At 40.7% G+C, this 64,993-nt stretch overlaps 3 protein-coding genes across 3 annotated transcripts; 1 reads left to right on the plus strand and 2 right to left on the minus strand.

Moving 5' to 3' along the window:
- Positions 1–28,809: 28,809 nt before the first annotated feature.
- LOC135511630 (alpha-2A adrenergic receptor-like) lies at positions 28,810–30,663 on the minus strand. Its single transcript, XM_064933115.1, has one exon. The coding sequence runs from the start codon at positions 30,358–30,360 to the stop codon at positions 29,155–29,157; it is 1,206 nt and encodes a 401-aa protein (XP_064789187.1). The 5' UTR covers positions 30,361–30,663; the 3' UTR covers positions 28,810–29,154.
- A 3,899-nt stretch (positions 30,664–34,562) lies between these two features.
- Positions 34,563–44,626, plus strand: LOC135512316 (survival of motor neuron-related-splicing factor 30-like). The gene is made up of 6 exons (XM_064934232.1): positions 34,563–34,694; positions 38,804–38,923; positions 39,082–39,224; positions 39,536–39,691; positions 39,834–39,987; positions 43,814–44,626. The coding sequence occupies exons 2-6, from the start codon at positions 38,804–38,806 to the stop codon at positions 43,949–43,951; spliced, it is 711 nt and encodes a 236-aa protein (XP_064790304.1). The 5' UTR covers positions 34,563–34,694; the 3' UTR covers positions 43,952–44,626.
- Positions 44,627–46,354: 1,728 nt separating this feature from the next.
- Positions 46,355–59,586, minus strand: LOC135512317 (max-interacting protein 1-like). The gene is made up of 6 exons (XM_064934233.1): positions 59,277–59,586; positions 57,530–57,632; positions 56,727–56,756; positions 53,332–53,446; positions 51,636–51,807; positions 46,355–48,171 (listed from the first exon to the last, which is right to left on the minus strand). Exons 1-6 carry the CDS (start codon positions 59,497–59,499, stop codon positions 48,008–48,010), a joined length of 807 nt encoding a protein of 268 aa, XP_064790305.1. The 5' UTR covers positions 59,500–59,586; the 3' UTR covers positions 46,355–48,007.
- Between the last annotated feature and the right edge of the window lie 5,407 nt (positions 59,587–64,993).

Consider the following 64,993-nt stretch of genomic DNA (forward strand, 5'->3'; position numbering starts at 1 on the left):
AGTCAGAGAAAGAGTACTGCACACCATACAGCTCTAGTGATATACAGTTTACCTCCAAAACATGGAAAGTTGATGGTTCTTCGTGTAGTAAGAGGACATTCCGACAAGCCTCTTACATGTGCCCTTAAATCATTTATTGGGATCAAAAGTGCATACTTTGTTTTCTAAGTTACCAATGCAAAAATGAAGGTTGAATTGACATGTACTGATTATAACATTAAAAACAGGAACACTGGTAATAAAGCATTTCTCTGTTTAATAATTAACATGGTGGCAATGTATGCATATGTTTATGTTGACCAAAGTTAAATAAAATAATGTTCATTTGCATTATGCCTCCATTAATTTAAACAGGTGAAATGAGTCTGATGGCATACTGTAGATGTCTATTCAGTAAGTTGAGGTGTTCAGAGAAAATTGTGGAATGATTTCAAATGCAGCAGGTAGCCTAGCGGTTAAGAACTTTGCTGGTTCAAATTCTGAGACTAGGTGAACAATCTGTCAATGTGCCCTTGAGCAAAGCACTTAACCTGAATTGCTCCTGTAAGTCACTCTAGCTAAGAGTGTCTGCTAAATGACTCAAACATACATTGTACTTTTTTCAGTACTCATTTAAGTAATTTCTCAAAGAACATTAGTGAAGGAAATATTTCACAATTAATATTCATTCACATGAATCATTCCCTTGAGCATAACAATCAGGCAAACCACAAACTCGACATGCAAAAGAAAATGAGATAAACATGAATGCCGATTGGCATAAAACAACATTCTAAATACTGCGAGGAACAGGGCAGCACAAAGCAGTTCCTGATTCAAGGCATTTCTGGGAGAAAGAAGCAGTACAAAGCATTCACCAAGGTGAAGATAAGATTTGAGGCAATCAGCTAAAATGGAGAATGCTACATCAACCCCTTCTCCCTTGATTCTGAAGTTGTCCCATTTTAAGGCATGCCAGCTGTATGATTCTGAAGTTGTCTCATTTGAAGGCATGCCAGCTGTATGAGTCACAACAGGGGTGACTGGTGTCAGAACCCAGCATCAGCATCAGCATCAGTAGGTGCTGAGACGTCTCCCAATGTATATCCTGAGAAGACAGAATAGAAAAGTCATTTAAAAAGGTTATTTTGATTGAAGTAAAAATTCATCATGGCTGCAAATATAAACCACCAGAAGACTTTTTAAATTATTGTTATTTTTAATGGCTGCTGGATAATTTCATATGTGTTTGTAGGCATACAATTGAGCGGATGCTGCGCAGGTACACTGATTTGCAAACCAAATGGATGGTCTAGCGCAGTGGTTCCCAAACTTTTTATCGTCCTGTACCCCTTCAAACATTCAACCTCCAGCTGTGTACAGAGCCAGCGCACTCTCAAATGTTGTTTTTTTTGCCATCATTGTAAGCCTGCCACACACACATTATACAATACATTCATTACATATAGGAATGATGTTTTAACCCAGCGTGTGAGAAGTGACAAAGAGCTCTTTTAGGACCAGGGCACAAATAATAATGATATATAATTTTGCTCTTTATTTAGCCCTCTTACATATAAAACCTTATTTGTTTATCAAAAATTGTGAATAACTCACCACAGGTTAATGAGAAGGGTGTGCTTGAAAGGATGCACATAACTTGGCAATGTTGGGTTGTATTGGAGAGAGTCTCAGTCTTAAATCATTTTCCACACACAGTCTGTGCCTGTATTTCGTTTTCATGCTAGTGATGGCCTAGAATCCACTCTCAAATAAGTACGTGGTTGCAAAAGACATCAGTGTCTTAACACTGCGATCTTCCAAGGCAGGTTACTCTGAGCGCAGCCCTATCCAGAAATCTGGCAATGGCTTCTGATTAAATAACATTTTCACATAACCGCTTGTTGCAATTTCGATAAGGCTCTCTTGTTCAGATATCGGTAAATGGACTGGAGGCAGGGTATAAAGGGATATTGAATATAATTATGGAGAGTCCCTGTAATCCTAGATTCAGATTATTCAGGCAAGAAAAAACATCACCCAAATGGGCCAATCGTGTGAGAAACACGTCATCATGCAAGCGGTCAGACAAGCGAAAATTATGGTCAGTAAAGAAAACTTTAAGCTCGTCTCTAATTATTATTTTTTAAACGTGTCAATACTTTCTCCCTTGATAACCGGCGCACTTCTGTATGTTGTAAAAGTGTTACATGGTTGCTGCCCATATCATTGCGTAATGCAGAAAATACACAAGAGTTCAGGGGCCTTGCTTTAACAAAGTTAACCATTTTCACTGTACAGTCGTGGCCAAAAGTTTTGAGAATGACACAAATATCAAGTTTCACAAAGTCTGCTGACTCAGTTTGTATGATGGCAATTTGCATACACTCCAGAATGTTCTGAAAAGTGATCAGATGAATTGCAATTAATTGCAAAGTCCCTCTTTGCCATGCAAATGAACTGAATTCCCCCCAAAAATGTCCACTGCATTTCAGCCCTGCCACAAAAGGACCAGCTGACATCATGTCAGTGATTCTCTCGTTAACACAGGTGTGAGTGTTGACGAGGACAAGGCTGGGGAGCACTCTGTCATGCTGATTGAGTTTGAATAACAGATTGGAAGCTTCAAAAGGAGGGTGGTGCTTGGAATCATTGTTCTTCCTCTGTCAACCATGGTTACCTGCAAGGAAACACGTGTCATCATCATTGCTTTGCACAAAAAGGGCTTCACAGGCAAAGATATTGCTGAAAGTAAGATTGCACCTAAATCAACCATTTATCGGATCATCAAGAACTTCAAGGAGAGCGGTTCAATTGTTGTGAAGAAGGCTTCAGGGCGCCCAAGAAAGTCCAGCAAGCGCCATGACCGTCTCCTAAAGTTGATTCAGCTGCGGGATTGGGGCACCACCAGTACAGAGCTAGCTCAGGAATGGCAGCAGGCAGGTGTGAGTGCATCTGCATGCACAGTGAGGCGAAGACTTTAGGAGGATGGCCAGGTGTCAAGAAGGGCAGCAAAGAAGCCAATTCTCTCCAGGTAAAACATCAGAGACAGACTGATATTTTGCAAAATGTACAGGGATTGGACTGATGAGGACTGGGGTAAAGTCATTTTCTCTGATGAATCCCCTTTCCGATTGTTTGGGCCATCCGGAAAAAAGCTTGTCCAGAGAAGACAAGGTGAGCGCTACCATCAGACCATCAACAACTTCTCTCAACCACCCAGGAACAGTTTGGTGATGAACAATGCCTTTTCCAGCATTATGGAGCACCTTGCCATAAGGCAAAAGTGATAACTAAGTGGCTCGGGGAACAAAACATTGATATTTTGGGTCCATGGCCAGGAAACTCCCCAGACCTTAATCCCATTGAGAACTTGTGGTCAATCCTCAAGAGGCGGGTGGTCAAACAAAAACCAACAAATTCTGACAAACTCCAAGCATTGATTATGCAAGATTGGGCTGCCATCAGTCAGGATGTGGCCCGTAGTTAATTGACAGCATGCCAGGGCGGATTGCAGAGGTCTTGAAAAAGATGGGTCAACACTGCAAATGTTGACTCTTTGCATCAACTTCATGTATTTGTCAATAAAAGCCTTTGACACTTATGAAATGCTTGTTATTATACTTCAGTATTCCATAGTAACATCTGACAAAAATATCTAAAGATACTGAAGCAGCAAACTTTGTGGAAATTAATATTTGTGTCACTCCCAAAACATTTAGCCACGACTGTAGTATCCAAAACGTCTTTCAAGCCGTCAGGCATTCCCTTGGCAGCAAGAGCCTCTCGATGGATGCTGCAATGCACACAAGTGGCATCGGGAGCAACTGCTTGCACGCGCCTTACCATTCCACTGTGTCTCCCTTTCATGGTTTTTGCGCCATCAGTACAGATACCAACACATCTTGGCCACCAAAGTCCATTTGATGTCACAAAGCCGTCCAGTACTTTAAAAATATCCTCTCATGATGTCCTGGATGTCTTCCTTAATTGACCCCCCCATAAAGGTAACGGTCATATACCAGGAGCTGTGCCAGGCCCACCACATCTGTTGACTCATCCAGCTGTAACGCATAGAATTCACTGGCTTGTATGTGGAGCAGTAATTGTTTCAAAACTTCTCCTGCCATGTCACTGATGCATTGGGAAACAGTGTTGTTTGATGAAGACAATGTCTGTATAGTTTTTTGGGCCTTTTCCCCCAGCATTGTCCCAACCATATCCACGGCAGCAGGAAGAATTAAGTCCTCCACAATAGTATGGTGCTTGCCTGTCCTAGCCACTCGGTAGCTCACCATATAAGATTATTCTAGCCCCTTCTTATTAATGGTATCTGTTGCTTTTACTGTTGTCTTACTACTCGGTAGTCATTTTTATTCTCGCTCAAAAAACTCCCATGGCTTATTTTTCAAATGGTCTTGTTTAGTTTCTAAATGTCTGCTCAAGAGTGAAGGTTTCCCATGAGAGAGTAACAGTTAATGTGATTGGATGTTCATTATTTGACTAGGCTACCTGTATTTAACATTGTGTTGTTATTTCTTTGAACACTAGATGGTTTAATTTTATTTTTGGCAGTGAAACGAGCTACTCAAGTGAGAAAAAACTTCACCCAAATGTATAGCCCCGTTGGAAAATATAAATGCACTGTTTTGTACTGTTATGTTTTTTTTTTAAGTGAATCACATTTTTAGTTGGGGTATCCCCCTGACGACATTGCGCGTACCCCCTGTACCCCAGTTTGGGAATACCTGATCTAGCGAATCGATTTGTAGATCAGACACAGTTGCTGTCTCAAATTATGAGCCCAGCGAGTGTCGAGTGAGTGAGTTTACAATTGGCTCTCCTCTCCCCTGTAACTATTCCCCAGGTTGTTGCTGCAGATGAGAATGTGTTCTCAGTCAACTTACCTGGTAAAATAAATACAGTTTTTTTGCCTTAAAAACCCTAGCCCTGGGGAGAACCTAATTTAGCCCTAACCCTGAACAGAGAGTATTAGTACTATTTTAGTAATAATATGTTAGTAAATACCATTATACTATTAAATAACATTTGTTATTTTTGTATCAAAACCTATGTAAGCATTTGCTGTTTTATTAATTTGTTATTTTGTGGTAAGTATTATTGCAAGGAAGAACACTTGATAACAACCCACATTTGATTGTATTTTATATTTCAAATGCGGTTTGAACTGTTCATGACCTAGTAATCTCTATGTGAAAGTTGAGCAATTGTCGTGGGATAGTTGGGACTGCTTTTAGACAGATCTCTGCAATTAATAAGACAATATACACTATCTCTCAACTGCATCTCCAATGACTTTATGGTCTGCTGTGAAACAATAACCTTTAATTGCTAAATATTTCCAATAGATGGCAGCATAAGACCATGATCAGCAAGTTATAGCCAACAAGCAGCAATATGATTGACATAAAATAGCATGCAACCAAAGACTTTTTGTCCCATGATTTTCAAAAAATGGTAATTCATTACTTTACAGTTACACGCACGCACGCACGCACGCACGCACGCACGCACACACACTTAAAAGTTTGCGGTTATTTAGAAATGTCCTTGTTTTTGAAAGAAAAGCACATTTTGTTGCCATTAAAATAACATCAAATTGATCAGAGATACAGTGTAGACATTGTTATTGTTGTAAATTACTATTGTAGCTGGAAATGGCAGATTTTTATGGAATATCTACATAGGCGAAGAGGCCCATTATCAGCAACCATCACTTCTGTGTTTCAATGGCACGTTGTATGATTTTTAAGTAATTAATCTGCATTGGGGGGGGGGGGGGCTGTAACTTAACAAAATGTGAAATAAGTCAAGGGTTCTGAATACTTTCCGAATGCACTGTAAGGACACTTGGCACCAGAGGTGCGCATGTTTACTTTCTTCATGAGTTGTTATTTTTCAGTTTCGTCCTAAGAACTGATTGTAGTGGTAAAATAAAAGTTTGACATTTTTTGGTGCCATTTAGGGGAAATTGAATTCTTAGCATCACTTTAGTCAGAAGAGCGACGGCTCATTTCAATGAATTTGCTGTGGCCTCATGCTAGTGTTCCAGCTCAGCCAACATTCTTTCGCCGTTTTTCAGACCTTGATTGTCCAGCCTGTCTTTCTTGATCCCAACTCAGGTAAGCCAAAACCACGCCCGTTATTCAGAGAGCGTTCTATGGGTCCAGGCTACTTTTGGCGGGAGGAGGTGGAGATAGGGTATCCACAGGAAAGTGTTGTTTATTGTTTTTTGCGGCGCCGGTACTTGGTTCTGTCACTTCTATTTTCAATCTGGTGACACACTGCACAATAATGTAAACAACAGCCAAATGTAATCAACTGAACAGCACGTTTCATAGCAATCAGCTATTAGTGTTTGCCTTTCGGTTAGTCTCAGCAATATTGTGTTTGACACATGCAAATTGCATCTGTATCGGGAAAAAACGGATACAAAATATATACAATACAGACCATCATACTGAAGTTCAGGTTGATAACACTACTCTGTGGATATTTTGTCTCACATCCCTACCTGCAAAAAGGACCAAGCACACGGACGACCGGTAAAGTACCACTTCAGCATTCTGACTTGTGGAGGTCGTGAGAGGGAACGTTCCTAATCCAAACGCTAATTTCTGCCCGACATAGAATTTTAACTATGCAATTCAACGTCGGGTCTTCAGCCTAGTTCGCAAGTGACATATAATTAGATATTAGCTAATAGGATCTCTGTGTGGCCATCTGGCAAAACAGCTTTGTTGATTTTAGCTAGCTAACAGGTCACATGACCAAGGAGCTATTGCAATGTCACATCTTGAAAGATTCATGTAAAATCGCGTGAGATGAAAATGGACAAACTAAAAGGGTGTGCAATGTGTAGGCCCACTGACTGCATTCGGAACCCTGTTTGAGTCCTGAGATCCTATTGGTGTGTTATAGCATGTATTTGCATATTTCCAATAGGGAACGCCCACTCTGAAGTGCGCGTGTGTAATAATCAAGGAGCTGTATAAACCCTGGATGATTCCCTAAGGGAGTTGTCTTGGAGACACTGTTCAGCCAGCTTGGTACTCCTCAATTGTAAAAAAAAGATTTAGGAAGCTATAGAAATGCATTTATTAACGTCTACATTAGTTTTTGACACGTTTATTCTATTACAGACACCTTAATGCATATTTTTAAATTATATTATTTGAGCTAAACATACAACATTAAAAACGTTTCCTTAAGGTATTTTTTGTTGTATTTGTAAGTACTAATGTTACTGACCCCACTACAAAAAATAATACTACTTAAATTAATGTAATTGTGTCCTTTAATTGAAATACTATAGAATTCCATTAATTTAGTACTTAGATAAATAAAGGTAAAAAAATAAATACAAAAAAATCATATGAAGGACTGCTCCTACTAGGGAGTGCCAATATGGCCAACCGGTGGCTTCATAGTCTCTCGATGGTGAATACATAGGACAACAATCCAGGGCTTTTATACTTCATTGGCAATAACTCAATTTGCCCTTGCACTCCTGCTAAATAATGCCTTTATAAAAAAAACTTGGGCAAAGGCTTAAGTCTACAAAAAGTTGTCCACTCTGTCCATACAGATTCTAGTTTTGGAAACTGAAAACTGTATTATTTAATTGATGAGAAAATGTGTAGAATGTCAGCCAAATCCATCTCGCTCCATCTTCGACCACTGCTGGGTCACGTGGGCTTCCTCTCATCACCATATTTGGCAGTGAGTGGCAGCGGCAGAATGCTTCACATTGGCAGTGTAGCTTAGTGGTTAGAGCATTGGACTAGTAACCGAAAGGTTGCAAGTTCAAATCCCCGAGCTGACAAGGTACAAAATCTGTCGTTCTGCCCCTGAACAGGCAGTTAACCCACTGTTCCTTGAAAATAAGAATTTGTTCTTAACTGACTTGCCTAGTAAAATAAAGGTAAAAAAATATATATATATATATACATCAAGTGAAATATCTGGCTCATTGTTCTATCTATGGTACAAACTTGACTCACCACTGTAGCGCCACAAATAAGGTTGTTTATTAATTAATTAACTCCTTAGGAAAAGCATTGTGAGCAATGATGTCTATGGTGAAACATGCAGCAACTTTTTTTTGGTCAAATATTCTTATTAGAGAAAGAAATACTCAGAGAAGAAGGTCGCTTCTTTTCATGTCTCTTCGGAGGAGCTCATAGAGATACTTTTAATTAACAGATTCACAAGTTATAGTTATATAAATAGTTGAATCCCTATATCTGGAAAAGAGAGAGAACTTTGCTATAAGATCCTTGAAAGCAGTTCAGTAGTTTGTCTCTCTGCAGATGGCAGTGAAGGTCTCTCTCTCTCTCTCTCTGTCTCTCTCTCTCTCTGTCTCTCTGTCTCTCTCTCTCTCTCTCTCTGTCTCTCTCTCTCTGTCTCTCTGTCTCTCTCTCTCTCTCTCTCTCTCTCTCTCTCTCTGAGTGTGCTGTTTAATAATCGCAACCATATTAGTCTGGCTTATTGGTCTCTTGAAAATTGTTTTTTTGTTTAAATTTATGTCATGAATGGACAGATAATGTACTTTGCATTCGAAAGGCTCTGGAATAAAGACAAACTTAATTTGAATAACTTGTGAACAGTGGTGGTGTTTTCTAATGCTTGGAGGATAGGTAATATAAGGAGCTGTCATAACAATTATATGCCAGCTACCTCAAGGTACTGGATCTTGGCAGGATAAGTCGGTTGAAGTTGGGCTTTTTGCTTATTGTGAGGACTATTTTATTACAAATTGCCCCTAGATCAAAGCTGTCAGCATCGATAGCCATTTTAATGTATACTTGCTTTGATTGAAATTAAATTAAACTAGCTAATTAAACATAGCTTCAAACAATGGGAAGCGTATCATAATGCAAATACTGTCCCTTTGGAATGAGAAGGTTTACACTGGATCATTTTAATCCATTTATAGAAATATATCTTTCAATTCTCTCTGGGTGAAAATAAGATGGTAAGATGGATCCTTCAAGGCAGTTCATTAGTTGGTCTGCAGATGGCATTGAAGGTCCTGTGTATATATATATATATATATTACACATCTCAGCAGCACTTGGATTGGTGTCTCTGTGTCCTCAACTTGCAGCAGGCAGACAAGTTTGCTGTCACTCAGTCAAAATGGGGATTTTATTTTTTCCCTACTCTTTCCCATAGTCACGGGAAGTAGAGGTGCTGATAGTGCTGCAGCACTCCCTGAAATATATATATATATTTTTACTGAGTTACAGTTCATATAAGGAAATCAGTCAATTTAAATGAATTAATTAGGCCCTAATCTATTGATTTCACATGACTGGGAATACAGGTATGCATTTGTTGGACACATATACCTTGACATGTATGGGGCTCACAATGTGACTCTGCATCTCGTCACGGTATCCCTGTGCATTCAAATTTCCATTGATAAAATACAATTGTGTCCGTTGTCCGTTGTTTACGCCTGCCCATACCATAACCCCACCGCCACCATGGGCGCACTCTGTTCACAACTTTGACATCAGCAAACTGCTTGCCCACACAATGCCATATAATAGGTCTGCGGTTGTGAGGCTGGTTGGACGTACTGACAAATTCTATAAAACTACATTGCTTATGGTAAAGAAATTAACATAACATTATCTGGCAACCGCTCTGTGGACATTCTTGCAGTCAGCATGCCAATTGCACGCTCCCTCAACTTGAGACATCTGTGGCATTGTGTTGTGTGATAACTGCATATTTTAGAGTGGCCTTTTATTGTCCCCAGCACAAGGTGCACCTGTGTAATGATCATGCTGTTTAATTAGCTTCTTGATATGCTACACCTGTTAGGTGAATTTCTGGAATCTTTTTTTTAGCTCATGAAACAAACATGGGACCAACAGTTTACATGTTGCATTTATATTTTTGCTCAGTGTATATAATGAGCACCCAGATGCTGCGTAGGCAACACAATAATATCAGACAGAGACAAACTGGCCCGGGGATACATTTTTGCGGGCCGCCTCTGCGTTGGCTACTATTTTACAATATTAATATTCTCAGAGCAGTCTTGTTGATACAAAATGTTTCAATATTCTCAGAGCTGCCTAGTTCGTTGACGCAATAATAATGACACTGTCATAGTACACTGTATGGTGACTTCAGCCTATAGTAGGGGGTCTGTAACCTTTTTCATATAAGTGACAATTTACAATTTATCCTACAATTTCTAAAGATATGCGTGCCAGTTATGATTTTCATATAAGCATTGTAGGCTACTAATCGGTGCCAAGAAATTGTCTAATTTGCCACAAACAGAATAGCCTAATTCTAGCTGGCTACTAGACAGAGACTCTGTCCTTTCAGCCACACCCCACGGAGCTCCACTATGCCTAACTGTACCGAGGCACTGTCCATTCAGCGGTGCTGAATCATGGGCGCAGCATTAATGTATAGATTTTTCTTCATGCCATGGTCGAGTTTGTCTTTATGCGGCCTCGTCGATTGTAGGCCTAAGTAATTCCTTTGACGTATGCCTTTTTTTTCAATGCATATGTAGGATTCATCTGGCAAAGTTAGCATTAGCAGTCAGCTGTTACTTTCACATTGATTTTGGTATTTGAAGTCAGCCTTGATAGCGTGTACTATGCATCTATTTCATGTTGTACTGTATGTACTATTCTTCAAGCAGGCTAAATGCGTCATCTAGCCTATGTATAATAGGTTGAGTAGTACATTGTACACGCCATTACATATAACCTTAAACCCAATAAACTTAATTTTAGGGGGACATTTTTGTTTGTTCTCCAAATAGCATTTTCGAGTTTTAGAATTGTGTAGAAGTACAGTAAATGAGCTTGAAATGGTCGGTGTATTTCTACACACCCCACTTTGCCATACCACCCCCAAATTACTTCCTGTGGCTATGCTCTTGCCCAATTTGTTAGATATTATGCACAGCTTGATAGCAAACTTACTCAACATGTGGTTTATCATAGTAGCAGACAGCAGTAATCGAAATGATCAGATCAAAACATAAACTGATTGGTGTGAAATTATGAAGCGAGTGGAAGGAGAAATAAAGTTTCAATCAGAGCAGTAGGATCAACGTACAGCCCACCCTTCTCTTCAAACAGCCAGTTTAGTTATTTAAACCAGTGGTTCCCAAAATGTGGGGCCCGCAGGGATCAGCAGGGGGCATATGTTTCTCTGTTTTCAAAACTAGAATCTGTTATGAACAAAGTGGACAATGTTTTGTAGACTTTACCCTTTTCCAAAGATATAAAAAGAAATGTTCTTTAGAAGGAGTGCAATGGCAAATTTAATTTTTTGCCAATTAAGTATATAATCCCTGGATTGCTGATGCTATGTATTGGCCATTGAGAGGCTTTGAAGCCACCGGTCGGCCATATTGGCACTCCCTAGTAAGAGCAGTCCACCATAGGAATGAATGGAATCCTACAGTATTTCAATTAAATGTTTCAAGGACAAAATTACATGTATTTAAGTATTTTTGTTGTTTATTGTGCCCAAAGCACATACATCCCTGGGTCGCTCCTCTTTTCAGTTCGCTGCAGCTTGCGACTGGAACGAGCTGCAAAAAACATTCAAACTGGACAGTTTTATATCCATCTCTTCATTTAAAGACTCAATCGTGGACACTCTCTTACTGACAGTTGTGGCTGCTTAGCCTGATAAATTGTTGTCTCTACCTTCTTGCCATTTGTGCTGTTGTCTTTGCCCAATAATGTTTGTACAATGTTTTGTACTGCTACCATGTTGTGTTGCTACTATGTTGTTGTCATGTTGTGTTGCTACTATGCTGGGTTGTCATGTATTGCTGCCATGCTATGTTGTTGTCTTAGGTCTCTCTTTATGTAGTGTCGTGGTGTCTCTCTTGTCGTAATGTGTGTTTTGTCCTATATTTTTATTTTATTTTTTATTTTTAATCCCAGCCAATGTCCCCGCAGGAGGCCTTTTGGTAGGCCGTCATTGTAAATAAGAATTTCTTCTTAACTGACTTGAACTGATTAAATAATAAAAATGATAAATGAAAGAATTGGTCAAAATACCCATAAAATCTAGCGGTCAAACAAGAAAATGGTTCCAATCATTTTAAGTCCATACATTTTTCACATAGGGGATTTTAGAAACATTTAAATTAAGGGCTGTATTTTGTATAGGCTTACCCTGGCGTGACTGCATAAATCTCTCTAGGTCAAGGTGGCTTTTATCAATATATTCACCTGTATTTACCCCCCCCAAATGAAATGCTTTTAGCTGTTAATGTAGCTATCACAAAGAACTACAAATGCCTTGATGATATGGACAAGACTGCCGAATCAAGGCAAAGGTGAACAATCTGTAGATTATTGTTTGCTAAATTTAGTAATGAATAAATTGCCAACATTACTTTAAACTGACAATCATGTGAACTGTCTTATGCAAGTTTTAAATGGACACAATACCTGTTAGAAAAGGTGTCAGCTAGAGATGTGCAGGAGCTTGCATGGATTTGTAGTCTGGCATGATGTCTGCTTTGATACTAATGAGCATTTTCGAATCTAAGAGTAAACAGAGCTGAATATATTGATAAGTCACCTTGTCCGAGAGAGATTTACATGGTTATCAAAATGCCTACCGAAACACAGACCTTATTTTATGTGTTTCTAAAATTGAACGGTGGAAAAACGATTGGATCCATTGGTCCTGTTTGACAAGCTATACATTTGGGTGTTTTTTTTCTCGCCTGAGTAGCCTCGTTTCACTGTCATAAATAAAATTCAACCATCTAGTGTTTAGCGAAATAACAACAAAGTCAAATACAGGTAGCCTATTCAAATAATTTCACTAACGGTCCGCATGTAGCCAAACGTAGCTGCTGCTCAATCTGTTTGCTCGAAAATTGATAAATGGTTAAAAAAAGTGACTCCCAGCAGTAGAGCTACTAACAGTAGTACTTCAACTGCACCTGTCGATGACAAGTTGTTCTGCTTCCACGAGCACATCCAATGCTAGCATCAGTAATTCTACATTTGTTGTTAGCCCAGCTAGCATGGACACTGACAGTTGTGAATCTGATGCAGCCGAAGAGAACAACGGACAGGAACGTTGGACCATCGAAGAGGCGCAAATATGATGAGAACTACATTGATTTGGGGTTCACTTATATTGGGAGTAGTGCCTTTCCTCAGCCACAGTGTGTTACATGTGCAAAAGTAAAAAATCTCACAAATCAATCAAACTACTCTTGCGCAGTCATTAGAAACAAAGCATACCAATTAGAAAAATAAGCCACAGGAGTTTTTTGATGGAGAATTAAGACAACTTTCGAGTAGTAAGACATGTATAAAAGCAACAGATACCATTAATTAGCAGCTAGATGCGTCTTATATGGTGAGCTACCGAGTGGCTAGGACAGGAAAGCCGCGGATATGGCTGGGACAATGCTGGGGGAAAAGGTCAAAAAAACTATACAGACAATGACTTCATCTAACAACACTGTTTCATGACGCATCAGCGACATGGCAGGAGATGTTTTGAAACAATTACTGCTTCGCATACAAGCCAGTGAATTATATGTGTTACAGCTGGACGAGTCAACAGACGTGGTGGGCCTGGCACAGCTCCTGGTATATGTCCATTACGTTTATGGGGGTCAATTAAGGAAGACATCCTTTTCTGCAAACCACTAGAAACCAGGACAACAGGAGAGGACATTTTTAATGTACTGGACAGCTTTGTGACATCAAATGGACTTTGGTGGTCAAGATGTGTTCATATATGTACTGATGGCGCAAAAGCCATGACAGGGAGACATAATGTAGTGGAGTGGTAATGTGTGTGCAAGCATTTGCTCCCATCGCCACTTGGGTAAACTGCAGCATTCACCAAGAGGCTCTTGTTGCCAAGGGAATGCCCTACAGCTTGAAAGACGTTTTGGACACCAGTGAAAATGGTTAACTTTGTCTTTTTAATTGAGAGACGAGCTTAACGTTTTCTCTACTGACCATAATTTTCACTTGTCTGACCTCTTGCACGATGACGAGTTTGTCACATGACTGGCCTATCTGGGTGATGCTTTTGCTCGCCTGAATGATCTGAATCTAGGATTACAGGGACTCTCCGCAACTATAGTCAATGTGCGGGACAAAATTGAGGCTGTGATTAAGAAGTTGGAGCTCTTCTTTGTCTGCATTAACAAGGATAACACACAGGTCTTTCCATCATTGCATGATTTTTGTGTGCAATGAACTCAAGCTTACGGACAATGTCAAATGTGATATAGCGAAGCACCTGAGTGAGTTGGGTGCACAATTACGCAGGTACATTCCCAAAATAGATGACACAAACAACTGGATTCGTTATCCCTTTAATGTCCTGGCTCCAGTCCACCTACCGATATTTGAACAAGAGAGCCTTATCGAAATTGCAACAAGCGGTTATGTGAAAATGTCATTTAATCAGAAGCCACTGGCAACTTCTGGATAGGGCTGATTTGCCTTGACAAATCACGCTGTTATGACACTGACGCCCTTTGCAACCATATACCTATGTGAGAGCGGATTCTCAGCCCTCAATAGAATGGAAACTAAATACAAGCACAGAATGTGTGGGAAATGATTTAAGGCTGAGACTCTCTCCAATACAACCCAACATTGCAGAGTTATGTGCATCCTTTCAAGCACACCCTTCTCATTAACCTGTGGTGAGTTATTCACAATAAATCCGGGACACTCAAATTAGTATGATATGTTACGTTTGGTATGGTAACATAAGACAGCTGGTTACTTAATATCAGTCGAAATCTGTCTCTTATATACAAGTACATTAGAGTGTCTTGTTTGAGAAACAGATGCCTCACAAGTCCTCAACTGGCAGCTTCATTAAAGAGTACATGCAAAACCCCAGTCTCAACGTCAACATGAAGAGGCGACTCCGGGATGCTGGCCTACTAGGCAGAGCTCCTCTGTCCAGTGTCTGTGTTCTTTTGCCCATCTTAATCATTTATTTTTATTGGTCAGTCTGAGATATGGCTTTTTCTTTGCAACTCTGCCTAGAAGGCCAGCATCCCAGAGTCGCCTTTTCACTGTTGACTCTGAGACTGGTGTTTTGCGGGTACTATTTAATGAAGCTGCCAGTTGAGGACTTGTGAGGCATCTGTTTCTCAAAATAGACACTCTAATGTACTTGTCCTCTTGCTCAGTTGTGCACCGGTGCCTCACACTCCTCTTTCTATGTTGATTAGAGCCAGTTTGCGCTGTTCTGGGAAGGGAGTAGTACACAGCGTTGTACGAGATCTTCAGTTTCTTGGCAATTTTTGGCATGGAATAGCCTTCATTTCTCAGAACAAGAATAGACTGAGTTTCAGAAGAAAGTTATTTGTTTCTGGCCATTTTGAGCCTGTAATCAAACCCAGAAATGCTGATGCTCCAGATACTCAACTAGTCTAAAGAAGGCCAGTTTAATTGCTTCTTTAAAAAAATATATATATTTCACCTCTCACCGGGTAGGCAAGTTGAGAACAAGATCTCATTTACAATTGCGACCTGGCCAAGATAAAGCAAAGCAGTTCAACACATACAACGACACAGAGTTACACATGGAGTAAAACAAACACAGTCAATAATACAGAATAAACAAGTCTATATACGATGTGAGCAAATGAGGTGAGATAAGGGAGGTAAAGGCAAAAAAGGCTATGGTGACAAAGTAAATACAATATAGCAAGTAAAACACTGGAATGGTAGATTTGCAGTGGAAGAATGTGCAAAGTAGAAATAAAAATAATGGGGTGCAAAGGAGCAAAATAAATAAATACAGTAGGGAAAGAGGTAGTTGTTTGGGCTAAATTATAGGTGGGCTATGTACAGGTGCAGTAATATGTGAGCTGATCAGACAGTTGGTGCTTAAAGCTAGTGAGGGAGATAAGTGTTTCCAGTTTCAGAGATTTTTGTAGTTCGTTCCAGTCATTGGCAGCAGAGAACTGGAAGGAGAGGCGGCCAAAGAAAGAATTGGTTTTGGGGGTGACCAGAGAGATATACCTGACCAGAGAGATATACTATGCGTGCTACAGGTGGATGATGCTATGGTGACCAGCGAGCTGAGATAAGGGGGGACTTTACCTAGCAGGGTCTTGTAGATGACATGGAGCCAGTGAGTTTGGCGACGAGTATGAAGCGAGGGCCAGCCAACGAGACCGTACAGGTCGCAATGGTGGGTAGTATATGGGGCTCTGGTGACAAAACGGATTGCACTGTGATAGACTGCATCCAATTTGCTGAGTAGGGTATTGGAGGCCACTTTGTAAATGACATCGCCAAAGTTGAGGATTGGTAGGATGGTCAGCTTTACAAGGGTATGTTTGGCAGCATGAGCGATGGATGCTTTGTTGCAAAATAGGAAGCCAATTCTAGATTTAACTTTGGATTGGAGATGTTTGATGTGGGTCTGGAAGGAGAGTTTACAGTCTAACCAGACACCTAGGTATTTGTAGTTGTCCACGTATTATAAGTCAGAGCCGTCCAGAGTAGTGATGTTGGACAGGCGGGCAGGTGCAGGCAGAGATCGGTTGAAGAGCATGCATTTAAGTTTTACTTGTATTTAAGAGCAATTGGAGGCCACGGAAGGAAAGTTGTATGGCATTGAAGCTTGCCTGGAGGGTTGTTAACACAGTGTCCAAAGAAGGGCCAGAAGTTTACAGAATGGTGTCGTCTGCGTAGAGGTGGATCAGAGACTCACCAGCAGCAAAAGCGACATCATTGATGTATACAGAGAAGACAGTTGGTCCAAGAATTGAACCCTGTGGCACCCCCATAGAGACTGCCAGAGGTCCGGACAGCAGACCCTCCGATTTGACACACTGAACTCTATCAGAGAAGTAGTTGGTGAACTAGGCGAGGCAATCATCTGAGAAACCAAGGCTGTCGAGTCTGCCGATGAGAATGTCAATCACTACAGAGTAGAAAGCCCTGGCCAGATCAATGAATACGTCTGCACAGTAATGTTTCTTATCGACGGCGGTTAAGATATAGTTTAGGACCTTGAGCGTGGCTGAGGTGCACCCATGACCAGCTCTGAAACCAGATTGCATAGCAGAGAAGGTATGGTGAGATTCAAAATGGTCGGTAATCTGCTTGTTGTCTTGGCTTTCGAAGACCTTAGAAAGGCAGGGTAGGATAGATATACGTCTGTAGCAGTTTGGGTCAAGTGTGTCCCCCCCTTTGAAGAGGGGGATGACCGCAGCTGCTTTCCAATCTTTGGGAATCTCAGATGACACGAAAGAGAGGTTGAACAGGCTAGTAATAGGGGTGGCAACAATTTCGGCAGATAATTTTTAGAAAGAAAGGGTCCAGATTGTCTAGCCCGGCTGATTTGTAGGGGTCCAGATTTTACAGCTCTTTCAGAACATCAGCTGACTGGATTTGGGAGAAGGAGAAATGGGGAAGGCTTGGGCGAGTTGCTGTGGGGGGTGCAGTGCTGTTGACATACAGTCAATACAGTTGAAAAATAAGTGTATATACAATGTGAGCAAATGAGGTGAGATAAGGGAGGAAAAGGCAACAAAAAAAGGCCATGGTGGCAAAGTAAATACAATATAGCAAGTAAAACACTGGAATGGTTGATTTGCAGTGGAAGAAAGTGCAAAGTAGAGATAGAAATAATGGGGTGCAAAGGAGCAAAATAAATAAATACAGTAGGGGGAGAGGTAGTTGTTTGGGCTAAATTATTGATGGGCTATGTACAGGTGCAGTAATCTGTGAGCTGCTCTGAGCTGCTTTAATCAGAACAACAGTTTTCAGCTGTGCTAACATAATTCCTAAAGGGTTTTCTAATGATCTATTAGCCTTTTAAAATTAGAAACTTGGATTAGCTAACACAACGTGCCATTGGAACGCATGAGTGATGTTTGCTGATAATGGGCCTCTGTTCGCCTTTGTAGATATTCCATAAAGAAATCTGCCGTTTCCGGCTACAATAGTCATTTAAAACATTAACAATGTCTACATTGTATTTCTGATCAATTTGATGTTATTTTAATGGACAAAAAATGAGCTTTTCTTTCAAAAACAAGGACAATTCTAAGTGACCCCAAACTTTTGAACATTAGTGTACGTGTAGGTAGGGGTAAAGTGACTATGCATAGATAATAAACAGTCCAGTCCAAATAGTCCAGGTAGCCATTTGATTAACTCTTCAACTGTAATGTTCGTCGTTAAGGGAAGGCCAATGCGCAGCGTGATTTGGGTTCATCATATTTTATTAAAATGTGAACCAGCAAAAAAAACAATAAACAATACAACGAATGAAAAGCTTCGTCGTGCAAAATACATGCAACCAAACAAAGACAAGATCCCACAACAGAAGGTGGGAAAAGGGCTGCTTAAGTATGATCCCCAATCAGAGACAACGATAGACAGCTGCCTCTGATTGGGAACCATACTCGGCCAACAAAGAAAAATAAAACATATATATATACAAAAACTATAGTACCCACCCTAGTCACACCCTGACCTAACCAAAATATAGAGAATAAACAGGGATCTCTAAGGTCAGGGCATGACATCAACAGTCTTATGGCTTGGGGTAGAAGCTGTTAAGGAGCCTTTTGTTCCTAGACTTGGCGCTCCGGTACTGCTTGCCGTGCAGTAGCAGAAAGAACAGCCTATGAATAGGGTGGCTGGAGTCTTTGACAATTTTTAGGAACTTCCTCTGACACTACCTGGCATAGAGTTCTTGGATTTTATTTTACATTTTAAATTTAACCTTAATTTAACTAGGCAAGTCAGTTAAGAACAAATTCTTATTTACAATGACGGCCTACACCGGCCAAACCTTGATGACACTGGGCCAATCACGGCCGGTTGTGATACAGTCTGGATTCGTACCAGTGTGTCTGTAGTGATGCCTCTAGCACTGAGATGCAGCAACTGCGCCACTCGGGAGCAGATGGCAGGAAGCTTGGCCCCAGTGATTTACTGGGCTCTACCCTCTGTAGCGGCTTGTGGTTGGATGCCGAGTAGTTGCCATACCAAGCCGTCATGCAACCATTCAGGATTCTCTCGATAGGCATTGTCATGCCCTCTTCACGACTGTCTTAGTGTGTTTCGATCGTGAGAGTTTGTTAGTGATGTGGACGCCAAGGAACTTGAACTTCTCAACCCGCTCCACTACAGCCCAATTGATGTGAAACAGGGTGTGCTTGGACCCCTTTTTCCTGTAGTCCACGTTCAGCTCTTTTGTCTTGCTCACATTGAGCGCAAGGTTGTTGTTCTTGCACCACACTTCCCACACTGCCATGTCTCTGACGTCCTCTCTGTAGGGTGTCTCATCATTGTTGGTGATCTGTCCTACCACCGTTGTGTCGTCAATAAACTTAATGATGGTGTTGGAGTCGTTAGTGGCCATGCAGTCCTGGTGAACAGGGAATTCAGGAGGGGACAAGCACACACCCCTGAGGGGCCCCCTATGCCTACCTATACCACCTGGGGTTGGTACGTCAGGATGTCCAGGATCCAGGTTCAGAGGGAGGTATTTAGCTTATTGATGAGCTTTGAGGGCAGTATGGTGTTGAACGCTGAGCTGTGGTCCACGAACAGCATTCTCACATAGGTGTTCCTTTTGTCCAGATGGGAAAGGGCAGTGTGGAGTGCAATTGAGATTGCGTCATCGGCGGATCTGTTGGGGCGGTATGCGAATTGTAATGGGTCTAGGGTGTCTGGGATGTATATTAGACAAAGAAGAAAAGCACAAAATAAATGCCTTATAGAAGAATATTGGCTTATATAATATCTTAGAACAGCCTAACTACATATTTCAAATTTGTGCATTTCAAGTGTTCCCCCCTGCCCACTTTAGATAAGTGTTGAAATATTAGATTGCATATAATTCAATCAAAGAAAACAGAGAGAAAAAAAGGAGAGAGAGAGTTTAGGCTGTAGACAATGGTTACATTAAGAACATGGCAATCTCTTTTTTCCCTCTCTGTTCTACTGAATTCAAAATACAGTACAACATTCTGTGTTTGTCAACGAACAATGCCGGGACTAGTGTTGTGCTTTGTTTGACAGTGCCGTGCGCATATACGTATATTTCTGCCAGGAAGTGACAGGCCTTTCAGAGAATGAAATAAGTGGGAGATAGGTGGGACTTTCTAGCCTTCAGTGCAGTGGCAATGTAATGTAATCCGACACCATAGTCACTTGTTACTACAGATCGTAAACTCACTCGCTGAGTTAAAGAGACTGAGACTCAGAAGCGAATAAACATTGATAAAACAAATACATAGACAGTCCGCATATTGACCTTTATTGTAATACACGATGACTTGTGTTTAGTAAAAAGCACTGTATAAATGTCTAGTAGATGGCTATTGCCTTGCCTTATGTTTTATAAAAGCCCATCTAAAGACATGTTATTGCCAGTGTACCACAGCAGATGATCTGTCATTTCTCACAGCACTCGGCCCAGCAGAACCAGAACTTTTACTAAATAAATGTGTTAATTTCATACATTTAGCAATGTTGGCCTCAAGATTTGTTTTGGTCTCTAACTTTTTCAGCACCACCCTTCTGTTTTTCTGTTTCGACTGAGTGACTGACAGAGTCAGAGCGGGTCTCACTCTCTCTGATGAAGAGTGTTAGACTTTGGCTGAGCTGGCACAAATTCATATTCAATCAGAAAAGCAGGCTGCCAAAAATGCTGTTATTTAGGTCAGAGGTCACCATGTGGGAGAAGTTGGAGCTCAAGGATGATCGACACGTTTCCCACTAGTAATTACCATTCAAATGGATTTTTGGCAGTCATATTTGATAAACAGAGAGAATGATAGAGATCTTTATATACTGTCACACCCTGATCTGTTTCACCTGTCCTTGTGCTTGTCTCCACCCCCTCCAGGTGTCACCCATCTTCCCCATTATCCCCTGGGTATTTAAACCTGTGTTTTCTGTCTGTCTGTGCCAGTTCCTCTTGTGTGTTCCAAGTCAACCAGCATGGTTTTCCTGCTTGCCTGCCTTTTCTATTCTCTTTTGCTAGTCCTCCCGGTTTTGACCCTTGCCTGTTTTCTGGACTCTGTACCCGCCTGCCTGACCATTCTGCCGGCCCTGACCTTGATCCATCCTGCCACACTGTACCTCCTGGACTCTGAACTGGTTTTGACCTTTTGTCTGTCCACGACCATTGTCTTGCCGACCCCTTTTGGATTATTAATAAATATCAAAGACTCAAACCATCTGCCTCCTGTGTCGGCATCTGGGTCTCGCCTTGTGCCATTATATATACGGAGTGTACAAAATATAATATTCAGTTGCACCCCCCTAAGCACACATTCAAGTCATCAGGGCATGGACTCTGCAAGGTGTTAAAGCATTCCACTGGGCTTCTGGCCCATGTAGACTACAATGCTTCCCACAGTTGTGTCAAGTTGGGTGGTGGACTATTCTTGATACACAGTGGAAACTGTTGAGTGTAAAAAACCCAGCAGTGTTGCTGTTCTTGACACACTCATACCGGTGCGCCTGGTACCTACTACCATACCCGGTTCAAAAGCATTTAAATATTTTGTCTTGCCCATTCATCCTCTCAATTGCACACATACACAATCCATGTCTCTATTGTCTCAAGGCTTAACAATCCTTCTTTAACATGTTTCCTCCCCTTCAACTACTTTGATTGAAGTGCAGTTAAAAGGTGACATCAATAAGGGATCATGGCTGTCACCTGGATTCACCTGGTCAGTCTATGTCATGGAAAGAGCAGGTGTTCTTAATGTTTTGTGCACTCAGTGCATGTCACATTATGGCATCTGTGAGCGCACGGGCAGTGCCATTGAGGCCATCTCCATATTTTTCTACTACATGTAGTTGGCAAACTGAAAGGGTACATACTGCCAGCTTATGTTGTTCGAACATGTATAAGGCCAAGGTTTGTGATTTACTGCCATCTACAGTTATGGAATGTTTGCTCACGAGTACCACAGTATGAGTCATAATACCCATAAAACCTACACAGTGTAGTGCGTATTACCCAGTACATCACTGGGGCCAAGCTTCCTGCCATCCAGGACCTCTATACCGGTGTCAGAGGAAGGCCCTAAAAATTGCCAGACTCCAGCCACCCTAGTCATAGACTGTTCTCTCTGCTCCCACACGGCAAGCGGTACCGGAGCGCCAAGTCTAGGTCCAAAAGGCTTCTTAACAGCTTCTACCCCCAAGTCATAAGACTGCTGAACAGCTAATCAAATGCCTATTTGGGAATTTGCATTGACATCCACCCCCCCTTTTTTTTTTACACTGCTGCTACTCGCTGTTTATTATCTATGCATACTCACTTTACCCCTACCTATATGTAGATATTACCTCGACTAACCTGAACCCCCGCACATTGACTCTGTACCGGTACCCCCTGTATATAGCCTCTATTGTTATTTTATTGTTTCTCTTTTATTTTTTACTTCAGTGCGTGTGACAAATATAATTTGATTTGATTTAGTAGTGCTCTTTTTCATTCTATCATGCATTCACACAGCAGAGAAGCAGATGGATGAACACTTCCATGGTAGAAACTATGCTCTGCTGCTCATTTGCAGATTGGACTATCCAATTCCCAATACTGTAATGCTCCCTAATATACTGTATGTATTGGTTCAATGTAGAACTGTCCCCTGAGGTGGGTGCTGTGCTGTAGAGATAAAAAATCAAATTAACCATTGTATCACATTCAGATAAAATCTGAAGGGAATGCCAAGATACAAACATTAAGTTCTTCAACTTACTATGCTATTACAGTGGCAGAATTTTTAATCTCCACTGTGAATAATAAGTTTGTCATCAATGAAGTAGAGGCGTAGAAAATGGTTAATGTACCATATGTTATATCTGCTAAATCTCAAGAATATTGGAAATGAACTCTAGTACATAAAAACACAAAGTGCTGTTGCAATTTCATTCATTTTGGCAGTGATACGGTACTGTTTGGCAATAGAGGTACTTTTTCTGTATGTTTTATTTTTATTTAACCTTTATTTAACCAGGTAGGCTAGTTGAGAACAAGTTCTCATTTGCAACTGCGACCTGGCCAAGATAAAGCATAGCAGTGTGAACAGACAACACAGAGTTACACATGGAGTAAACAATTAACAAGTCAATAACACAGTAGAAAAAAAGGGGAGTCTATATACATTGTGTGCAAAAGGCATGAGGAGGTAGGCGAATAATTACAATTTTGCAGATTAACACTGGAGTGATAAATGATCAGATGGTCATGTACAGGTAGAGATACTGGTGTGCAAAAGAGCAGAAAAGTAAATAAATAAAAACAGTATGGGGATGAGGTAGGTGAAAATGGGTGGGCTATTTACCAATAGACTATGTACAGCTGCAGCGATCGGTTAGTTGCTCAGATAGCACATGTTTGAAGTTGGTGAGAGAGATAAAAGTCTCCAACTTCAGGGATTTTTGCAATTCGTTCCAGTCACAGGCAGCAGAGTACTGGAACGAAAGGCGGCCAAATGAGGTGTTGGCTTTAGGGATGATCAGTGAGATACACCTGCTGGAGCGCGTGCTACGGATGGGTGTTGCCATCGTGACCAGTGAACTGAGATAAGGCGGAGCTTTACCTAGCATGGACTTGTAGATGACCTGGAGCCAGTGGGTCTGGCGACGAATATGTAGCGAGGGCCAGCCGACTAGAGCATACAAGTCGCAGTGGTGGGTGGTATAAGGTGCTTTAGTGACAAAACGGATGGCACTGTGATAAACTGCATCCAGTTTGCTGAGTAGAGTGTTGGAAGCAATTTTGTAGATGACATCGGCGAAGTCGAGGATTGGTAGGATAGTCAGTTTTACTAGGGTAAGTTTGGCGGCGTGAGAGAAGGAGGCTTTGTTGCGGAATAGAAAGCCGACTCTTGATTTGATTTTCGATTGGAGATGTTTGATATGAGTCTGGAAGGAGAGTTTACAGTCTAGCCAGACACCTAGGTACTTATAGATGTCCACATATTCAAGGTCGGAACCATCCAGGGTGGTGATGCTCGTCGGGCATGCGGGTGCAGGCAGCGATCGGTTGAAAAGCATGCATTTGGTTTTACTAGCGTTTAAGAGCAGTTGGAGGCCACGGAAGGAGTGTTGTATGGCATTGAAGCTCGTTTGGAGGTTAGATAGCACAGTGTCCAAGGACGGGCCGGAAGTATATAGAATGGTGTCGTCTGCGTAGAGGTGGATCAGGGAATCACCCGCAGCAAGAGCAACATCATTGATATATACAGAGAAAAGAGTCGGCCCGAGAATTGAGCCCTGTGGCACCCCCATAGAGACTGCCAGAGGACCGGACAGCATGCCCTCCGATTTGACACACTGAACTCTGTCTGCAAAGTAATTGGTGAACCAGGCAAGGCAGTCATCCGAAAAACCGAGGCTACTGAGTCTGCCGATAAGAATATGGTGATTGACAGAGTCGAAAGCCTTGGCAAGGTCTATGAAGACGGCTGCACAGTACTGTCTTTTATCGATGGCGGTTATGATATCATTTAGTACCTTGAGTGTGGCTGAGGTGCACCCGTGACTGGCTCGGAAACCAGATTGCACAGCGGAGAAGGTACGGTGGGATTCGAGATGGTCAGTGACCTGTTTGTTGACTTGGCTTTCGAAGACCTTAGAAAGGCAGGGCAGGATGGATATAGGTCTGTAACAGTTTGGGTCCAGGGTGTCTCCCCCTTTGAAGAGGGGGATGACTGCGGCAGCTTTCCAATCCTTGGGGATCTCAGACGATATGAAAGAGAGGTTGAACAGGCTGGTAATAGGGGTTGCGACAATGGCGACGGATAGTTTCAGAAATAGAGGGTCCAGATTGTCAAGCGCAGCTGATTTGTACGGGTCCAGGTTTTGCAACTCTTTCAGAACATCTACGTCCTACATTAAAACAAATACTGCAATAGCCCCAACACAATATAGCCTATCCTACTGCATACAAAGAAAAGACTGAAATGAATAAATCTATGTGCCCATCAAATCAAATGTACACTAATCTACTTATGTGCACTCAAGGATCAGGAATCATCTCTTTTCAGAGATGGTCCATAGATGAGTATTTGATTTTTCAATATTTTCAGTATTTTCAATTCATTATCAATATTTTTTAAATTCATGATATACTGTATATTGGCACAACTCTGCTCAATGTATTAACCAATGTGTATTGGCTTAAGTCTTCATCAGGGTATCCGAAACTCTGATGAAGGCGTGAGCCGATATATGTTGATGTATTTGTTTTTTTTAATTGCTTTGCCCACACATAAAGTTTTTTTTTTAACTTTCACTCTCACACAAGTGACTCAACTTGGATTTTGTATTCTACTTAGCGCCTATTTGTGGGTATAATTTTCCCTTTAACTTTTCTCGTACTATTCCCCTCCAAGAGCACCTGTACTTGTTTTGGAATACCTGAAGCGCTCCTGCTACTTATTTTTCTTCTGCTCAGTATATGCTGATGATAATCCACCCCTCTTCTCATGGCATTCATATCAATATGTTGACCATTCCAAGCCATTTCAAGTATGATAGCAGCTACTCTTTGTTGTGGTCTTGCAGGTTCTTTGTTTGATTCGATACACTGCTTTACCCTCTCAGTATTCCTGGCATGTGCTCTGACACTTTTTGCCTTGGTTTCATAATTTTTCTCATTTTTACAGGTGCTCCTCCCCTAAACCTGTTCAGTATTGTGTTTGACCCTCTCAGTGCGTGAAACCCCTTCCAGCACTGACTACACCAGCAATGTTTCAGACACAGTACAGTCAAATTTTCCAGAATCACTGTGACTTAATGTGGCTTAGGGAGTTAAAATGGGGAGAGGCAGACTTGAGATCAATGTGAAAATCGTGGGAACTACTGCCATACACAGCTTATTAAGCATACAAGCCTGGGTGTCATAGCCATAAATTGCGGCCCTCTTCGAGGACCTTAGACTGGGAAATAAATTATTGACGGAAATCCAGAAGAAAAAATGTGTGTGTGAAAGTGTGGCAACGAGGATAGCGCTACAGTGCTAGCGTAACCAGGAAAAATATAAACTCAGTGTTGAAATTATGCTAAATCAAAGTGATTTTAGGTTAAAAGGCCATAATTGTTTTGCACATATGTTTAAAAGAACATAACTTACCTGTGATGACCGGATTACTTTTATCAACTGTAGGAAGAACTGCTTTATCTAGTCAAAGGTTCAACAAATACTGTCTTTGTTTCCATAATTTCCTCTTACTACTTTGAGCAATTGAGATTAATATACATGCATTCACATTCAACCTTTTTAGTATCCGTTAAAAACTGCTCAACCAAAACTTTTAATTGTAATGTATGCACAGCTGGCGATGCATGGCACATGCCTTCATTATTCTCCTGGTTGTTATTTTGATTAAAAGAACTAAGAACATCCAGAAGCTAAACACGATGAATGCTAATGACTTCGGATATATTCCATATCCTCTGCAGATTTTGGGAAGTCAAGCAAATTACATCTTTAGAGGATCTGAGTTTCACAGGCAATATATTCATTATGTCTCTCCATCTGTCTCTCTCTCTCTCTCTCTCTCCTGCCCTCTCCCTTGGTCCTTTACTCTGATAGGAGGCAATCTATCTTGCTAACTGAATGGGCTTTTAACATTAGATGTAAAAAAGTAATGAGTGATCCATTTCCTTCATCTCTGACACCTGCCTCAGGAGGATAATGATGGAGGATGATGGAACAGAATGGGGAGAGGGGTGCAAACTACAGACTACACAAATCTTCCCTCTAATCTGATGGGAAAGTGTGACCACTTCCGTTTCGTTTTTAATGGTCTTCAAGAGCAAAACGCACAAAAACAGTAGCTATGTCCCAATGCCATGTCACAATATGATGACAAATTACATTGAAACAATGTTGATTCAACCAGTTTGTGCCCAGCGGGTTTTGTGGTGTACATTTGACATGTCAGATGGTTCATGGGAATCCATCAAATATGGGTCTTTAGTTTAACATCCGTGGTGACTGGTGAGTAATAGTTGTTGTATTTTAAGACTGGCTACATGGCTAAACCCAAGTATGTGTACCACAGGAATGTTAAACAGCAGAACTGCTGCAACTGAGGCATATTCTATCTATTGGAATGAGAAAGGACTGTTGGAGCTAAGTTATGATAATCCCTAATGGTGTGTATTTTACTGTGTGCCTTCCTCACTGGCAAAAACATTCAAATGAAATAACACATATTGAAACTGATAATGAGAATGACACCATAATTCTGTTGTACAGTATAACACTAGAAGAACCAGTGCAAATGAATTTCAAAGCCTCTAACGTTTCCATAGAAGAAAAGAGAATGCTAATCAAAGAAACTGTCTGACACTGAGGCCGGCCTAAATAAGGCTGTGAATATTACATCACAATGCAATTACACACACCTTAATATTAGGAGTGCAGGGCCAATAACATTTGGCTCTTGATATGTTTCTTGTTTGACTTGGGGGAAGGATTTAATGATATCTGCAACTGTAGCATTATTATTTCTGCCGAGCTGAACTGAGCTGTGTTCAATATTGTTGTGCCAGCCATTACCTTGTAGGCATACTTTCCCTCTCATTTGATTTGCATTGTTCTCACTGGTAGTTTGGTGGGAGGGGGCTTTTTGAAGGCAATGCAATTTGTTTTGATGAGAGTTTCATCACCCACTTGAGAGAAGACGATGAAACACAGGGAGATAATGGCTCCTCAGAATACACTTATCATGTTCCAGTGGCCCTCCCGAATAGGGCTTTATGTAATGTTCATGTTGATTCTCTGCCATTTTGTGTTGATTTCAGTGCTATATTCCCCTGCTCGTGGTCATAATATGTAATAATATGTCTCAAATAAGTTTTTATACAAAGGCTTATTTCATACCGAGACCATTTCTAGTCCGATTAGCCTGATAAGCAACAGAATATGTTGTGTGAAGAATTTAAGAATAGTTCCACAGCATGTTGCATAATTCTCACTTATGTGATAATGTAAGCGGAACAATTACTGTTATAGTATGGGAACCCCGTTTTATTTCAGTCACATCGATAAGGCGATAGAGTTCCTCTATTGTTGTTGTTTTTTTCAAGATACCTGAAATGGTGGCGATAAAGTAAATGCAAGATCCCAGAAAGAGGGAAGTGAAGGCAACTGAATGCATATTTTGATTTATGAGCAATAGAGTTAATTTTGCTATGGTTCATCGACAGGGGTTGCAGTGACTCGTGTGCATCACTAACATAATTAACTTCTCTCTAATGGCAGAAATCCAACATCCATCACTTAATGTACTGTTTTACTTAAAAGAAAAAGAGGTTATCACCTTTAAAAAATATATTTTATGTGCATCATGAATATTGGCAGGCTGTGCGTGAAAGATTATAAAAATAATACACTGTATACAGTATACACCATAAAATCTGTTGATTGTGGGTGGATTATTGGCATGGTGTTTCCTCTCTCTACTGATAAGGACACAGTAGATGATTCAGTCTATGTTGCCCTGTGGGAACTCAGGTTCTCTCTTTCTGTTGGCTCCTCTGGGTCTGTGCCTCTGTGCAATATGGTACATGAAGGAAACACAGTTGTGGTTGAAACATGATTGTCCTTATTCAATAAGTAGAATACAATTGAAACGATTAGAGTGCAGTGTTGTAAATTTGAGTATTTTTGTTTTCTGGAACATTTACTTAATGTACAACAATACCCCTAAAACTCAATGGGTACCCCAACGAACGTAAACTGATACTGTAAAATTGAATACATGTTTAAATATGTTTATTCATTATACGCACATATGCTCCCTGTAAATCTGCACAGCTAATCGATTATGCATGACTGAATTGTAGCCTACATAATAACATTAAGCATCCTCCATGGAGATACAAGCCAGCTGCCTCACTACATAAGCATGAAGTAATAAACATGGAATGTCAAATAGATTTAAATGTATGTGGTGGGATTAAAGATTGTAATGATCTCACAACTATTGTACATTGACACACATGTACAAAATTAATGATATAAGTATTTCCCAATAGGTATATTTTCTTTCCATGAGAAACTGTACATGACTCCAACTTGTAAACAATTAAATCTGTATTCAGACAAGAAACAGTAGCTAGTCCAAAAAAAGTATATTCATAGCCCTCGTCTATCCTTCTTGCAAAGGATCTTTTTGAAAGACCTCCTGAAGTCATTGTTGAAAATAGTGTAAATGACTGGATTCAGTGAGCTATTGCAGTATCCGAACCAGAAGAAGAAATTGAACAATGTCTCAGGGACACAGCAGGACTCACATATGGCGGTGAGTGTGTACGTGAAGAAGAAGGGGAACCAGCAGACAACAAACACTCCCATGACCACAGCCAGAACAAAGGTGAAGCGCTTCTCTCTGTTCTGCCTTCCTTTCCACCGGCTCACTTTCACACACTGCTGTGCATCATAATCTTTAGGGGACGGGTCTTCTAGTTTCACCTGACTCACTTTGGTCTTACCCTTTCTCAGCTTCATTTTGATGGAGCACTGGTTCTCATTCCCATCAGACGAGGAGCACTCTTCCCCCATGTCGATTCCATTGACCTCCTCCACTCCATCTCTACCTCCTTCTCTGTTCCTTCTCTCCAGGGGGTCCTGCTGAACTAAGCCATACTGACTTTTATCTGGATTATTGTTTCCCCTTCTCCTTTCACCCGGAGGGGCCCTGGTTCTATTCTTTGCAACCTGGTAAATTCGAACGTAGACCAGAATCATGATCACACAGGGGGCGAAGAATGAGGCGGTGCTGGAAAATATGATGTACCACTTCTCCTCATTGATCTTACATGTGGGACCCTCCTCTTTGGCCCCTTCCTTCTCCATTGAAATGAGAGGTGGGAATGATATAATGGCAGCCAGCACCCACACAAATAAAACTATACATTTGATCCTGCGTGGTGTCCTTTTCGAGTTGTACTCAATGGCTTGAGTGACTGACCAGTATCTGTCCAGACTTATGGCACACAGATGCGTGATCGACGAGGTGCAGAACAGAACATCCAGTGCCAGGTAGATCTCACACCACACTTGACCAAAGTACCAATATCCCATCAGTTCATTAGCCAGAGAAAAGGGCATCACCAGAGTGGCCACTAGAATGTCTGCACATGCTAAGGACACTAAAAACAAGTTCTGAGGGGCTCTTAGGGCTCGGCTGGTGAACACAGCGATGACCACTAGGACATTACCGAACACTGTGAGGAGAATAAGGATACCCACCAGTATTGTCAGAGGCACAGAAGTCTGCACAGTGTAAGGGAACCTGCCAGGCAAAGTCTTGTTGCTGTTGGTCAAGTTATCACACCCCATAAGGTTGAAGTTGGGGTCCTTATAAGACAAGTCAACCAATCCACTATTATGGCACCTTCGTTAATTAAGCGTCCCACGATAACGTAGCCTTTAATTTTTGCCCACTGGGGAAAATGTCATATCAACAATCTCACATACAAATAATCTCAAAATGTGGTTTTACTCCTTTGTTTTCCAGCATCCAAAAATGTAATTTTCTCCATTTACACATTCAGGAAAAAAGTGGTAATTCGTTATCCTCTTCCTTCGAGCTTCAATCACTTCAAATTGTCCCACGTTGTGCATGGAATAGCATCGACAGGATTATATTTCTCTGCCACTGAAACAGTAGTTGGTGAAGCAGTTATGTATGTGGCAGAGAAGGGGATTGCCGCTTTTTATATGGTGGTGAGCCTCATCTCCCTAGTCAGTATATCTTGTTGGGAATAATGGGCGGGGTTCAATTACTATCGGAGCTACAGAAGAGTTTCATTGTTGCTTTCCAAATTGTACATTGACAAAATACCTTGTCATTCCAAATATTCTCCAGATATATCTATATATTTTTTAAATGTTGTGACTACGTCTAGACTAGTGTTTATTAATAAACCACATGAGATATCAGTAATCTTATTTCATAATCTCGGGTAGCCTAGTGGTTAAGAGTGTTTTATTTATATATTTTATTTCACCTTTATTTAACCAGGTATTCTAGTTGAGAATAAGTTCTCATTTGCAACTGCGACCTGGCCAAGATAAAGCAAAGCAGTGTGACACAGACAACAACACAGAGTTACACATGGAGTAAACAATAAACAAGCCAATAACACAATAAACAAGTCAATGACACAGTAGAAAAATAAAGTCTATATACAGTGTGTGCAAAAGGCATGAGGTAGGCAATAAATAGGCCATAGGAGTGAATCATTACAATTTAGCAGATTAACACTGGAGTGATAAATGAGCAGATGATGTGCAAGTAGAAATACTGGTGTGCAAAAGAGCAGAAAAGTAAATAAAATAAAAAGGGGATGAGGTAGGTAGATTGGGTGGGCTATTTACAGATTGACTATGTACAGCTGCAGCGATCGGTTAGCTGCTCAGATAGTTGATGTTTAAAATTGGTGAGGGAAATAAGTCTCCAACTTCAGCGATTTTTGCAATTCGTTCCAGTCACTGGCAGTAGAGAACTGGAAGGAAAGGCGGCCAAATTAAGTGTTGGCTTTGGGGATAATCAGTGAGATATACCTGCAGGAACGTGTGCTACGGGTGGGTGTTGTTATCGTGACCAGTGAACTGAGATAAGGCGGAGCTTTACCTAACTTAGACTTATAGATGACCTGGAGCCCGTGGGTCTTGCGACGAATATGTAGCGAGGGCCAGCCGACTAGATCATACAGGTCGCAGTGGTAGGTGGTATAAGGTGATTTGGTAACAAAACTGATGGCACTGTGATAGACTGCATCCAGTTTGCTGAGTAGAGTATTTGAAGCTATTTTGTAGATGACATCGCCTAAGTCGAGGATCGGTAGGACAGTCAGTTTTACGAGGGTAAGTTTGGCGGCGTGAGTGAAGGAGGCTTTGTTGATCCAGTAACCGAAAGGTCACTGGTTCCAATATATATATATATATTTTTTATTTATTTAACCTTTATTTTAACAGGAAAGACCTATTGAAACCTGGGTCGCTTTTACAAATGCACCCTGTATATAAAACACAAATATACACATTGAACCCAAACTAATATATATACAGTGCTTTCGGAAAGTATTCAGATACTTCACTTTTTCCACATTTTGTTACAGCCTTCTAAAATGTATTACATTTTTTCCCCCTCATCAATCTACATGCCATACCCCATAATGACAAAGCGAAAATAGGTTTTTAGACATTTTTGCTAATTTATTCAAAACCAAAAAACGAAATGCCTTGGGGATGCTGTGGGGACGTTTTTCAGCGGCAGGGACTGGAAGACTAGTCAGGATCAAGGGAAAGATGAACAGAGCCAAGTACAGACATATCCTTGATGAAAACCTGCTTCGGAGCGAAGGTTAATCTTCCAACAGGACAACGGCCCAAAGCACACAGCCAAGACAACGCAGGAATGGCTTCGGGACAAGTCTTTCAAGGTCCCTGAGTCAACATGCCATAACCTGGACTTGAACCCGATCAAACATCTCTGGAGAGGCCTGAAAAATAGCTGTGCAGCAACACTCCCCATTCAACCTGTCAGAGCTTGAGAGGATCTGCAGAAAATATTGGAAGAATCTCCCCAAATACAGGTGTGCCAAGCTTGTAGCATCATACTCAAGAAGACTCAAGGCTGTAATCATTCCCGAAGGTGCTTCAACAAAGTACTGAGTAAAGGGTTTGAATACTTATGTAAATATGATAAACGTGTCTAAAAACCTGTTTTTGCTTTGCGATTATGTGGTATTGTGTGTAGATTCAAAAACTATTGAATAGATTTTTATTATAAGGCTATAACGTAACAAAATGTGGAAAAAGTCAAGGGGTCTGAATACTCTCCGAATGCACTGTATATACACATTCATATACAAAAACACAGTCATGGGAAGCACAAATAAACCATCACAAATCACCCAGAAAAACAGTTACATTACTCCACAAATAAGTCCCCAATCAATACTTGAAATTGTCCGAAGGGGCACCAGAACATTAAGATTAAATGCATTTTGAATTTTGTTCCAGTAATATGGTGCATTGAAACTCAAAGCAGATGTACCTGGCTCGGTGGAGACGCTAGGAACCTTGAGTTAATCCAATAATCCCCGAGCCGACAAGGTGAAAAATCTGTTGATTTGCCCTTGAGCAAGGCACTTAACCCTAATGGCTCCTGTAAGTCTCTCTGGATATGAGCAGTCTTGTAAATTACTTATTTTTATGTAAAAAAAAAATGCTAATGACAGCAAGTAGCCTAAATTAATTGCTGCAAACAGTAGGCCTAAATAATAGCTTCATATATTATTATGCGCTCTAATCTACTCCGATTTCAGAGCACTCTCTTCTGCATGTGCCAGAGCACAGAATAATTGATTAATTTGCAACACCCATTGAATATGACTTGTCAGTAAACCATTCTCCTCAGCCAGAACGTCCAGTGTGCGCTATGAACACTATGAGAGCAAAACGCTCTGAATTTATGAACAGACAATGCTCTGAATTTACTAAACGTAACAGACACACCGGAGGCAATTTACGAACGAGCCCCGATATGACTTGTTGAAGACATACTGACGGCTCTTATTTAATGGTGCGTTTGTAAATTCACTCTGGCTATCTAATCCGACTTTAGAGTACTCACGTCTAAGTGTGCAGAATAATTTATGAATTTACGAACCTGCAAAACTGGTCAAATATGACCGGTGTCAGTAAACGTAGGCAAAAAAACGTTCTAGATGACATGAAAACAGCATAACCAGCTCTGCTAGTGGAGTAAAATGGTCAGAGTAAGGTGCTCTGGAGGTAGCTACTAGCAAGCGAGTCAACTTTAGCCAGTTACAATTGGGTGCTCCTGGAGCGAAACACAATTTACAAACGGACAATCTGACAATTCCAAACGCCCAGAGCGCACTCTGGCACTCCAAATAGAATATGAACGCACCCAACATATTATTGAATAACTGTGCGTTCGTAAATTCACTCTGGCTATTTACTCCGACTTCTGAGCACTGTTGTCTGAATGTGCCAGAGCGCAGAATAATTGATGCATTTATATACACACAACACCGCTGAATATGATCGGTGTCCATAGTCAGCTGCAGTTAGTCACCAATGCTCTAGGTAACATGGAAACAGCCTGACCACCTCTGCTCGGGTAAGCGTGAGGTGTTCTCTCGTTGTGTTACTCATTTGTGTCTGGAAGTAGATATAAAACTAGCCAAATTTAGCGAGTTAGCTTGAGTGCTGTTGTGAGGTCAGAACGCTCTGATCAAACCTACTCCTCATCCAGAGCGTTCAGTGTGTACACCGAGAGTGAAACACTCTTAATTTACGAACGGAAAAGATTGAACGACCGACACACTGGAGGCAATTTACGAACGTACCCTATGAGTTACAGTCAGTTGACATTTACAGTGAATTCGTTAGGATGTCGATTCAAATACCAAGTGTCCATTTTAAGTACCAGGGACATAATTTATCGGGATAAAGCCCCATCTGCTGACAATGAGCGAAATGACACTTTGGCAGACTATTATCGCGAGAATAACATGTTATAAGAAATAATCGACATTTCCGGTTTATTTTTAAGATTTATTTTTGCTGATTTATGAGAACCTATTTCAGTAAACTCTGAATGTTCGTATTTATTCAGTTGAAACAAATACAGAAAGGTAAGATTATTAATGAACATTTAGCCGTTTTGAATGTGTTTTCTTTTGCAAAAATGGCACTGGATGCCAGCTGTCACTGTTGTGGCGATGGCCTACTGATTAACTAACGTTAGCTATCTCGCGGTAACTTTAGTTAGCTGACATTCTTGCTAGCGATGCCTATTTGAAATGTATTTGTAAGTCGATAGCTATATTTGATACCTGTCAGAGTAAGGAAATAAAGAGAACTAACGTTAGTTACCTGAGAACCGAGTGCTGAAAATGTGTTAACCCTCCACCGAAATGTAACTAGCTACGCTAGATAGCCAATTAAGCTAACTAGCCAGCTGGAATTTGTTGTGTAGCTACACATGTCCAAAAGTATGCAGGCACCCCTTCAAATTAGTTTATTCGACTATTTCAGCCACACCCGTATACGCAGCTGACCAGCTTATAAAATCAAGCACACAGCCATGCAATCTCCACAGTCAAACATTGTCAGTAGAATGGCCCATACTGAAGAGCTCAGTGTCTGTCAAATGGCATAGTCATAGGATGCCACCTTTCCAACAAGTGAGATTGTCAAATTTCTACCCTGCTAGAGCTGCCCCGGTCAAAATCGTCTGTCCTCGGTTGCAACACTCTACCGACGCAACGTCCGCACAAAAACTGTTCATGAAATGGGTCTCCATGGCCAAGCAGCCGCAGACAAGCCTAAGATCACCATGTGCAATGCCAAGCGTTGGCTGGAGTGGTGTAAAGCTCGCCACCATTGGACTGGAGCAGTGGAAACTCGTTCACTGGCGTGAGGAATCACGCTTCACCTTCTGGCAGTCTGGCGGACAAATCTGGGTTTCGCGGATGCCAGGAGAGCGCTACCTTTCTGATTAAGGTTTGGTGGAGGAGGAATAATGGTCTGGCACTGTTTTTCATAGTTCGGGTGAGGCCCCTTAGTTCCGGTGAAGGGACATTTTAACGCTACAGCATACAATGATATTCTAGACTATTCTGTGCTTCCAACTTTGTGGCAACAGTTTGGGGAAGGCCCTTTCCTATATAAAATGTTATTTGTCACGTGCCGAATACAACAGGTACCTACCAGGTAATTACCTAACCATTAAATTATTACTTACAAGCCCATAACCAACAATGCAGTTCAAGAAATAACAATAATGATGCTGTATGCAGGGGTACAAGTTAATCGAGGTAATTTGTGACTATGCATAGACGATAGATGGCGAGTAGCAGCAGTGTAAAAACAAAGGAGGGTCCATGTAAATTGTCCAGGTGGCCATTTGATTAATTGTTCACCAGTCTTATTGGGAGTAGAAACTGTTAAGGAGCCTTTTGATCCTAGACTTGGCGTCTCATTACCGCTTGCTGGGCGGTAGTGGAGAGAATTACCACTTGGGTGACTGGATTCTTTGACGTTTTTTTGGGGCCTTTCTCTGACACCCATCGCCTAGTATATAGGTCCTGGATGTTAGGAAGTTTGGCCCCAGTGATGTACTCACTACCCTCTAGCGCCTTACGTTCAGATGCCGAGTAGTTGCCATATCAGGCGGTGATGCTCTTGATGGTGCAGCTGTAAAACTTTTGAGGATCTGGGGACCCATGCCAAATCTTTTCAGGCCTAAGGGGGAAAAGGTGTTGTTGTGCCCTCTTCACAACTGTCTTAGTGTGTTTGGACCATGATAGTTTGTTGGTGATGTGGAGACCAAGGACTTTGAAACTCTCGATGCATTCCTCTTCAGTCTCGTCCATGTTAATGCAGGCCTGTTCGGCCCTCCTTTTCTTATAGTCCACGATCAGCTCCTTTGTCTGTATCACATTGAGGGAGAGGTTGTTGTCCTCGCACCACACTGCCAGGTCTCTGACCGCCTCCCTATAGGCTGTCTCATTGTTGTCGGTGATCAGGCCTACCACTGTTGTCGTCAGCAAAGTTGATGGTGTTGGAGTCTTGCTTGGCCATGCAGTGGATGAACAGGGATTACAGGACTAAACACGGACCCCTGAGAGGCCCCAGTGTTGCGGATCAGCTTGGCAGATGTGTTGTTGCCTAACCTTACCACCTGGGGCTGCCCGTCAGGAAGTCCAGGATCCAGTTGCAGAGGGAAGTGTTTAGTCCCAGGGTCTTTTAGCTTGATGAGCTTTGTAGGCACTATAGTGTTGAACGCTGAGCTGTAGTCAATGAACAGCATTCTCACATAGGTATTCCTTTTGTCCAGGTGGGAAAGGGCAGTGTGGAGTGCGATTTGAGATCTGTGGATCTGTTGGGACAGTATGGGACAGTAATCACTTAGGCATGTTACCTTCGCTTTCTTTGGTACAGGGACTATGGTGGTCTGTTTGAAACATATGTAGGTATTACAGACTCGGTCAGGGAGAGGTTGACGATGTCAGTGAAAACATTTGCCAGTTGGCTCGCACACATCTTGGTAATCCGTCTGGCACTGCGGCTTCATGGATGTTGACCTGCTTAAAGGTCTTGCTCACATTGGCTACGGACAGCTTGATCACACAGCTGGTATGAAAGCTAAACAGCTTTTATCCACAGAGCCCTTTTGCCCTTTGTTAGGTAACGTAACAATTAGAGGTCGACCGATTTAATTGGGGCTGATTTTCAAGTTTTCATAACAATGGATAATCTGCCTTTTTGGATGCCGATTAAGGCCAATTACATTGCAATTCTTGAGGAAACTGTGGCAGGCTGACCACCTGTTATGCGAGTGCAGCGTAAAAAGGACCTTGTGGCTGCAAGAAGCCAAGGTACTTTGCTAGCTAGCATTAAACTTATCTTATATATAAAAAAAACAATCAATCTTCACATTGTTAACACTAGTTAACTACACATGGTTGATGATATTACTAAGTTAACTAGCTTGTCCTGCATTGCATATAATCAATGCGCTGCCTGTTAATATATCATTGAATCACAGCCTACTTCAACTTCGCCAAACAGGTGATGATTTAACAAAAGCGCATTCGTGAAAAAAGCACAGTCGTTGCACAAATGTATCTAACCATAAACATCAATGCCTTTTCTTAAAATCAATACACTGAAGTAAATTTGTTAAACCTGCATATTTAGTTAAAAGAAATTCATGTTAGCAGCCAATATTGACTAGGGAAATTGTGTCATAGTATATGCAACTGTTTTGGCCGCCTGGCTCGTTGTGAACTATGTGACCGTAATTAATTTGCCAGAATTTTACATAATTATGACGTAACATTGACGGTTGTGTAATGTAACAGCAATATTTAGACTTGGGGTTGCCACCTGTTCGATAAAATACGGAACGGTTCTGTGTTTCACTGAAAGAATAAACGTTTTGTTTTTTCGAAATGATGGTTTCTGTATTTGACCATATTAATCGCCTAAGGGTCATATTTCTGTGTGTTTATTATAATTAAGTCTATGATTTGATAGAGCAGGCTGATTGAGCGATGGTAAGCAGCAGCAGGCTCGTAAGCATTCATTCAAACAGCACTTTACTGCGTTTGCCAGCAGCTCTTAGCAATGCTTGAAGCACAGCGCTGTTTATGACTTCAAGCCTATCAACTCCCGAGATTAGGCTGGCAATAATAAAGTACCTATAAGAACATCCAATAGTCATATGTATATGAAATACAAATGGTATAGAGAGAGATAGTTGACGTGTCATAATTCCTATAATAACTACAACCTAAAACTTATTAACTGGGAATATTGAGCCACCAGCTTCATATGTTCTCATGTTCGGAGCAAGGGACTTAAATGTTAGCTTTTTTACATGGCCCATATTGCCCTTTTACTTTCTTCTCCAACACTGTTTTTGCAACATTTAAACCAAATTGAAACTGTTTCATTATTTATTTCTGACTAAATATATGTTATGTATTTTATATTAAGTTCAAATAAAAGTGTTCATTCAGTATTGTTGTAATTGTCATTATTACAAATATCTGCTTTTTTTGGTCCTCCAATAATCGGTATCGGCGTTGAGAATCATGATCTGTTGACCTCTAGTAGCAATTCTCTATGATGTGCAACACTTAATGATGTTATTGGGCTATGTGTTATTTGCTATCATTGCTTTGTTTCAACTATCGTTTTACCCCCCCGCCCCTCTTTCATTGTGAATTTTCAGATGTCAGAGGATTTGTTGAAACAGTTGGGCAGCTACAAAGCACAGTTGCAACAAGTGGAAGCCGCCTTATCAACCGACCCTGAAAATGAAGACCTTCTCAAATTACAGAAAGACTTATCGGTAACTAGTTAGCCATCTGTCACCTGTATCGGCCATGAACATTTTAGATTTTACATAATTTTTACATCATTGAGTGTCAATATGTTTCTTAGTGTGTCTGTTTTCAAATGCGATTATTATCCAGCAATTGAATGACCTCAATTACGTATCCTTCACAGGAAGTCATAGACTTAACAAAAGACCTCCTGACGTCGCAGCCCTCCGAAGGTACTGCTACTGCCAACAGCTCAGATGCAGCCCCCCTGAAACATAGGTGGAGCGTTGGGGACAGGTGTATGACTGTGTGGAGTCAGGATGGACAGTGAGTATCACCCAGAAGCTCCTCAGTCCATAGTCAACCTGAATATTCAACTGTTAATTTACCAATTGTACAATGTCATCTTTGTTTGTCTTGCTTGCACATATAGGGTCTTGACTTCATTTGACATACACTATTCAAATGTATTTGTTCAGTGAAGCAGTGATAGACATGACAAGACTATTTTGCAAGAAGGGTCTAGCCCATGAATAAGAACAATAACAGAAACTCTCAGAATCTGTCATTCTTTATAATTGTGTAGTAGGGCTTGTCTTGCTTGTACTCACCTGCTTACAGCCGGGATTCTTTGACAGGGTGTATGAAGCTGAGATTGAGGAGATAGACGGCGAGAATGGCACGGCGGCCATCACCTTCTCCGGCTACGGGAACGCAGAGGTGGTGCCACTGCAGAACCTCAAGCCTGCCGAGGAGGGCAAGCACTCTGAGGAAGACGGGAAATCCAAGTCCAGGTAGGAGAGACAACGTATATGTTAATAAAATAGGTCCTGTGTTGGGTCAGGAATTTCCCTTGTTTCCAGTTCTTGATGTCCAGAAGAGTCCAAGGCTGATCTAAAATAGTAACTTTGTGTGTGGGTGTGTGTGCCATGACAGGAAAGAGCAGATAGCAGACCAGAGGGAGTACAAGAAGAAGAAGGCCCAGAAGAAGGTGCTGAGGATGAAGGAACTGGAACAGGAGCGAGAAGACCAGAAATCCAAGTGGCAGAGTTTTAACAACAAGGCCTATAACAAGAACAAGAAAGGACAGGTATATTCATTCATTCGCATATTCATCTACTTTACACACTAGAAATTCCGGGCCTTGAGCCATCCCGTTTTGAGCCAATAACATTCTAACAGTCTAATAAATACATTTCGTATATTCTATTGGTTGTGTTTATGAAGATCTTAGGTAACATTGGAATATGCATTTTCCCCCAAAAGAATACAAAAGCATTTTCATTAGTTTGTTCTAAATCAAATCAAAGGTTATTGGTTGCATTCACATATTTAGCAGATGTTATTGAGGGTGTAGCGAAATACAGTGCAGCTAACAATACACAATAATACACACATCTAAAAAGTAAAAGAATGGAATTAAGCAATATTAGGACAAGCAATGCTGTGGTATTAGTGGGTATGGGATGAAGAGACAATATCGATAGAATATGTAGTACATCTGAAGAATAGTATATGTACAGCAATAGTTAAATAGAATATGCCTTGACGAGTGTGTGTGTGTGTGTGTGTGTGTGTGTGAAGTGGGTAAAACAGTATGTAAACATTTTTTTAAGTGACCAGTGTTCCATGACTATGTACATAGGGCAGCAGCCTCTAAGGTGTATGGTAGAGTGCCCAGGTGTTAGCCGTCTAGTGATGGTGACTAAAATTCAGGGGGCTGGCTAGTTGTCACTGTCTAACAATCTGATGGCCTTGAGATAGAAGCTATTTTTCCAGTCTCTCAGCCCCAGCTTTGATGCACCTGTACTGACCCCGCCTTCTGGATGGTAACGGGGTGAACAGGCCATGGCTTGGTTGGCTGAGGTCCTTGACGATCTCCTTGTTCTTTCTGTGACACCGGGTGCTGTAAATGTCCTGGAGCGCAGGCAGTGTGCCCCTGGTGCTCTATTGGGCAGACTGCGTACCAGGCTGTGATCTCAATGGTGCATCTGTAAAAGTTTGTGAGGATCTTGGGGGCCAAGCCAAATTTCTTCAGCCGCCAGAAGAAATTCACCACACTATCTGTGTGGACCATTTCAGATTGTCAGTTACGTGTACGCTGAGGAACTTGAAGCTTTTCACCACCTCCACTGTGGCCCCGTCGATGTGGATGGGGGTGTGCTCCCTCTGCTATCCCCTGAAGTCCACGATCAGCTCCTTCGTTTTGTTGAAGGGAGGATATTTTCCTGGCACCACTCCCCCAGGGCCCTCACCACCTCCCTGTATGCTGTCTTGTATTTGTTGGTAATCAAGCCTACCACTGTTGTCTGTCAACTTGATTTTTGAGTTGGAACAGGAGGGGGCTGAGTACGCACCCTTTTGGGGGCCCTGGTGTTGAGGATCAGTGTAGTGGCGATGTTGTTGCCTACCTTTACCACCTGGGGTTGGCTTGTCAAAGAATGATGAGCTTGGTGGGTACTATGGTGTTGAATGCTGAGCTGTAGTCTATGAACAGCATTCTTACATAGGTATTCCTCTTGTCCAGATGGGATAGGGCAGTGTCCAGTGCAATGATGATTGCGTCATCCGTGGATCTATTGGGGCGATATGCAAATTGCAGTGTGTCTAGGGTGTTGTTTAAGGTGTTGATATGATCCTTAACTAGCCTCTCAAAGCACTTCAAGATGACAGAAGTGAGTGCAGCTGGATAATAATAATTTAGTTACTTTTGCTTTCTTGGTTACAAGAACAATGGTCGATGTCTTGAAGCAAGTGGGGACAATAGACTGGGTTTGTGCATGCTCTGTGGACACGACAAGGGATGCCGTCTGGGCCAGCAGCCTTGCGAGGGTTAACATGCTTAAATGTCTTACTCACGTTGGCCATGGAGAACGAGAGCTCACAGTCCACAGAAGCAGTGTTGACCCACTGTTTCCCTCGAAGCGGGTGAAGAAGGTGTCTTGCCATCTTACCACGGTTTTTGGTTTGAATAGGTTTTAATTGTCACAGTGGGAACAACATCCCCTATACACTTCCTGACGAACTCAGTCACCGTGTCAATGTTATTCTCAGAGGCAACCTGGAACATATCCCAGTCCATGTGATCAAATCAATCTTGAAGCATGGATTCCGATTGAACAGACCTTACCACGGGTACTTCCTGTTTGAGTTTCTGCCTATAGGAAGGGAGGCGCAGGATGTAGGTGTGATCTGATTTGCCGAAGGGAGGGTGGAGCATGACTTGTAGCCGACCCCGAAGGGAGAGTAGCAATGGTCGATAGTTTTTGAAGCGAGATTGGAGTGGGCGACGTGTTGATATAACTTTGCTAGTGTTTTCCTCAGATTTGCTTTATAAATGCAGCTACAATAAATGCGGTCTCAGGATATGCGGTTTCCAGTTTGAGTTGCTTGAGAGCCGTCATGGTATCGGCTTGAGAGGCAATATACACGGCTGTGACGATGACCGAAGAGAATTCTCTCAGGAGGTAACGCGGTCGGCATATGATTGAGATATTCTAGGTCAGGTGAACAAACAGACTTGAGTTCCTGTACATTAAAAACTAAAACGCCACAATTCAGTGTTATATCCATCGCAAAGAAATCTTTTTTTTGGCATGTCTTAAAGGTCCAATGCAGCCATTTTTACCTCGTTGTCAAATAATTCATTAACGATCTTACTGTGATTTCAGTTAAAATTTTCAAAAAGAACAATTTCTCAAGAAATAATTTTGCTAGTTATGTCTGAGTGGGAGGGGAAAACTAGAAATTAGCTGTTATTGGCAGAGAGGTTTGGAACTCTTTCGTATTGGTTGATTAACTAATTTATTGCCTGTTGATGTCACCAGGCAGGCCAAAACTCCATCCCACCAAAACAGTCTGAAGTTTCAGGTGGTCTTTTCAAACAGCTCTTACGCTAAAAGGGCAGTATAATTTTCACAGTATTATTTCATCCTCATAGTTCAGAAATGTATATAAAACAAAGGGAAAGCACTTTTGAACTGCACTGGGCCTTTAAGAAACATGATCCTAAGACAATGCATTTTAAAAGAACAGAATAGCATATTTTAAGTGTCATGTTACCAATCACAGGGAGTGCTCACATGTTGAAAGCATGGATTGAAAGCATGGATTCTTAGTTATTCATGGGAAAAGTTAGCTTTAGAAGCCCATCCACTCAAATTTTAGTTTTGTGAAAAGTTAGATATGCCCTCTGATGGGTAATATTAATCTAAGCTGCATGAACCTCTCTATAAGATGATTTGGAAAAGTAGCTTTTTGGTAAGCTCTTCTCTTTGTCAATTACACATGCCTCGCTGTTCATCAGTTTCTTCATTGACAATTGATAATTGTCACCCATCAGACTTCTGTCAATTTAATGTTGTGTTTAGGTTACATCCAGGCGGTATCACAACCGGCCATGATTGGGAGTCCCATAGGGCGGCACACAATTGGCCCAGCGTCGTCCGGGTTTGGCCAGTGTAGGTCGTCATTGTAAATAAGAATTTGTTCTTAACTGACTTGCCTAGTTAAGTAAATTAAAATGTCTATATGTGAAGTTGGTTTAGATAGAGTTTAGCTGTAGTTTCAATGGGCTATAATCAGATGGGCAGCGAACTCTCATGTGAAGGAAGGGCAAAAGGAAAATGACATGTCTTCCTAAGACTGCTTATAACACGATCTGTTTGTAATCAAAATTCTAACAGTCATTGTGCTGAATATTCCTAAATAAGTCTATTTAAGGATGGAGGGGGACAAGACTTAAAATTGCAGAGGTATTACCATTTTAAATTAATATGAAATCAAAATGACTGTCTGTGCTTCGTGTTAAACTAAGTATCTTTTCAAATGTTATTTGCACATTTTCAGCTGTTGCTTTTTCGCAGGAGAAGTACCATCACAAATAGTCTTACTGAGATTTCCATTGTCTGTTGCAGGTGAAGAGGAGTATATTTGCATCGCCGGAGAGTGTAAACGGCAAGGTGGGAGTAGGAACATGTGGCATAGCAGACAAACCTATGACCACGTATCACGACACATCCAAATATAACGTCAGGCATCTAATGCCACAGTGACCTAACATTTTATCTTCGTGTAAAAGTATCCTATTGTATAGTAGCAAGATCATTGCTTACCTTTGTGTTTATATGGTTTGGGTTACCCCAGTAAAGGAGCTTTGAAACAAATTGCTTGCTCACCATTGGTTGCCTCATTGGGAAATTGTCCTTACCAGTATTATCACATAGAACAGCAGCATTCTTAATAAAATAAATAACCACTGTGATGGAGTTGCAGCACAAATAATGGTTGTGGTGAAATTAGTCTGGGTTGCTGTATCCTTCTGAATGCAACAAAGGCCAAAAAACTATTTCGATGTTTTCAATGTTACACATGTATAATAGATTTTTCAGGTTGAACTAGACTATATACATTTTTACGATTTAGTGATAAGACCCTTTTTAAAGCAAGTCATATAAAGCTAATTTTACATCTCAGTTTTGTACATTTACAGGGAAACAACTTGTTTTTTGTTTAGAGGTAAGATGTTCCTCATTTTTCCCTGAACCCTGAATTTTTCATATTGGTACTGAATGTTGTTTAACACAGTTCCTCCAGATGGCAGTAATGTATTTTATACCGTCTTTGTTCTGTGATGTATGTCAATGACCTTATGCCACTGCGGGTGATATAAGCTTTTTTTTAAATAAAATAAAATCAGGGATGAGTTGTGGATTCTCCTATTAAACCTTCATGTTTGATTTATTGTGAGGTTTTGTCTATGGTGCTAGTGCATAAGTGTATAATCTGCATATAAATGTATTGTATAGAAAATACATGATTTCAATCATGAAGAGTATATACAGTGGGGCAAAAAAGTATTTAGTCATCCACCAATTGTGCAAGTTCTCCCACTTAAGATGAGAGGCCTGTAATTTTCATCATAGGTACACTTCAACTATGACAGACAAAATGAGAAAAGAAATCCAGAAAATCACATTGTAGGTTTTTTTTATGAATTTATTTGCAAATTATGGTGGAAAATAAGTATTTGGTCAATAACAAAAGTTTCTCAATACTTTTATATACCCTTTGTTGGCAATGACAGAGCTCAAACGTTTTCTGTAAGTCTTCACAAGGTTTTCATCCACTGTTGCTGGTATTTCGGCCCATTTCTCCATATAGATCTCCTCTAGAGCAGTGATGTTTTGGGGCTGTTGCTGGGCAACACGGACTTTCAACTCCCTCCAAAGATTTTCTATGGGGTTGAGATCTGGAGATGGGCTAGGCCACTCCAGGACCTTGAAATGCTTCTTACGAAGCCACTCTTTCGTTGCCCGGGCAGTGTGTTTGGGATCATTGTCATGCTGAAAGACCCAGCCACGTTTCATCTTCAATGCCCTTGCTGATGGAAGGAGGTTTTCACTCAAAATCTCACGATACATTGCCCCATTCATTCTTTCCTTTACACGGATCAGTCGTCCTGGTCCCTTTGCAGAAAAACAGCCCCAAAGCATGATGTTTCCACCCCCATGTTCACAGTAGGTATGGTGTTCTTTGTCCTCCAAACACAACGAGTTGAGTTTTTACCAAAAAGTTATATTTTGGTTTCATCTGACCATATAATATTCTCCCAATCTTCTTCTGGATCATCCAAATGCTCTCTAGCAAACTTCAGGCGGGCCTGGACATGTACTGGCTTAAGCAGGGGGAAATGTCTGTCACTGCAGGATTTGAGTCCCTGGCGGCGTAGTGTGTTACTGATGGTAAGCTTTGTTATTTGGTCCCAGCTCTGTGCAGGTCATTCACTAGGTCCCCCCCGTGTGGTTCTGGGATTTTTGATCACCGTTCTTGTGATCATTTTGACCCCACGGGGTGAGATCTTGCGTGGAGCCCCAGATCGAGGGAGATTATCAGTGGTCTTGTATGTCTTCCATTTCCTAATAATTGCTCCCACAGGTGATTTCTTCAAACCAAGCTGCTTACCTATTGCAGATTCAGTCTTCCCAGCCTGGTGCAGGTCTACAATTGTGTTTCTGGTGTCCTTTGACAGCTCTTTGGTCTTGGCCATAGTGGAGTTTGTAGTGTGACTGTTTGAGGTTGTGGACAGGTGTCTTTTATACTGATACGTTCATACAGGTGCCATTAATACAGGTAATGAGTGGAGGACAGAGGAGCCTCTTAAAGAAGAAGTTATAGGTCTGTGAGAGCCAGAAATCTTGCTTGTTTGTAGGTGACCAAATACTTATTTTCCACCATAATTTGCAAATAAATTCATAAAAAATCCAACAATGTGATTTTCTGGATTTTTTTTCTTCTCATTTTGTGTCATAGTTGAAGTGTACCTATGATGAATATTACAGGCCTCATCTTTTTAAGTGGGAGAACTTGCACAATTGGTGGCTGACTAAATACTTTTTTGTCCCACTGTATCTTATAGCTCTGGACACCACAATAACAAAGAACAACTGAACACTGTATAGGTACATATGGTGGTAGAGGTTTATTGATCAAGTTTTCAAGGGACCATTACCATGAACCACACAAAATAGTAGCAGGGGACCAGCAATATATTCTTTGTAAAAGTCACCTTTGATGGCTGCTTTAGCACAGGAGTGTGTTCAGAGACACTTTCTAAGTCCAAGTCTTTTTCAAAATGCATTTTACAAATGACCCAAAACTGACATTGAATAAATTCCTGGAACTAAGAAACCTGTGCAAGATTCAATTTAGCCATTTTAAGACACAGTTGGTGGTGATAATCGTTTTAGTTGTACCACAAAAATATGGGTATGGTCATAAGATGAAATGTCCAATTTGGTTAGAGGAATAGTCTTGCAGTGTGTGATTTTTGTAGACAAATACTCAAAATATACAGCTTTGTGGTTTTAACTTTGGAATGCTTCTCAACCACAATACAAAAAATAAGTTACTAAATAAGGATGCGAATCAAAACTCAAATTACATTCTGCCATGTGCTATATTGTTCATGCTACAAAGACATGAAAAACTGGTCTCAAAACTGGTCAATCCAAAGCACATGACAATACAATTGAAAGCTACATTCAATACACATGCACCATTTACTTTTTTGTTCCAACTTTTACAGCCATTTTATCTTACTATTGATTACTATTTGTAATTAATACATCTATTGAAGTTGCATACAAAACAAGCAAGTGGTGTTGGACGGACAAAATTAAGAGCCAACTTAAGAGTTGACAACTGTCAATGAGTGTTATTGCTTCCGAATTGTGCGTGGGATGTGCGGGATAGCTTATTATAGCTGCCTACCGTATACAAACAGTATTACTTTTGAAATCTCAAGGGGGATTGATGTCAATCATCTCACAAAAGAGGCCACTGAGTGATACGTTTAGCCTGTCCTGTACCATTGCACTAGCTTTTGTCTGGGATAACTTGTCAAACAATGCTCAGTTCAAAACCACAACAGACTTAACTTTACATTTGTCAAAACATCTAAATAATTCAAGTGTGACCAAGACATACAGTACAACACAATAAATATTGGAAAAATAAATACATTTCTCAATTCTAATAAATTAGGAATAACATTGGTGACTTGTGTCAAAGATTTCAAGTGTAAATGTTGTTTATTCAACCTGTAGGTACCTTAGAGAACTGGTTTGGAGTGCAGATATAGAAGTGCGAGTGACCTGCTTTGTGATGGATGAGAATAGTTTTTTTTACTAGAGGGTCATCTGCTAGAGGTTTCCAAAGTGGGGGGAAAAGTGGCACTGGTGAGCTTCTGGCTGGTTTTGTGGTTTTTGTGCTGGTTTTAGGAGGATACAGGTAACATTAGACTAAGTGCAGTCGCCCACATCGGGCAAGATTTACAGTTGTTGTAGTAGGATTAGTCCACTTAACTGCAGGTGGGGTTTAGCTTTAAACTACTGGTTCTTGGGAGGAGAAGGCTAGTTTAGACTGCAGGTGGTTGATTTTTAGGCTGATTCATAGGAGGAGTGGTCCAGTTTTAAACTTCAAGAGGAGTTGAACTTCAGGCTGGTTATTTATACAGTACCAGTTATAGACTGCAGGTGGAGTTTTAGGCTGGTTCTTAGGAGAAGGCCAGTTTAGAATGCAGCTGTGGATGAGGAGCTTCAGGCTGGTTCTTAGGAGGAAAAGGTCTGTTTAAGACTGCAGGTGGAGTAGCCCTCATCGCTGGCCAGGCTCTGCCGACTGCTGTGGTCATCCAAGTCACTGCAGCCACTGGTGCTGATACTGTCCAGCTCTCCATGGGAGAACTCAGTGCTTTCCACGTCCACCTCGATCTCTTCTAAAGAAATTGGGGTGAGATACATTTTTTTTATTATGATCATCCCACACTTAGTAATCAGATAATCATATTGATTGACAACTACTGCTTGATGACAACAAATGCTACATTATAGACTGTAACACATGTAAATTATATTTACTGGTTTGAAATGGAACTGAACCAAACGGTTTTTGAGTATAATATACAGTGCCTTCAGAAATGATTCACACACCTTGACTTATTCCATATTTTGTGTTACAGACAGAATTCAAAAAGGGTTACATTGATTTTGTAGGTTAGCCTGCCCTCTTATGGATGCATGTAATAACTACATGTATGAAACATATTTCTCTACATAAAATCTTCTAAAGGCCTCAGCATGCTTCCCATCCGAAACAGTCCGGGAACAGTTTCTGGGTATATTATGATGATGTGAAATTTTTGTACGTTTTGGTCTTCACCAAAGGATTTCTGTATTTTGCTCCATTTGTCTTTCCCTCGATCCTGACTAGTATCCGAGTCCCTGCTGCTGAAAAACGTCCCCACAAGATGATGATGCCACCACCATGCTTCACTGTAGGGATGGTGCCAGGTTTCCTCCAGACGTGACACTTGGCGTTCAGGCTAAAGACTTCAATCTTGGTTTCATCAGACCAGAGAATCTTGTTTCTCATGGTCTGAGAGTCCTTTAGGTGCTTTTTTGTCAAACTCCAAGTGTGTCGTGCATTTTACTGAGGAGTGGCTTCCACCACTCTACCATAAAGGCCCGATTGGTGGGTTGCTGCAAAGATGTTTGTTCTTCTGGAAGGTTCTCCCATCTCCACAGAAGAACTCTGGAGCTCTGTCAGAGGTACCATCGGGATCACCTCCTTGACAAAGGCTCTTCTCCCCGGATTGCTCAGTTTGGCCGGGCGACCAGCTCTAGGAAGAGTCTTGGTGGTTCCAAACTTCTTCCATTTAAGAATGATGGAGGACACTCTATTCTTGGGTACCTTCAATGTTGCAGATATTTTTTGGTACCCTCCCCCAGATCTGTGTCTCAACACAATCCTGTCTTGGTGCTCTACAGACAATTCCTTCAGCCTCATGGCTTGGTTTTTGCTCTGACATGCACTGTCAACTTTGCGACCTTATATAGACAGGTGTGTGTCTTTTCAAATCATGTCCAATCAATTGAATTTACCACAGGTGGACTCCAATCAAGTTGTAGAAACACCTCAAGGATGATCAATGGAAACAGGATGCACCTGAGCTCAATTTCGAGTCTCATAGCAAAGGGTCTGAATACTTATGTAAATAAGGTATTTCTGCTTTTTATCTATAATGCATTTGCAAAAAAATGATTAACACCTGTTTTTGCTTTGTTATTATGGGGTATTGTGTGTAGATTGATGAGCATTTTTTATTGAATTAATCCATTTTAGAATAAGTCTGTAATTTAACAAAATGTGGAAAAAGTCAAGGGGTCTGAATACTTTCCGAATGCACTGTACATATTACCTCCATTATCTTGATTACCCCGAACCCCTGCACATTGAGTTGATACCGGCACCCCTTGTATATATCCTTGTTATTGTTCTTTTTATTGTGCTACTGTTTTTCCTTTTGTATATTTAGCTAATTTTTCTTATTAACTTTTTAAAAACTGGTTATGGCTTGTAAGTAAGCCTTTCACAGTAAGGCCTGTTGTATTCGGCGCATGTGATAAATACAATTGTATTTTATTTGAACAGTATGCCTTAAAAAAATATGCACTTCCCTTGACTTTCCCCCCATTTTTTTCATGATACAGCCTGAATTCAAAATGGATTCAATTGATTTTGAAATACAGAAATGTCTAATTTCCATTAGTATTCACACCCCTTAGTCAATACTTTGTAGAAGCATACTTTCTGGGTATGTCTCTATGAGCTTTCCACACCTGGAATGGGCATAATTTGCCCATTATTCTTTTCAAAATTCTTCAAGCTCTGTCAAATTGGTTGTTGATCATTGCTAGACAACCATTTTCAGGTCTTGCCATAGATTTTCATTTAGATTTAAGTCAAAACTGTAACTCGGCCACACAGGAACATTCACTGTCTTCTTGGTAAGCTTGTGTTTAGGTTATTGTCTCGGGGCTCGTGAGTGGCGCAGTGGTCTAAGGCTCTGCATTTCAGTGCAAGGGGTGTCACTACAGTCCCTGGTTCAAATCCAGGCTGAATCACATCCGGCTGTGATTGGGAGTCCCATAGGGCAGCGCACAATTGGCCCGACATCGTCCAGGTTTGGCCGGGGTAGGTCGTCATTGTAAATAAGAATTTGTTATTAACTGACTTGCAGAGTTTAATAAAGGTAAAATAAAAAAATGTCAATAAAATAAATTGTCCTGCTGAAAAGTGAATTTGTCTCCCTGTGCTGGTGGAAAGCAGACTGAACCAGGTTTTCCTCTAGGATTGTGCCTGTGCTTAGCTCTATTCTGTAAAAAAAAATGTTATCCTGAAACTCCCTCGTCCTTAACGATTACAAGGACACCCATAACATGATGCAGCCACCACTATGCTTGAAAATATGGAGAGTGGTACTCAGTATTGTGTTGTATTGGATTTGCCCCAAACATAACACTTTGTATTCAGGACAAAAAGTGAATTGCTTTGCAACATTTTCTGCATTATTCCTTTAGTGCCTCGTTGCAAACAGGATGCATGTTTTGGAATATTTGTATTCTGTACAGACTTCCTTCTATTCCCTCTGTCAGTTAGGTTAGTATTGTGGAGTAACGGCAATATTGTTGAGCCATCATCAGTTTTCTCCTATCACAACCATTAAACGCTCTAACTGTTTTAAAGTCACCGTTGACCTCATGTTGAAATCCCTGAGCCGTTTCCTTCCTCTCCGGTAACTGAGTTAGGAACGACACCTGTATCTTTGTAGTGATTGGGTGTATTGACACACCATCCAAAGTTAATGAATAACTTCACCATGCTCAAATTAATATTCAATTACTGTTTTTTTATGTTGACCTATCTACCAATATTTGCCCTTCTTTGTGAGGCATTGGAAAACCTTCCTGATCTTTGTGGTTGAATCTGTCTTTGAAATGCACTGCTTGACTGAGGGACCTTACAGATAATTGTATGTGTGGGTACAGAGATGAGGTAGTCAATCAAAAATAATTGTAAACACTATTATTGCACACAGCGTGAGTCCATGCACATTTTTACTAATGAAGATATTATTGCTTGAGATAATATTTCAGCTTTGAATTTTTATGAATTTGTAAAAAATCTCGAAAACATAATTCCACTTTGACATTATGGGGTATTGTGTGTAGGCCTATGACCAAATAAATCTCAATGTAATCCATTTTAAATTCAGGTTGTAACACAACAAAATGTGGAAAAAGTAAAGGGGTCTGAATATTATTTGAAGGCACTGTAATATTGCCACTGTCAGCCGAAATATGCTGGGAGTAACTAAGCTCTGTGCAATGGTTGGCTCACCTCGGTCCGAGTGTTCTAAGGCCAAAGGGGAACCTACGCTGTCCATACGGACTCTGTCCCTGTCCCCGCCTCCAGGGGTCTGCAGGTGGGCCAGCTGCCTCTGCAGGTGCCTCTGCTCACGCTCCAGGCTCTCCAGCTGGTGCTGACTCCTCCGGTCCAACTCCTCTAGTTTCTACACACAAACAGAGGAGAGAGAGTTAATCAACCTTAGAATTTTTTGGTATTTTATGGTGGTGGGAAAAGTATTCAATTGTCATACTTGAGTAAAAGTAAAGATACCTTAATAGAAAATTACTCAAGTAAAAGTGTAAGTAACCCAGTAAAATACCACTTGAGTAAAAGTCTAAAAGTATTTGGTTTTAAATATACTTAAATGTCAAAAGTAAATGGAATTGCTAAAAGTAAAAGTATAAATAAATTAAAATGATTTATATTAAGCAAACCAGACGGCACAATATATATCTTTATTTATTTATGGATAGCCAGGGACACAACTGAACACTCAGACATAATTTACAAATTAAGCATTTGTGTTTAGTGAGTCCAACAGATCAGAGGCAGTAGAGATGACTAGGGATTTTCTCTTGATAAGTGCGTGAATTGGACTATTTTTCTGTTAAAATGTAACGAGTAGTTTTGGGTGTCAGGGAAAATGTATGGAATAAAAAGTACATTATTTTAGGGGGGAATGTAGTGAAGTACAAGTAAAAGTTGTCAAAATATAAATAGTAAAGTACAATTAACCCCTAAACGACTTAAGTAGTACTTCAAAGTATTTTTACTTAAGTACTTTACACCACTGGTATTTTATGAATACTAATTGCATATAAATAAATGGTGTCGGATAAGGAGCAGCTTTTTATCACATTTTGTTAGACACCTGCGCATAGTATGACAGATATTCAGTTTTACTGTACAAATGATAGAATCTTCAACAGCTGCCATTTGCAAACATATTTAAAATGGAATAATGTTTTTGTTATTGTTTTACTCTACTCTTGTGACAACACAAATTCTGCCCATTCAAGATTAAGGGACAAACTGAGTGTGTTCTTCTGAGCCTGAATACTCATATGTGAATATATCCACATCAGACCAGGCTAAAAATACCAACAGATCCAAACAGCTGTTGTGGCAAAGTAATTCCTGACATTTTTGTACAATGGCCAAATGTAGAGCTGGATTTGCTGCTTGTAGGAAAACAAGGGCAATGGCTGGGTTGGTTCAGGCTAAGAATACAAGCCACACTTTCTTTCACTTTTTCTTTTCTTTCTGAAACACAGTAATGTGCATAACATTTCTCAGATAAATTGGAAATACCTTTTCAGAGTTCACAAGGGGGTGACAAATAGGTTCCAGACTATATCTACACCTGGATAAAATGGGAAAATTCAAGCTTTCTAATCAATCATGTTTGATAAATCAGTTATACCCATTAAAGGTATATCCCCATTTCTCTTGCATTTGCTTGTGTTTCCAGGCCCACAAGTGTGCAGCCAGGAATAGCAAGTGATTTGTAGGCTGAGGAAGTAGACCACATTGTGTTTGTGTGCCGCAGTGCTGTGGCAGGTCATGGGAGCACACAGCTTCTCTATCCATAGGCAAGGGGCTTCCATTGAACCATTCACTATTCACCAGATCCCATAACACCATGGTCCCCATGACACCACCATGGTGGCATTGTTGACTACAGTACCTTAATGTGCCCCTTGGCCTTGTTGAGCAACCCCAGGGTAGTGTGCCGACTGCAGTCTGGTCCCAGTGGGATCAGTGTCTTCAACCTCTCCAAACACAGGCGGAGATGTGCTCGTCTAAGAGGGCGAAGAAGCAACAGCCTGCTCTTTAGTGAAACCAATAATAGGAATGGTCTATCTACATCCAGACGAAATTCCTGGATTTGAATGTCATGATCCCCCTCCACATCGATTGATGAATATCTTTGGACGTAATTAGTTATTGATCTGGTTATTATACTGAACAAAAATACAAACACAACATGCAACAATTTTAATGATTTTACTGAGTTACAGTTCATATGAGGAAATAATTGAATTTAAATACATTCACTAAGCCCTATTCTATGGATTTCACATGACTGGGAAAACACATACAGTTTGCATCTGTTGGTCACAGATACCTCTTAAAAAATGGGCCTCACAATGGGCCTCACAAAGGGCCTCAGGATTTCATCATGGTATTTTTGTGCATTCAAATTGCCATTGGTAAAATAAAATTGTGTTTATTGTCTCTCGTTTATGCTTGCCCATACCATAACCCCACAGCCAGCATGGGGCACTCTGTTCACAACGTTGACATCAGCAAAACCCTCACCAACACGACACCATACACATGGTCTATGGTTCTGAAACCGGTTGGACGTAATGCCAAATTCTCTAAAATGACGTTAGAGGCGGCTTATGGTAGAGAAATTAACAATACATTATCTGGCAACAGCTCTGCTAGACATTCCTGCAGTCAGCATGCCAATTGTACGCTACCTGAAAACTTGAGACGTCTGTAGCATTGTGGTGTGTGACAAACCTGCACATTTTAGGGTGGCCTTTTATTGTCCCCAACTTCTTAATATGCCACACCTATCAGGTGGATGGATTATCTTGCCAAAGGGAAAATGCTCACTAACAGGGATGTACATAAATCTGTGAACAACATTTGAGAGAAATTGTTTTTTTGTGCATATGGAACATTTCTGGGATAATTTATTTCAGCTCATGAAACATGGTACCAACACTTTACATGTTGCATTTATATTTTTGTTCAGTATAGTAATAGATTGAGCTACAAAAGCAGACCCTTTATATCATTTTTGTTCGATAGAAAGATTTAATAGTCCGGGCCCATTGCTGCTGAGGTCAGCCAGTATGACAGGCATACAGACAATCTTGTTTTAAGGTCATGGCCTTTGCTCCATAAGAACTGAACATTCTAGTGTCTAGAAACCCCCTGTGTAGTGCAATTTGAGATTGAGCTATTATCATCCAGAGGCCTGGGCCTTCCCTCTTCTGTGTTCAATGATGATTCCCACACTGGCAGCTCTCTGCATATTAGCTCTCATCACTGCACAGAAAAGCTTAGCTTACGGGGAGTGAAGCACACTGTCTGAAACAAGCAGTTCCAGTTCCAACTGTGAAAACATTGTATGGTTGTCTTCCAAGAGCAACCTGTACTGGACTGCACTCCCTGATTTGCCATGCAAAACAGACATCTCTGTTCTACCACCAGGATGCTAGCATGCTAATGTACAAACAAACTTGAAATTGTGAAGGTGTTGATAAAATACAGTGGGGCAAAAAAGTATTTAGTCAGCCACCAATTGTGCAAGTTCTCCAACTTAAAAAGATGAGAGAGGCCTGTAATTTTCATCATTGGTACACTTCAACTATGACAGACAAAATGAGCAAAAAAATATCCAGAAAATCACATTGTAGGATTTTTAATGAATTTATTTGCAAATTATGGTAGAAAATAAGTATTTGGTCACCTACAAACAAACAAGATTTCTGGCTCTCACAGACCTGTAACTTCTTATTGAACTTGTTATCAGTATAAAAGACACCTGTCCACAACCTCAAACAGTCACACTCCAAAGTCCACTATGGACACCAGAAACAAAATTGTAGACCTGCACCAGGCTGGGAAGACTGAATTTGCAATAGGTAAGCAGCTTGGTTTGAAGAAATCAACTGTGGGAGCAATTATTAGGAAATGGAGAACATACAAGACCACTGATAATCTCCCTCGATCTGGGGCTCCACGCGAGATCTCACCCCGCGGGGTCAAAATGATCACAAGAACAGTGAGCAAAAATCCCAGAACCACACAGGGGGACCTAGTGAATGACCTGCAGAGAGCTGGGACCAAAGTAACAAAGCCTACCATCAGCAAGGGCATAGAAGGTGAAACGTGGCTGGGTCTTTCAGCATGACAATGATCCCAAACACACCGCCCGGGCAACGAAGGAGTGGCTTTGTAAGAAGCATGCCAGTCTCCAGATCTCAACCTCATAGAAAATCTTTGGAGGGAGTTGAAAGTCTGTGTTGCCCAGCAACAGCCCCAAAACATCACCAGCAACAGTGTGTGAAAACCTTGTGAAGACTTCCAGAAAATGTTTGACCTCTGTCATTGCCAACAAAGGGTATATAACAAAGTATTGAGATAAACTTTTGTTATTGACCAAATACTTATTATCCACCATAATTTGCAAATAAATTCACTAAAATTCCTACAATGTGATTTTCAGGATTTTTTTCTCATTTTGTCTGTCAGAGTTGAAGTGTACCTATGATGAAAATTACAGGCCTCTCTCATCTTTTTAAGTGGGAGAACTTGCACAATTGGTGGCTAACTAAATACTTTTTTTGCGCCACTGTAAGTCCAGCTGTAAAATTTGCCACTTTATTAGCCAGTATTACATTTTCAAATTCTGGGTCAATATATTTAGAATAACATCAGGATATGCTAAATAAATCCAGCCTTCACAGTATTTTGGAATATCAGCTTGATGTTCCATTTTGAAAAGACAGTTGGAGATAAAGTGACTGGATATAACTATTTGCCACACCACATAAAATGTTACGGAATTTGTAACATAACAACATCCCTGTACATGTATTTATTATGGAACCCCATTCGCTGCTGCACTCTTTCTAGGGTCCAGCAAAATTAGGCAGTTATCCAATTTTTTTTTTAAACATTACCATACATTCACAACATTTTAAGTGTGTGCGCCTGTGTTACTTGTGCACTATCAAACCATGTATCAGTCTGCACAGTTGAATGATTATGTGGATATGATGTTTGATATGCACCAAGACAGGTTATGCACCATCAGATTTATTAGGCCTATATCTCCTTGACTAATTAATTATTGTGTAACTCAAGTGTTTTACCCCATGTTACACAGTTATGGACCAAATCAGTCGGGTGGGGAATCAGAGTAGAGAAGAAAATGGTAGATGAGTGCACATTCAGTACTTGCAGAGATCTTCAATTGATCAACAATAAATACTGTCAATGGAAATACTCGCAATGGCCTCTAACACAGAATGACAGTCACAACCCCTTCTGACTCACCTATTTTTTTCCAGCTCATTGTGTGCTGATCTGGGTGTAAAACAAAATGGACAGGTTATAGACCATAGACTTAGATAGACATTGCATCATTGTATCTATCTTATTATGGCATCTGTGAGAGCATGGGCAGTGCCATTGAGGCCATTTCCATTTTGAAGTTGTCCATTTTCTTCTACTACTCATATGAGTTAACAAACAAACTGAAACGGTGCATACTACCACCTAGAGTGTGTTGTTTGAACAAGTATAAGGCCAAGGTTTGCGGTTTACTGCCAGCTACAGTTATGGAATGTTTGCTCACAAGTATAATTCATTGGCTGATCCCCCTGATGACACAGATGGAATCATGTGATCCTTTCTTAACCCATAGGACATCCCACCCAGTTTTCGACTTCAAAATGGTGGAGCTGCCCATGCTAAAACTGGCTTTTGGGCACTAGAGTCTTCTATCTATTTCTATGTTATAGACAGAAATCCATGGACAAGATATGTTACCAATACGCTATGTAAAATACGAGTTTGACAGTTTCTGTCTTGGTGCACTTTGTTTCTTCCAAGTCCAATAATGAAGAAGGGGTAAAAACTAAATGTTATCAAATCAAAATGTATTGGTCATGTCCAAATATTTGCAGGTGTTATAACAGATGCAGTGAAATGCTTATGTTACTATCTCCAACAGTGCAGTAAACTGTCTCGTCAATACAATACAAATACACAAGTAATCAACGAGGGAGCATGCAACTGTAATAACATGGGTATTTGTAATATCACAGTTACAAATAATTGTGACAAGATTAATTTACCTGTTGTGAATATTGTCAATTTTCTTATTCTTTAATTTCCGTTGTCTCTGATGATGCTTGTTCTGAGTTGCAGGGCATGCTGAGGCATATCCATGTTCACATTCTGTTGATGAAATGTATATTTTTTAACACATTAGGCCTTACATTATAATCCTGTCATTTCTGTCAGACAAATACTTTTTTTGTTTTGGTCTGTAACATTTGTGACATTAAGCTAGTCCCAAAACAACAGGGAATGAATAAACAACATCTCACATAGCCTACCCCTCCCTCCTGTCTATATGCTGCAGCTTCCAATAATCTTTCAATGTTGGCAAACAGTAATGTAGTCATACTGTTGATTATTGTAAAACATATATATAAAGAAAAAAGTTGTATATTTAAGTTTAGTAAAACTTGGGGAAATGCCTATAGCTTCACCCAACATTGTCTTTTACTTTCTCAACAGCATGACATGGTTTGTTGGTTTATTGAAAAATACTAACAAACTTTCTTCAAGACATTGGCCTACTCATTCATTACCAATTTCGAAATATCACTTAGTAGGCTATATTAGGCTACATTAGACAATAAAATGCATATAGAAAACTATAACATGTATAATAGGCTATAAACATTTTTACCTATTTCTAGGTTTAATAAAATATCCAATATGAGATTGATGACAACAGAATTGTTTTAATGTGATATTTTATTTATTTGATCTAATCCTAAATTGTGTATACACCTACAAATCCCACATAATACATGTGACGTCAAAGTTTAACCTGGGTTTGATTGGGTATCTGCAAGGACTCGAGACGGGAACATGGGTTTAGTCCAATCAAAACGGACAATTTTGTTCCATGTGGAACCCATGTGAGCAACAGTGAAGATACGAGGAAGCGCAATTGATTGAAATAAAGAAAGTATAGGGCTGGCATTATAGGGCTTCTCTATTCAGCCTCTGCACAACATGCCGACTTTTCAACACACCTTTAAGGGTTTATTTGCCACATTTGACAGTTGGATTTGGTCTGAGATAAATAAGCATAGGCCTACGAATTATTTGCTTTTCTTCGGCCTGCAGGCGTCCACATCCACTGCCAGAAATGTAATGAAAACCTATGCTCAGTGTTGAGTAGGCTAGGCTAGGTTTTAAAATGAGGTGAGTGGGAGCTTGATAAATCGACAAGCCTATTATGTAGCCTAAATATTTTAATAAGTAGCCTACAATTTAGGAAGACATAGCTCAAAGGAAGACAGTCCAACGCACACAGGGCAACCTTCGTGGATATCATTAGGATATGTTTACTTTAGGCATATTCATGTCTTTAAGAAAATGAATTAATGGGGCCATAGTCAAGTCTCATCCAATTGGAAAATGCGCACTTGAATAGCCATTTAAATGATGCTACCATTCGTAGAAAATGCCATAGCGGGTGAGAGCATAATTCTATGTCCCGGGTTTGCTTTTGACCATGGATTGTTTTGTTTTTGTAGGCTATATCTCATTCACAAACCAATCAAAATATATTCAGTCCAAGTGATTCATTTGAAAAACTTACTGGCATTATCTCAACAAATGTGCACTGGCAGAATAGGTTGAAATATTAGGCCCATTCACAATCAGACAAATGGAAGCAGGGGAGTCAGACAGTTGCCTCTCATGTTTACGCGTCTTTTGTCGCCCTAACCATTTCGGTCCATTGTTGTCTGCCTTGGCGAGCCTGCCTCTGAAATAACCAGAATAGCCTACATTACTTACTTCCGTTGTTCTTTTCATTGTTCTCAATGTAATTTGCTGCATCCAGCAACACCTGAACGTTTTTCATAAAAGTGTCGATTTGGTCCATTGCGGAACATTCGGAATATAGAATGTCGGAATATCCAGACATATCGCTAAAATCCTGTTGGTCCATAGACGCACCCGACTCCAAAAGGATCTCGTCTGATTTCAACTCGATCTGCTGTCTCATATATTTGACCATTTTCTTTTATGAGAACTGGCAGCAGTCTAAATTTGGTCTCCTTATCCAAACTGTGCAATGTGCAGAATGAGGGAGATACTGCATTGAACTGGAGTAGATGGAATTGTGCAGTCCTTGAGCCACTTGCCCTAGTTGGCGGTTAATCCCTCCCACCAAAGCATGCACATTGCATTCACCATAGTCAACTGTATGCAAGCCTCGTCTTCAACATATTGCAGGAAAGCAACATGTATATATATGTATGTATAGTTTTACACATTACCACATCAGTATTCACAATATAGCTAATCCTGATTATAACTCCCCAAAATGGACTGAACGTTTGGCTCACGTAATGTGTAATGCATGAATGTAATTTGTTTTAGACTAGTTTAAATAATTTCTCTACTTGTACAGTATATTGTTACTCCCTTTATGACTAGCATCTGCATCAAAGCATTTACTAGTGATGGGGTAAAAACAAACGAGGCTGGCGTGCAGGTGATCACATCAGTTTAAAGAAAATCCATAGTGTGACCTGCTTAACAAGGACAGAGGAATTTAACCTATTGAAAATGTCTTCCTCTACCTATCACATCAAGTCGTCACATAAAGTGCATTGTCATCCGGCCTCAATCGCTTTAATGTATTGAAGTAGGATGCTCTGCAGGGCCTTGATATGATTGGGAATGCACCTCCAAAGTCATAGGTTAGAGTTTAAATCATTTCCCAATAGACAAAGTTTAATGGAATGCATTTATGAGCATACACACTGTGGAAGAACTTGGTATTCAAGTGATAATACCCAAAAAGCCTGTGTTTGGAGGATATAGTGGCACGGGTGTGTTGTTAGGCCCGAGACGAAGTACAGTCTTCAGTCTTTTTGTTCTGTATCTATTGTACGTGACCCAGTCGTTCGTTCTAAATGTTCCATTGCCATCCATACTGGCAACGTGCTTATCCCTTGCTTGCTAGCTAGCCAACTATGGCTAACTTACATTCACGGATACGGCTAACTTGCAGCCAGAATAACAGCAAAGTAGCCGCATTTGCATTTGTTTAAGCTGTTTTCCAGTGACATTTATTTGTATACATCCATAACAATGAGCTAATGATGCACGATTTTGCCTGGCATAGAAAATGGGCTCAATTGTCAGGACACTGTTGTTCGGAGAAGTTAGCCAACAACACAGCTAACACAATCTCTTCAAACTGAAGCTGGAAAGACTGCAAACTAGCTTCACTTTGTTTGGTTTTTACCTTTTTTCAATCGACATTTCTTTTGTATATATCCATAAAAATTAGGCCAGCTGATTCATGATTTCCACTGGCTGAGAAACGCTGCCTGTATGCCTCGTCCTGACTCACTACATGTTCATTACTATGGGACAGCGGGAGATCAAATTTGAATATTGAACAAATGTTGCAAATGTCGGAGAGATAGACACTGCAAGATTTATACAAATCTCTGCTGTTGAAAACTAAATGTTAGTCTTAAAGAAATGTGTGATAATGGTGGATATAGTGGAAATTATGTTTATAAAGTGCCTGGCTGGGCTAATGAAACAGTGGATTGCACAGTCAGATGAAACAGAGTAAATAGGCATTTTAATGTCATAGATTTAGCAGGTGGTAATTTGTGGAATAGACACCGGCTAGAATGCGGTTTTAACCAATCAGCATGCAGGATTACAACCACCCGTTGTATAATATATAATGTCCCACATTCCTTCCACAAGGTTTAGTCACTTTAGCACCCCCTGTTGCTCCTTTGAATACATAAACATACCATTTTCTGGAGACAAGCATTATTTTCAATGTTAACATTTTGTACTTGTATGTTTGACTTACAATAACCTACTTCAATAGACTTGACTTCTGAAAAGGTCAAATCTAAATAAATTAATCCATTGTGGGACCACTTCAAATGAACTATACAATAATATTTATTGCTCCATATAAAGCAAGGATGTCAAACTCATTCCACGGAGGGCCGAGTGTCTAGGTTTTTCCTTTCAATTAAGACATAGACAACCAGGTGAAGGGAGTTCCATCCTAATTATTGACCTTAATTCATCAATCAAGTACAAGGGTAGAGCGAAAACCCACAGACACTCGGCCCACCATGGAATGAGTGTGACACGTGATATAAAGGATACCATGAAGTTACCATATTTCATCATCTGATGTGAAAGCCCCAGAGCTATGCAATAAAGCTTACCTTGAAATTGAATGAATTTCTAGTTGGACGGTCTATTACCATTGTGCCTTTGATTGATTAAGAAGTCATTTTCTCCTTGGCAGAGAAGGAGGGAGGAAGACAGAGGGTAGAGGGGCTGCCTTTAGGGGGGCAGTCATGCGTATGAGCCTGTGTTGTGCCTCTGAGACAATGGGTGCAGATGGCTGCCTTACTGCAGATGTGGCCATGGCTGTAACGGACGCCTGGGAGAGAGAACACCCTCCCATGGAGTCTATTTCAGCTGCTTGGCTAGGACTGATGCACACACACACGCACGCACGCACACACACACACACACACACACACACACACACACACACACACACACACACACACACACACACACACACACACACACACACACACACACACACACACAATTAGAGAAAGAAAGCGAGACAGATGCTCATGTTGAAAGCATATGAGGACTGGGTTTAGGTATCTGTCCATATTACATACTGGGCTCGTGGACAGACTGTCAGCTCTCTGCTTTGACACAGACAGCATAGAAAGCTGACCCATTGTAGGATAGTGTCGAATGTGACCCCAACTGGAGTAATCTGAAAAGCCTGAGGATTATACCAGTCGGCTCAGCTGTCACAGAAGAGGCAAAGTCACACGTTGTGTGTGTGTGTGCCAGTCAAACCATGTGGCAGCAGTGCCTATGGTTACCCTCAGTAGGGAGTGTAATTGCATGCAATGTTCTGAACAGCAAGATTTGTATTCTTAAAGAGGAAGGAAACTGTGGATAATAGGCATGTGCAAGTCCGATTTCTGTCTCCAGACATTTTATCATCAGATAGTGATCAAAAATAAGATATTATATGATTCAAACATACTGTCTCCTGACTGGCTGTTCCGAAGACTGGTACGTGAAGTAAAATGTTGTGTAAGAGTGTTCTAATATAATGTATTTTACTTTGAAGAGTAAGATATTTCCTATATAACCTTATTGTAACATATTGTCAACTCTATATGACTATGTTATTACATACCATGGTGGTCATCTGCTATCTATATCTGTCTGCAGTTAGGTATTAGGCAGTTGTGCCTATTGTCTGAACACAATAGTTGTTCTTTACCCTGAGGTCACATCATGCGGTCACTCCACCAGACCAGTGTGTCACCTGTTCCTTAAAGCAAGCCCCCACTGACTCCTCCTCTCATTAACACTCATTAACACAGGCAGGAGATGGGAGAGCTGCTGAACACTAAGCTTTGTACTCCACAGACACAGCGATGGTTGTTGATCAGAAAAACTTAGGAAGTTTGTCACCTACTTTTTTCTAATGAGAATAAAACATGAATCATGTAGGCTACTGCTTAATACAGGCTCAGCCCAGTCCCAATTATAGTCAGTCGTCTAATGTCACCTCCTGAGATGAGATGGGCTGGTGGTATGATCGTCTCACATCCCTAACAGGAACACCTGTTGGACGGCAAATCCCCTCTTTGTCTCCACAGCCCCTCTTATTCGATTACCATAGCAACCTCTATTCACAGACACTGGCAATAGACCTACTGAATATTACATTTTATATTTACATATAGAGGGGCTTCACATAGATATACAATTATCAATCAGGAAGATGCATTGTTTCTAGGTGACACCGCCATTTTCTAGTAGACTACTGTGTAAATACAAGTTTTAAAAGAAAGCCTTATTCCCTGGGGTTTTGTATGTGTGGGTGTTTTTAAGGAGAAGGCCTGCCAGGATTATTCTACCTGGAGCCTGTTGATAGGAGGATGCAATGTTACAGAATGTTTAGCTCTTCATGTATGATGTAGAACCTGTATGATTTTCTGCCAAGTAGAATAGGCAGCTCTATTCATTACAATTCAATTTGCCTTGTATTAAATGCATTGAATAAAATTGTGTAATGTAGGCTCCATAAATTATGAAATACGGTATGAAGAAAATCATGTAGGTCTACTGTTGAGTACACGAAAAAATGGCCTTTCTGACTACAAGCTCACAAGTATCCCAACGTATTAAGCGAAAACGAGCATAGAAAACAGCATTGGCATGAATAGAAAATATAAAAAACATCAGGCTACTATTTTAATATAAGTATTTCAGTGACAACCTGGTTGATTAACAATAATTGGTTTGTTTACTAATATAAATACACGTGGACACAAAAAGGGCAGCGTAGAACACCATTTCCCAAGATGCATTGCTCCAACATCTTTCAAAAGACTGATTCGAAGTATGTCCCCCAGAAAATGATTTTCAATTGAATGACGTCGCACAAAAATGTGTCATTTTTCCTACGAATTAAGTGGCACAAAGATGTGTGTCTTCGCACAATTTAAGGCACACAAAAACTGATGAAATTCTTGTTGTACATATTTGCACGAATTGAGTGTGAGATTGTGATGGTGTATGCCATGGGCTCTCCAGCCTTGTTCCTGCAGCTACCCAGTGCTTAATTTGGGAATTGAAGTGAAATATGTTCATAAGCCTATGTATAAGCTAATATGCATATGGGTGTTTTTTGAATTAAACGTCACCTTAGAAAGAGCTGCCCATTTCGATGAGTTAGGCTTTGAAACAACATCCACAACAACCATGTTTTACAGTTTCAACCTGTTGAACTTCTTTCTTCAAATTGATCATCACAGTGAGGTGTTTTAAAAGTACGATAGGCCTACTGTTTTGATATGTTTGATGTGATTTTCGGTTAGATTTGCAGACCTGTTGGTTACTACCAAAGCATGTCCAGAGTGCATAAAAGGAGATTACCGTGGAATAGTACTGTGGTCATGAGTGCCGCAACAGCCCTATCTGAGACCAGGTTGCTTAATGGGGTGTTGGGCCGCCACAACAGCTTCAATGCACATGGCATAGATTCTACAAGTGTTTGGAACTCTATTGGAGGGATGTGACACAATTTTTTCATGAGAAATTCCATAATTTTGTGTTTTGTTGATGGTGGTGGAAAACGTTGACTCTGGCGCCACTCCAGAATCTCCCATAAGTGTACAATTGGTTTGAGATCTGGTTACTAAGACAGCCATGGCATATGGCAGGGTTATTCAACGCTTACCCTACGAAATTCAGAGCCTGCTGGTTCTCTGTTCGACCTGATAATTAATTGCACACACCTGGTGTCCCAAGTCTAAATCAGTCCCTGATTAGAGGAACAATTTTAAAAAGCAGTGAAACTGGCTTTGAGGTCCAGCGTTGAGTTTAAGAGCAAAATGGTTTACATCAGTTTCATGCTTATCAAACCATTCAGTGACAACTTGTGCCCTGTGGATGGGGCCATAGCC

The sequence above is a fragment of the Oncorhynchus masou genome, chromosome 24 (assembly GCF_036934945.1).
Source record: "Oncorhynchus masou masou isolate Uvic2021 chromosome 24, UVic_Omas_1.1, whole genome shotgun sequence".
NCBI classification, from domain to species: domain Eukaryota; kingdom Metazoa; phylum Chordata; class Actinopteri; order Salmoniformes; family Salmonidae; genus Oncorhynchus; species Oncorhynchus masou.

Bases quoted from the DNA above. Each gene is read 5' to 3' on its own strand.
- LOC135512317 (XM_064934233.1), bottom strand. From the start codon at position 59,499: ATGGTCAAATATATGAGACAGCAGATCGAGTTGAAATCAGACGAGATC. The intron at 57,633-59,276 runs GTAAGTAATGTA...TTTCATCAACAG, and splicing joins CAATGAAAAGAACAACGGAA to AATGTGAACATGGATATGCC. The intron at 48,172-51,635 runs GTGAGCCAACCA...CAATTTCTTTAG, and splicing joins CTTAGAACACTCGGACCGAG to AAGAGATCGAGGTGGACGTG.
- LOC135511630 (XM_064933115.1), bottom strand. From the start codon at position 30,360: ATGGGGTGTGATAACTTGACCAACAGCAACAAGACTTTGCCTGGCAGG.
- LOC135512316 (XM_064934232.1), top strand. From the start codon at position 38,804: ATGTCAGAGGATTTGTTGAAACAGTTGGGCAGCTACAAAGCACAGTTG. The intron at 38,924-39,081 runs GTAACTAGTTAG...TATCCTTCACAG, and splicing joins AATTACAGAAAGACTTATCG to GAAGTCATAGACTTAACAAA. The intron at 39,225-39,535 runs GTGAGTATCACC...ATTCTTTGACAG, and splicing joins GTGTGGAGTCAGGATGGACA to GGTGTATGAAGCTGAGATTG.